Consider the following 72,089-nt stretch of genomic DNA (forward strand, 5'->3'; position numbering starts at 1 on the left):
CCACAAGTGTCGTTCTTTTGTTCAAACCCCAATTATGGTACAAAGCCCAATAATCCCATCTTTAATATTTAGCCCAACATCATGATTACTTCGGCTCAAATAAGCATAATAATAACTTAGTTACGAGACATTAATTTAAAAAGGAGAACATAACTTACATTGATTATTTATCGCGTAGTGTTACACGGACAGAGTTCCGGCTTTAAAACCCGTAAATAACCGTTACATTACCCAAACTAACTAATATAAAACTAAACTAATTTATATATATTTATATATATATATATATATATATATATATATATATATATATATATATATATATATATTATATATCAGAGAGAGATTGATTTTTGGTGCATCAAACTCGGCAGAAGCTCGTGCCTTTTATAGGCATTTCTGATTTTGGCTGCTCCGCTATCGCTTAGCAATTGTGCCTTCCAGCTCTGAGATCGCGAAGCGACGCACTCCAGCTCACCAACTTTTGGCCATTTGCTTATCGACGTTATTTAATATAATATATAATATATAAATAATTTATATAATTATTTAAATATTATATTATATTTTTGTGCATAGTAGACTTGTAATTTTTGGTCCGTTGCGTCGGGCGTTGATAGTTGGCTCAGGTCCCGGTTCCGGATTTTCGAACGCCTTTTCGTACAATTTAATATCTTGTACTTTGCGTTTCACAACTTATACTCTTGTCATTTTTAGATGTTTCTTATCAATAAATTGAACCATTTGAATTGTATCTTGTACATTTGAGCTTTTTGGACGTTTGCGTCTTCAAATCTTCGTTTTCGCCTTTTGTCTTCGCACTTATCTATTTAAACGAATATTACTTGAAAATAGAACAATTGCAACTGAAAACTTTACATATTGGAAGGATATTGCTACTAAATATATGTTCATTTGGAGCACTATCAAATATCCCCACACTTGAACGTTGCTTGTCCTCAAGCAATACAAAACTTGAAATTAAATCACACGAATCACTTCTTTATTCTTCACACTTTATACATCAGTGATTTTGATATGGCGGTATAAACAATGATAGTAACGATGTGGTTTACAGTCCCACATGACTATAAAAATTTAGATCCTTTAAGAAATTGGATCTTTATGAAAACATTTGATCTTTTGAAAATTCATTCTAGCTTTTACCCTAGATAAGTTTTCCGGAATAACCCTTCACCGGTGTTTGCAAAATGTTTTTGTGGGTTTGGTGGGTTTCAGATTTGAAAATTTTAGCTCAAAACTTATGGTTTTGTGTCACCCACTTGCTAACCTTGTATTAGGAAAGCAACACGTCCAGTATATTTGCTCCGTATATTACCTTTCGGTAAACTACCATCCAGTTGTAAAGGAAATCGTTGAACAAGCAACTGTTAAGGCGATGTCGAATGACATGCAGATGTTCATGGTCTAAAACATGTCGGATGCAGTTACTATCCTTTGTAGGAGCAATAGTAAAGATCACCCTATGATTTTTCGGTCTGGCGCAAGGTCCTGTCTTCGACCATGCTATGCAACCACTGCTCTTACGGTTGACACCCGATTTGGTTCAGGTGACCTAATGAATTCCAGGTGAATTCCTAGGATTTTACGTTCAATGGTAATGAACGCATTGAAAATGGATTTTCAGAAAACAAATCGGTTTTAATTTGATCAAAATATTTTCTCGTTCAAGCTCGAGTTTAGATATCATTGAATTCCATGAGTTTGTAATTCTTAATCTTTAAAGTCAATCTCAAGGATTGAGTAATATCAATCTTAAAAGCTGATTTTTAATCTTTAAGGAGATTATCCTTTCCGGGGATCTGATTCATTAGTCTTATCAAGCTAATTTGCACGGTGCCCTCCCCATTTTACGAGACAGATCCTCTCATGGTTAGGATAAGTCTGACCACTTGGCGACCCTGTTTGATGCTGAGATCCGTGAATTTCCTGCTGATTTTAGAGATGACTTTTCTAGATTATTCGTCAACCTACAGCTGGTCTGGACGACAACTTCTTGACCTAAATCAAGAAGCGTGTGTCTTTTTCGAAAGACTTTACTTCCTTTTAATGATGGAATTGATTCATCGTGTAGATCCATCTTTTCTTTTCTTTCATCGGGTAAAACAGTTAATTTAGTCCAAAACAAAAGCACCTGCAATAACTTTACAGAAACATGTGATAGATAGTTTTTAATTGAATAACTTGGTACATTCTCCCCACACTTGGCTTTTTTCATGTGTCTTTTTATATCTTAATAAATAAATTCAAGCGTTTTAGTTGTTTCTCAATTTATGTCCTTTTTTTGAGGTAACAATAATTTCGGTATTAACACCTAGTTTTATCGTTCATAAATATATATAAACATGATTTTGAATTCATTTAGTTGAAATTTTTTAAAATTTTCATAAAATTTAGAAAATAAACCAAGTATACACCCGAGAGAATTTATAACCCTTCCCCACACTTGAGATCATGCAATGCCCTCATTAGCATGAAATCAGACTCTAATTATAAATTCATGAGGGTGATTAGTGTAGAAAAGTAGTTAAAGATACCATAGAATTGCAGGATGATAGATGGTGCACCTCATCGTTCATTCCTTCTTGTATTATCACACATGTTTTTTTCTTCAAAAATGGTTGCTTTTCTGAACTGTTTGCTAATATTTGAAAATGCGTCTTTTATCCTTACTTATTATGCATGTTTATTAACGAGTTATGCACTAACTCGAACCCCGAATTTAACTTTAAGTGGGGTTAGACTTCCCCACACTTAGCTGACGACATGTGAAGTCGGTAGAATAAGTTCCACGAATTAAAATAGTGAGCCAGTTATTTCCATCTCAGGTGGTATAAAGTATATCAATGGGTTTAAAGTTTAGACCCACCCGATCGTCACTACTTAATTCTTTTTTAAGTGTAGCTTTTAGTAAATGGATATGTCTCTTTTCTGGTTCTTGGTCAAATGGATCGATATATACCGACATACATATTTCTATCGGGTGGACAATTCCTAACATTTCCTTCCGTTTATTCTCGGGATCAAAGTTTTCACCTCTATTACCCAATTGGGTGAAATCCGAGGTGTCAATATCTATTACAGTTCGTAGTTCATCTTCGGTAGATGACTCGTCTATTGAGAATATTGGGTTGGAAGGTTGTGGAATGGTGAATTTCGGGATCGAAGTAGATTCTTCTTCATTAACGGTACTTATCGGTTCCACCACTTTGGTCTCGGGGGTAAAATTTTCAACGTTATCATTTTCCCAAGAGTACAAATTTGTCACCCTTACCTCTTCTTCATTCATTGATTGATCGATGATTTCGTCGATAGAGGCTAATGTGTCGATATGTTGTGAAATTGGTAAAGCTGAATAAAAAGTATCATCGGGATAATTGGTGATTTCGGAGCTCTCGAATTCATCAAAATTCGATGATATGAGATTTTCTTGCACAATACTCCTCAGATCAGTAGGTGTATAATCTGATAGGGTTTCAGCTTGCCGATTTACAAACTCTCTCATTTGTTCATTTTGAGCATCGAGTTCTTCGAGTTTGATTTTCATATTGTCTAAAAGATTTTCAGACACATAATTTTCCTCGTCTTCTGGTAGTTGAGTTTGGAAATATTCTTGGGAATAATCCCAATTTGAATTGTATTCTTCATAATCATTCCATTCAGGTTCTGTGGGTGCGTAATTTTCCATAGGAACGTAATAATAACATTCTCATGTTGAGTGATAATCTCCACAGATTTCACAACCAGTTATTGTTTCGTCATTCGTGATCCAAGATTGACAGAACGAATTGTCATCAACACCTGTTTGAGAGTATTGATTTCGTATGTCATAAAGAGTTTCCAGAATATATTCGAGATTTTTCATAATGCGGTTATTACCAAATTTTAGCTACAATGTGGTGCATTTACTAATTATCCTATTAGTTATAAAATAAAAAATTATATAAGTTATCAAATTAATAGACTTTTCTGATTTTGCCCACGTTTCGAATAGCCAATAGATGCAACAGGTAGCCAGGACCCTTTAAATCGGAAGCCCACAACTCGCCACTAACAAATCCAACTATTACTACGAATCAGAAAATTTGGATGTCTATCAATTTAACCGCTTAAAATAATTTTTCGTTTGGAATTTTAGAGAAGAAATAGAAAATCTATGTCCTAAAAACTAGCGTGTCGAGAAATAAGAAAGAAAAAGATTACGCGTCGAAAAACATCGAAAAATAAAAATAAGAAAATAGCGCGTCGTTACTTAAAAGGTACTAAAATTTATAAACAGCGTCGCAAAATTTTAGAGCACCTAAATCTTAGTCTAAAGAAAAAGCACTTAAGAGATTTTACGGCAAAGCCTAAAAAAATCTAGAAATATAAAATAAGCTACGGCAAAATATTAGAACTTAAAACTAGATACGAACGATAAAAATACAAATATTACGATTACACGAAATAAAAGGATACAAAATATAAAAAGAAAACTTAAAGTTATAAAAATACAATTTTTTTAAAAATATTATTTTTATATTATTATTATTATAAAAATATTAATCTATATAATTAATAATAACTTAAAACTAAATATTACAAAAGTAAATTAAAATACAAACTAAATATTAATATTAATAAATACAAACCATAAATAATAATAATAATAATATATAAAATTATCCCTAAATTCGCATTAAATGCACTGGTTGACCTGTCAAGAAGAGCTACGCGATCGCGTAGAACTAAAGGGTAAATCTCCGAGATCGCGGAGGGATGCAGGTTCAGAATTTGCAGGTTTAATTTCGTTTTTTTATTTATTTTATATTGTTTTTCTAAATATATATATAAATATATTTACACAAATATATATTAAAAGTATAGCGTTTCGCCGAGTTCCCCGGCAGCGGCGCCAAAAACTTGATGTGTGCGAGGTGTACTAGGAAATAGTTATATTTTTTTATTACGAAATACGTTACAAATAACACAAGTTTTAATTATTTATTTACAAATGGGATATACCTAAACCTTGCTACAACACTATAGGCAGTGTACCTAATCGTAGGGTAGTATAGTTTTTAGTAAGTCCGGTTCGTTCCACAGGGAGACGACTTATTTTACACTATATTTTTAAACAATTATATTTGTACAAAATATATTAAATATAGTAATAATATATAAAAAGGGGTTTACCGTTTAATGACCGGTTTGTCGATTTTATATTTTAAGCGAAGCGTAAAGTAAATGACGATATTTAAACAACGATAAAATAAATAACAATAATTAAAATGACAAAATAAATAAAAGTACGAGGAAATATGAAATAAAATATATTATGCTTATTTAAACTTCCGTAACCATGATGTTTGACGTTTTGATTTTAATTTATTACCCTGGGTTAATTGTCCTTTGTCCTGGATTATTCGATAAGTCCATCTGGTTTTGTCCATAATAGTCCATCGATCATAATTATAAAGTGCGAGGGTCTTCGCCAAATTAACCTTATACCCGAAGTCAAATATTCCAACTAATTGGGGATTCGAACTGTAACAAGGTCTTAATACTTTGTTTAATGAATACACCGGGTTATCGACTGTGTGTAATCCAAGGTTTTAATACTTTGTTAACAATTACACCAATTACCCTTGAATATAATCCACCCCTGTTTTAATGAGTCCATTGACTATTAATCCATCCCCGTGTCCGGTCAAATGAACAATAATTCGTACTTATAAATATCCCGCCCATCGTGTCCGATTAAGCGTATGTGGTTATATATAGATACGTTAAATCATAACCTTTATATTAAATTAACGAGGTATCGTTAATTAAATATAAAGCCCATTAATAGCTCATAGTCTAATTTCCACAAGTGTCGTTCTTTTGTTCAAACCCCAATTATGGTACAAAGCCCAATAATCCCATCTTTAATATTTAGCCCAACATCATGATTACTTCGGCTCAAATAAGCATAATAATAACTTAGTTACGAGACATTAATTTAAAAAGGAGAACATAACTTACATTGATTATTTATCGCGTAGTGTTACACGGACAGAGTTCCGGCTTTAAAACCCGTAAATAACCGTTACATTACCCAAACTAACTAATATAAAACTAAACTAATTTATATATATATATATATATATATATATATATATATATATATATATATATATATATATATATATATATATATATATATATATATATATATATATATATATATATATATATATATATATATATATTATATCAGAGAGAGAGATTGATTTTTGGTGCATCAAACTCGGCAGAAGCTCGTGCCTTTTATAGGCATTTCTGATTTTGGCTGCTCCGCTATCGCTTAGCAATTGTGCCTTCCAGCTCCGAGATCGCAAAGCGACGCACTCCAGCTCACCAACTTTTGGCCATTTGCTTGTCGACGTTATTTAATATAATATATAATATATAAATAATTTATATAATTATTTAAATATTATATTATATTCTTGTGCATAGTAGACTTGTAATTTTTGGTCCGTTGCGTCGGGCGTTGATAGTTGGCTCAGGTCCTGGTTCCGGATTTTCGAACGCCTTTTCGTACAATTTAATATCTTGTACTTTGCGTTTCACAACTTGTACTCTTGTCATTTTTAGACGTTTCTTATCAATAAATTGAACCATTTGAATTGTATCTTGTACATTTGAGCTTTTTGGACGTTTGCGTCTTCAAATCTTCGTTTTCGCCTTTTGTCTTCGCACTTATTTATTTAAACGAATGTTACTTGAAAATAGAACAATTGCAACTGAAAACTTTACATATTAGAAGGATATTGCTACTAAATATATGTTCATTTGGAGCACTATCATTCATTAGTATAAGGTTTTTATATAAAAAAAATAAAAAAAAAAGCAAAAGTTACTGTACCCGAACCCCATGCGATCGCATGGGATTTGGCCTTCCAATCCATGCGATCGCATGAAGCTGGAAATCAGGCCAGAAACAAAAGGCAGTCGAGTTCTGCTTCTGTCTCACTTCTTCAACACATACACGAACATACACTCCAAAACCTCTCAAATTTCATCATTTTTCCACCAAAATTCACTAAATTTCTTGCTACAATCCGCTCTAAACATGAAATTGTTCAGAAGTTTATCAAGAAAGGTAACAATTACACTCCTAAACCTCTTTAAATTTGATTTTAAGTGTTCTTGAGCAATATTATACCTAATTTGATTTTGTTAATTTCTAGTGTAATTAGAGTTAAATTGTTAGTATATTATGCATGTATAACCTAGATTGATGCTATTTAACATGATTTGAAGCCAAAATCTTCAAAATTTTAGAAATCTAGGGTTTGTGTTCTTGAGCAATTTGAGGCTTTTTGATATAAACAGGTTATGGCCGATTTTTTCCATGAATTATTGCTAAATTAAGTAGTGTAACATGTTTAGGTAGCTAAATGATCTAAACTTTGATCCTAAACATGATTTTTGAAGATTAAAGTGGACTTTTTAGGTATAAAATTCATAAACTTGATTAATTTGATATAATCGCCATTCGAGACTTGTTTAATTGTTAGTAATGGATGTTTTAACATGTTATTTGAGTTGAATGCTTATGAACTTTGTATACATTTTCATATATGCTTATTTGAAAAAGTGTAGAATTGTAAAAATTGTGAAAATATGTATAAGTTTAATTTTGATTGAACATGTTAATTTAATTGTTTCAAGTTGTCATTTTGCTAACACTAATGCATATTTGGATGCACAAATTTTGTGTTTAATGTGTTTTGCAGAGATTTACAGATACTAATGGTGCAACCTCATCATCTAGACAACCACAACCAGAACCTGAGCCAGAAATGCAATATGAACCTGAACAAGAACCACAACAGGAACCACAACAACAACCTGATCAATACGTACCTTATTATGAATCGCTACAATTTGTTGATGCCTTTACAGTATTTCCGATGCATCCACCAGTAGAATACCCAACGATTCCTGAACACACGTTGCATCCTAATCTGAGATTTGATAGAAGCTGGAGGGATTACCCGACATATCAAAGTAACAAATTCAAACTGCTACCGAAGAATGTAGAAGTGTCAAGGGTAATTGATTGGGATCCTTTGGAAAGGGTCCAACTAGCTAACTCAGTTAGGGAGCATCTGATCCAAAGGTATGACAGTTCTTCTTTTACCGATTGGGACGTCTATTCACCATTCGTAGACCTGTATATAAGGAATGGTGTGTTGAGCTGATGAGTACTATAGCATTAAATGTAGATGTAGATAGATTAGATGATAGAAGTTTTCTTAGATTTATACTTGGCCTTAGAATGTACAGGATGTCCATGCTGGACATGGCCAGGGCTTTACAGATATATACTCCTGGTGAATTACTACTACCCGATTGTATGAATTTGATTTATCGTGGTGAAAGGGTAGATAGCAATTTTGACGCGAACGCCGTTTGGAGGCGTATGTCAAACTATAATGTTTTTACACTGGGAGGAAAACACTCCTGCTTACATATTAACAAAGCCGAGCTTCGTATAATTCATAGATTTTTGGCTAACTCGATTACACAGAGAGGTCACAACAAGGAGAAAATGACCTTACATGATTTATTTTACCTAAAGTGTATTCGAGACCCAAGAAGCTTTGTTAATATCCCTTACTGTGTTGGTTTTTATTTGTCAAAGATGGTGGAAGGAATACAGGAAGGGGGGATAATAGGAGGAGGTATTTTTGTTACTCTCATTGGAGAGTATTTAGGTGTAGATAGTGACCAAGGGGGTCCACTTATGGTATGTAGGGAACATGTTGAGCCTTTAGGATTAAAGGTCTATCAGGGTGCTAAGGTATTAAAGAGCAGACGCAACCAGCCAGTACCCTATGAAGGTAGTCATCCTCAGGTAGAGAGAGTTTCAGATGAGGAAAATGGAGGAAGCGGATGACATTAGGGATGTCATTAGGGAGGCTATGACTGACGTCTACCAGCGTGTAGATGAGGTAGATATGACAAACGCGGAGAGATTTCTTCAGATGGAGCAGTGGCAAGCCCGGAATGATTACGAGCATTCCAGGCAACGACAGCATGATAGATGGGACTATCATCAGCGTCAGATTATGAGCCGGCTGTCACCTCAGGATCACTACGTCCCAACTCGACCCGCTTACTATCTTCCACACCAGCCCGAGATGAGACCACCATATACTCTCTACGACCCTAACCAGTACTACCAGTACACCTATCACCAACCATGGAACCCGGACGGCGACATGAACTGGAACCCCTATCCAGATTGATATAGTTCCCGCTGGTGATTTCTATGATTTTTATCTTTTTATTATTTCTGTTTATTTATGTTTAAACACATTATATTTTGATACTTTTATGTATTGTTTAATATTTTAATTATTTTGTACTAATATTTCATATTTGATTTGAAAGTGGGATATTAAGTCCCATTTCAAATTACCATGCATGTTTATATTTGTATTGTATGTATTTTATTTCATGTACACAACAGGGTAAAACAACGCATTTTCAAAGACTGGCATTAAGTTCAGCAAAAGCTAGTACTTTTGACGACAAAATGAAAAACAAATGTGATGAAAAAACAAGACGGAATGAACAAATGATGTGCACCATTTATCATTCAACAAACAAACGCCAATATGTTTGGAAACTTTGGTAAAATTTAATCATTTTTCTACGCTAATCACCCTCAATAATTTAAATTGTTACTGATTTCTTGCAAATGAGGGCATTGCAAGATCTTAAGTGTGGGAAGGGGTTAAATTCTTTCGGATTTTTAAAATTTTTGACTTATACACTTGGTTACCATTAAAAATACTAGTAACGCAGTAGTTGTATTAGAATCTAGTGCTCTCTGATAATAAAGAACAGCCCTAGTCTTATATACTGACTACCCAATTCTAGTAAAATTTTTCAAAATTTTCAATTAAATGAATTCAAAATCATGTTTATACATATTTATGAACGATAAAACTAGGTGTTAACACCGAAATTATTGTTACCTCGGAAAGGACATAAATTGAGAAACAACCCAAAATGTTAGAATTCATTTAAAATGGAATAAATGACAATAAAAAGGCAAAGAAGGGAAAATAAAAGCCAAGTGTAGGAAAAATTTACCAAGTTATTTTGAACATATATCACATATTTTTGTACAAATAACTGAGGATACTTTTGTTTTGGACAAAATTAACCATTTTACCCAATTTCTTACAATATATTTGAAAGAAAGATGGATCTACACGATGAATCAATTCCATCATTAAAAGGAAGTAAAGTCTTCCGAAAAAGAAACGTGCTTCTTGATTTAGGTCAGGAAGTTGTCGTCCAGACCAGTTGTAGAGTCTACGAAAAACCTTGAAAAGTTTTCTCGAAAATCAGCTGGAAATCCACGGACCTCAGCATCAAATAGGGTCGCCAAGTGGTCAGACTTATCCTAAACATGAGAGGATCTGTCTCGTACAATGGGGAGGACGCCGAGCAAATTAGCTTGATAAGACTAATGAATCAGACCCCCAGAAAGGATAATCTCCTTAAAGATTAAAAATCAACCTTTAAGCCTGATATTACTCAATCCTTGAGATTGACCTTAAAGATTGAGAATTACAAACTCATGGAATTCGATGATATCTAAACTCGAGCTTGAACGAGAAAATATTTTGATAAAAATTACAAACCGATTTGTTTTCTGAAAACCCATTTTCAATGCGTTCATTACCATTGAACGTAAAATCCTGGGAATTCACCTGGATTTCATTAGGTCACCTGAACCAAATCGGGTGTCAACCGTAAGAACGGTGGTTGCATAGTATGGTCGAAGACAGGACCTTGTGCCAAACCGAAAAATTATAAGGGTGAGCTTTACTATTGCTCCTACCAAGGATAGTAATTGCATCCGACACGTTATAAACCATAATTAAAAGCATGTCAGGGGACATTGCCTTAACAGTTGCTTGTTCAATGCTTTCCTTTACAACCGGACGGTAGTTTACCGAAAGGTAATATACGGAGCAAGTATACTGGATGTGTTGCTTTCCCAATACAAGGTTAGCAAGTGGGTGACACAAAACCGCAAGTTTTGAGCTAAAATTTTCAAATCTGAAACCCACCAAACCCACAAAAACAATTTGCAAACACCGGTGAAGGGTTATTCCGGAAAACTTATCTAGGGTAAAAACTAGATTTAATTTTCAAAAGATCAAATTTTTCATAAAGATCCAATTTTCTTAAGGATCTAAATTTTTATAGTCATATGGGACTGTAAACCACATCGTTACTACCATTGTTCATACCGCCGTATAAAAATCACTGATGTACAAAGTGTGAAGGCTACGGACTTCACGATGAACTCCTCAAATCTCGATCTAGAGCTCTTTTTAAACACCAAAATCGACCACAACTTGTTCACTACTTGTTATAGACTCAAAACCCACAACAATTGGACCATAACAACACTTAAATCACTTGTTTTGACACAAATTCAAGCTTTTTACAAAACTCACACAAAACTATGAATTTAACAACGAATTGAACACAAAAACACATGTTACTTACCTTGATAGACTCAGTAAACGATAACAAACACAATTCTAACACCAATTTGAGCTCAAGATCAATGTTTAAGGATTAGGGTTTAATGTATGATGAAGGTTAGGTAAGGTTGGTGATTGATAATGCTAAAAACGAACGTATATTTTATAGCATTATCCCTCAAGAAAGACAAGCTTTTAGTTGCAATTGTTCTATTTACAAGTGATATTCGTTTAAATAATAAAAGGTGAAGACAAAAGACAGATTCGACAAATTGAAGACGCAAACGACCAAAAAGCTCAAAAGTACAAAATACAATCAAAGTGGTTCCAATTATTAATGAGAAACGTCTCAAAATTACAAGAGTACAAGACGCAAAACGCAAAGTACAAGATATTAAATTATACGCAAGGACGTTCGAAAATCCGGAACTGGGACCAAAGTCAACTCTCAACGCTCGACGCAACGCACTAAAAATTACAAGTCAACTATGCACATAAATATAATATAATATTTAAATAATTCTTAAAATTATTTATATATTATATATTATATTTAAAACCGCCGGCAAGATAGAAACAAGCTCATGTGAGCTGAAAAAAGTGGCCATGCGATCGCATGGCCTGAAAGCCTAAACTCCATGCGATCGCATGGTGAACAGTGACAGGTGACATCCTACAAATTTCGCAGTTTTGGTTGATCTTTTACACAATATCCTTTCCATCTATCTATCAACGTATATATATTTATATTTATATTATAATTTTAATTTTAATTTTAATTTTAAATTCTAATAATAAGGGTATGTTAGCGAATGTTGTAAGGGTGTAAGTCGAAATTCTGTCCGTGTAACGCTACGCTATTTTTAATTATTGTAAGTTATGTTCAACCTTTTTAAATTAATGTCTCGTAGCTAAGTTATTATTATGCTTATTTAATGCCGAAGTAATCGTGATGTTGGGCTAAATATTAAAATTGGGTAATTGGGCTTTGTACCATAATTGGGGTTTGGATAAAAGAACGACACTTGTAGAAATTAGACTATGGGCTATTAATGGATTTTATATTAACTAAATGATACCTCGTTGATTTAATATATAGACTTATAATTTGACGTATTTATATATAACCACATATGCTTGACTGGGTACGGTGGGCGGGATATCTATAAATACCAATAATTGTTCATTTTACCGGACAAGGAACTGGATTAATAGTTAATAGACTTGTTGAAACAGGGGTGGATTACATTCAAGGATAATTCGTGTAATTGTTAACAAAGTAGTAAACCTTGGTTTATATGCAGTCGATAACCTGGTGTATTAATTAAACAAAGTATTAAGACCTTGTTACAATTCGAATCCCCAGTTAGTTGGAATATTTGACTTCGGGAATAAGAATAATTTGACGAAGACTTTCGCACTTTATGATTATGACTGATGGACTATTATGGACAAATCCGTATGGACATATCGAATAATCTAGGACAAAGGACAATTAACCCATGGTAATAAAACTAAAATCAACACGTCGAACATCATGATTACGGAAGTTTAAATAAGCATAATTTATATATTTCATATTTAATTGCACTTTTAATTATCGCACTTTTATTTATTGTCATTTTATTTAATTGCATTTTTAATTATCATACTCTTTAATTATCGCAATTTTATTTTATCGCACTTTTATTTATCGCAATTTCATTATCGTTATTTACTTTACGCTTTAAATTAAGTCTTTTATATATTTAATATTTTACATTAGGTTTTAACTGCGACTTAAGTTTTAAAATCGACAAACCGGTCATTAAACGGTAAAAACCCCCTTTTATAATAATAATACTACTTATATATATTTTTGTATTTTTATAATTATAAGTTAAAAATATAGCGTTAAGCTTGGCTAAAAGATCCCTGTGGAACGAACCGGACTTACTAAAAACTACACTACTGTACGATTAGGTACACTGCCTATAAGTGTTGTAGCAAGGTTTAGGTATATCCACTCTATACATAAATAAATCACTTGTGTAAAATTGTATCGTATTTAATAGTATTTCCTTGTAAAAATTATAACTATTTTATACACCACCTCGCACACATCAGTGATATTTGGGAATAATTGAAAAATGAAAGTATTATCCTACACTTAATCACTTAAGGCTGCTATATTCCTCACCTCACAACACACGGATATTTATCAGTTATCTGATATCTTTCGTACATCATTTGGCAACCCAAACAAAATCCAATTTAAATAAACAAACCTGTTCTGTGACCCTTGTCACAAACTGGTCCTAACCACAACATTATTTAATAATAAATATTAAATAAAATAAAAGCATATAATAACGCAATACAAACTTAAGGGCAATCTAGTAATCTTACAGCTAGGCCCGATTGAGGATGTTACACATAGCTTATCGGTTTCCCCTATGTCTTTTGTCTTTTGAGTCATGGGATATGGAGAGGTCATGAGTTCGATCTTTAAGGATGACATGATTTTTGCACACCAATAATGATGGTATATATTGACGTTATATAGAGGTTTTACTGGATTCGTTCACGGACCTCTACCCAGGAACACTGCCCGAATGGATGTGTTCCCGGGTACCGTCGACTGGGTTCGGGTTTCCGCAAGAACGTGTGTGTTACGTGCAAATGATGAGGGTCGTTGAAATAAATGATCTACTGATGCCAAAAAAATCGCCGTTAAAAAAATTGAAAGCTTAGCAATGTTAGACTACATTTATGGACCCATTGGCCAAAAATTAACAATTAACATGTGTCTCCAATGGATCAGTGTACATACCTTTGCATATAATTAGCTTAGATGTAACATTATAATTTGAAGATTTAGAATCATTCATCTGAATATAAATTCCATTTTTGTTATTTTAGTCAAATTGGATAAACAACCTGACATTTGACCTGTTACCGACTAATTTATTCGGTTTTATGTTAAATTAGTCCATTTTTGTCCAGTTTGATCAACATATGGACATCCAGGTGATAATCGATTTTAACTTCATTTTTTCAATATTTTTTAAACTACTGTATAACGCACGGGCTGTTACACGAGCAACAGAGTGCTTAAATAGAGATACATATAGTTTTTTAAATTTATTGGTCTATTACAATAAATTTAATTGCAAAATTCCGTGAATTTGTGGTAAACTACATTGAAGAATTGAGAAACATCAAAAAGTTATATCATCGCCTGCAACTTTTTTGTCAGCCCTATTAATATTAATAGATACGAACCATTGATTACTACTACTTTGGAATTTATGTACCTTACTTTATTTTGAACAAAATTTTTTTATTTATATTTTTACACATTTGAACTTTTGAAATGTTATATTATTTGTTATCATGATTGAAGACTGTCTTAAAATATCATTATTCAATAAAACTCGCGAAATCGTGGGTCTTTATCTACTCCATAGCATATTAACTATTGGTGTAACAAATCAATGATTATATGTACATGTATATAATAGGAGGTAATGATAAATGATGTTTAAACTAAACTACATATTAACCTCAGCTTATGGATCAGCGATATCAAATGAGTTTTCATGAGGGGTTTGGTAATGGCTCAAAATAGAGGACATGGTTGACAAATTTTGAATTCTTTTTTTTTTTTTTTTTTTTTAAATGGGTCAACATCATCACCACCATGGCTAAAAGGTTTTCACCGCATTTTTAACTTTCAAATGTTTGACATTCTAATTCTAATTGTTTTTAATTTAAGATACCAGTGATGTACTTACCAAAATAGTAAATGAATTTAACGGTATATATTGTTGTTCATAATTAAAAATGCTGACTTTTTAAAACTAATACAGTATGAAATATGAATATACAAATTGTTTAAAACTAATATGTCGAACATTGCAGACATAGGTAACCCTAGCTAAACCAAATATGTGAGTTTGTTCTTTGCAATTTCTTAATGTCTTATACTTCTTGAAATAAAGTCTTATATGAATAAGAATAAGATGTTTGTTGTATATAATTAATTGTATGTTGAGTGTATATATAAAATGTATGTTTTATTAATATTATGTATGTTATTAGTAATTTGTAATGATAAAAAGAATGATGTGTGAGCGGAGGGGTACGAAATACTATTATTTTTACTACGAAATATGACGAAACATGATACAAGTTTTAATTAATTTATTTACAAATGGGATATACCTAAACTCTGCTACAACATTATAGGCAGTGTACCTAATCGTAGAGTAGTATAGTTTTTAGTAAGTCCGGTTCGTTCCACAGAGAGACGGCTTATTTTACACTATATTTTAAACAACTATATTTGTACAAAATATATATATATATATATATATATATATATATATATATATATATATATATATATATATATATATATATATATATATATATATATATATTACAATTATTATTATTATAAAAGGAGGTTTTACCGTTTAATGACCGGTTTGTCGATTTTATATTTTAAGTCACAATTAAAACCTAATGTAAAATATTAAAAATAAATATAACTTAATTTAAAGCGCAAAGTAAATGACGATAAATAAAATTGCGATAATTAAAAGTACGATAATTAAAAGTGCAATAAATAAAATGACAGTAAATAAAAGTGCGATGAGATATAAAATAAAGGAATTATGCTTATTTAAACTTCCGTAATCATGATGTTTGACGTGTTGATTTGAGTTTATTACCATGGGTTAATTGTCCTTTGTCCTGGATTATTCGATATGTCCATCTGGTTTTTGTCCATAACAGTCCATCAGTCATAAATATAAAGTGCGAGTGTCCTCGTCAAATTATTCTTATATCCGAAGTCAAGTATTTCAACTAATTGGGGACTTAAACTGTAACAAGGTTTTAATACATTGTTTAATAATTACACCAGGTTATCGACTATGTGCAATCCAAGGTTTTAATACTTTGTTAACAATTATGCCAAGTGTCCTTGTACATAATTCACCCCTATTTTAATGAGTCCATTAACTATTAATCCATCCCCGTGTCCGGTTAAATGAACGATTATTAGTACTTATAAATATCCAGCCCATCGTGTCCGATCGAGTGTATGTGGTTATTTATAGGTACGTCCAATTGTAAATCTTTATATTAAATTAACGAACTATCATTCAATTAAAAAAATATAAAGCCCATTAATAGCCCATAGTCTAATTTCCACAAGTGTCGGTCTTTTGTCCAAACCCCAATTATGGTCCAAAGCCCAATAACCCCGTCTTAATATTTAGCCCAACATCACGATTACGTCAATTTAAATTAGCATAATAATAACTTAGTTACAAGACATTAATTTAAAAAGGAAAACATAACTTACAATGATTATTTATCGCGTAGTGTTACACGGACAGAACTTCGACTTTAAAACCCGTAAAATAACCTTTTACATTACTCAAACTAATCTAATATAAAACTAAACTAATATATTATATATATATATATATATATATATATATATATATATATATATATATATATATATATATATATATATATATATATATATATATATATATATATATATATATATATATATATATATATCAGAGGGAGTATTATTATTATTGTGTAAAGAACTCGGCCAGAATTCGTTGCATTTATAGGACCTGACCTGGAATTTTCATCCATGCGATCGCATGGAATTTCTGCCTTCTGGCCATGCGATCGCATGGCCACCCTGGATCCAGCTGTTTTGCTTTGTTTCTAGCTTGTCGACATATTTTAATAAATATATATAATATATATATAATTTATATAATTATATATATATTATATTATATTCTTGTGCATAGTAGACTTGTAATTTTAGGTCCGTTGCGTCGCGCGTTGATAGTTGGCTCAGGTCCCGGTTCCGGATTTTCGAACGTCCTTTCGTATAATTTAATATCTTGTACTTTGCGTTTTGCAATTTGTAATTTGCACAAAAAATTATTTTCCTTAACTCCCAAAATCCGCGCAAGTCTTTAACTCACTTTTAGTGGCACTTTTGAGTGCACTATGGCTTTAGTGGCACTTTTCAGGCTTTAGTGGCACTTTTTCTTCAATTCTTTAATCTTCGTGCTTTGTCTTCACATTTATTTATTTAAACGATTACAACTTAAAAATAGAATAATTACAACTAAAAACTTTACATATTGGGATGATATTGCGACTAAATATATGTTCGTTTGGAGCATTATCAAATATCCCCACACTTGAGCATTGCTTATCCTCAAGCAATACATAACTTGAAATTAAATCACACGAATCACTTCTTTATTCTTCACACTTTATACATTAGTGATTTTGATACGGCGGTATAAATAATGATAGTAACGATGTGGTTTATAGTCCCACATGACTATAAAAATTTAGATCCTTAAGGAAATTGGATCTTTATGAAAATATTTGATCTTTTGAAAATTCATTCTAGCTTTTACCCTAGATAAGTTTTCCGGAATAACCCTTCACCGGTGTTTGCAAAATGTTTTTGTGGGTTTGGTGGGTTTCAGATTTGAAAATTTTAGCTCAAAACTTATGGTTTTGTGTCACCCACTTGCTAACCTTATATTAGGAAAGCAACACGTCCAGTATACTTGCTCCGTATATTACCTTTCGGTAAACATCCGTCCGGTTGTAAAGGAAAGCGTTGAACAAGCAACTGTTAAGGTGATGTCTAATGACATGCAGATGTTCATGGTCTACAACGTGTCGGATGCAATTAATATCCTTTGTAGGAGCAATAGTAAAGATCACCCTATAATTTTTTCATTCTGGCACAAGGTCCCGTCTTCGACCATGCTATGCAACCACCGTTCTTACGGTTGACACCCGATTTGGTTCAGGTGACCTAATGAATTCCAGGTGAATTCCTAGGATTTTACGTTCAATGGTAATGAACGCATTGAAAATGGGTTTACAGAAAACAAATCGGTTTTAATTTTGATCAAAATATTTTCTCGTTCAAGCTCGAGTTTAGATATCATTGAATTCCATGAGTTTGTAATTCTCAATCTTTAAAGTCAATCTCAAGGATTGAGTAATATCAGTCTTAAAAGCTGATTTTTAATTTTTAAGGAGATTATTCTTTCTGGGGGTCTGATTCATTAGTCTTATCAAGCTAATTTGCACAGCGCCCACCCCATTTTACGAGACAGATCCTCTCATAGTTAGGATAAGTCTGACCACTTGGCGACCCTGTTTGATACTGAGGTCCGTGGATTTCCTGCTGATTTTAGAGATGACTTTTCTAGATTTTTCGTCAACCTACAGCTGGTCTGGACGACAACTTCTTGACCTAAATCAAGAAGCGCGTGTCTTTTTCGGAAGACTTTACTTCCTTTTAATGATGGAATTGATTCATCGTGTAGATCCATCTTTTCTTTTATCTTTATTATAATATTGCTGGTAAAACAGTCAATTTAGTCCAAAACAAAAGCACCTGCAATAACTTTACAGAAACATGTGATAGATAGTTTTTTAATTAAATAACTTGGTACATTCTCCCCACACTTAGTTTCTTTCTTTGCCTTTTTATTCTCCTTTATTCTATTTTAAATGAATTCAAGTGTGTTAGGGTGTTTCTCAATTTATGTCTTTTCCAAGGTAACGATAATTTCGGTATTAACACCTAGTTTTAATCGTTCATAAATATGTATAAACATGATTTTGAATTCATTTATTTGAAAATTTTTAAAATTTTCACAAAATTTGGCAAATAAACTAAGTGCAAATCCGAGAAAATTTATAACCCTTCCCCGCACTTGAGATCATGCAATGCCCTCATTTGCATGAAATCAGACTATAATTATAAATTCACGAGGGTGATAAGTGTAGAAAAGTGATTAAAAATACCCAGTTTGTAATTACAAAGCTCGTCGAATGATAGATGGCGCGCCTCATCGTTCATTCCTTCTTGTTTTATCGCAAATATTTTTCTTCAACAACGGTTGCTTTTCTGAACTGTTTGCTAATCTTTGAAAATGCGTCTTTTACCTTAACTTATTATGCATGTTTATTAACGAGTTATGCACTAACCCGAACCCCGAATTTAACGTTAAGTGGGGTTAGACTCCCCCATACTTAGCTGACGACATGTGAAGTCGGTAGAATAAGTTCCACCAATTAAAATAGTGAGCCAGTTATTTACATCTCGGGTGGTATAAAATATATCAATGGGTTTAAAGTTTAGACCCACCCGATCGTCACTACTTAATTCTTTTTTAAGTGTAGCTTTTAGAAAATGGATATATCTCTTTTCTAGTTCTTAGTCTAATGGATCGATAAGCACCGACATACATATTTCTATAGGGTGGACAATTCCTAACATTTCCTTCCATTTATTCTCGGGATCAAAGTTTTCACCTCTATTACCCAATTGGGTGAAATTCAAGGTGTCAATATCTATTACATCTTGTAGTTCATCTTTGGTAGATGACTCGTCTATTGAGAATATTGGGTTGGAAGGTTATGGAATGGTGAATTTCGGGATCGAAGCAAATTCTTCTTCATTAATGGTACTTATCGGTCCCACCATTTTGGTCTCGGGGGTAAAATTTTCAACGTTATCGTTTTCCCAAGAGTACCAATTTGTCACCCTTACTTCTTCTTCTTCATCCATTGATGGATCGTTGATTTCGTCGGTAGAGGCTAATGTGTCGATATGTTGTGAAATTGGTAAAGCTGAATAAAAAGTATCATCGGGATAATTGGTGATTTCGGAGCTCTCGAATTCATCAAAATTCGATGATATGAGATTTTCTTGCACAATACTCCTCAGATCAACAGGTGTGTAATCTGATAGAGTTTCAGCTTGCCGATTTACAAACTCTCTCATTTGTTCATTTTGAGTATCGAGTTCTTCGAGTTTGATTTTCATATTGTCTAAAAAATTTTCAGACACATAATGTTCCTCGTCTTCTGTTTTTTGAGTTTGGATATATTCTTGGAAATAATCCCAATTTGAATTGTATTCTTCATAATCATTCCATTCAGGTTCTATGGGTGCATAATTTTCCATAGGAACGTAATAATAACATTCCCATGTTGAGTGATAATCTCCACAGATTTCACAACCAGTTATTGTTTCGTCATTCGTGATCCAAGTTTGACCAAACGAATTTTCATCAACACTCGTTTGAGAGTATTGATTTAATTGATTTTGCATGTCAGAAAGAGTTTCCAACATATTCTCAAAATTTTCCATAATACACTTTTTACCAAATTTTAGCTACAATGTGGTGCATTTACTAATTATCCTATTAGTTATAAAACTAAAAATTATATAAGTTATCAAATTAATAGACTTTTCTGCTTTTGCCCACGTTTCGAATAGCCAATAGATGCAGCAGGTAGCCAGGACCCTTTAAATCGGAAGCCCACAACTCGCCACTAACAAATCCAACTATTACTACGAACCAGAAAATTTGGATGTCTATCAATTTAACTGCTTAAAATAATTTTTCGTTTTGAAATTTTAGAGAAGAAATAGAAAAAATTCTAAGTCCTAAAAACTAGAGCGTCGAGAAATAAGAAAGAAAAAGAGCGCGTCGAAAAATAAAAGGTCGAAAAATAAATGTCGAAAAACAAACAGTCAAAAAATAAAAATAAGAAAATAAAGCGTCGAAACTTAGTATTCTAAAAACTAAATATTAAAAGTTATGTCTAAAGGTATTAAAGCTTAAAAGGAATTCTATAACCAAAACGGCAATAACTTAAAAAGTACTGAAATTTTAAAATGGCGTCGCAAAATTCTAAAGCACCTAAATCTTAGTCTAAAGAAAAGGCACTTAAGGGATTTTACGGCAATGTCTTAAAAGCTAAAAATAAAGTAACTACGGCAAAATACAAGTCTTAAAACTAATTACGAACGATAAATATAAAAATTACGAATTAAGCGATATAAATAAGCAATTTATAAAAAGAAACTAAAAATGATAAAATTACAAAAAATATTATTTTTATATTATTATTATATAAAAATATTAATCTATATATTTAATAATAATAAATAAACTTAAAATTACAAATTATAAATTAAAACTAAAATTATAAACTAATTAAAACCCTAATTAATAATAATTATAAATTAAAAACCCTAACTGCATTTATGGCGTACCAGGTCAGATGTGTCAGACCACCCCATGCGATCGCATGGGGTTTAGGCTGATGGGGCATGCGACCGCATGGCCTGTCAGTCCAGGTTTTTTTTTTAGATTTTATATTATTTTTCTAAAAATTATAAATAAATATATTTATACAAATATATATTAAAAATATAGCGTTTTTCCGCTTCCCCGGCAGCGGTGCCAAAAACTTGATGTGTGAGCGGAGGGGTACGAAATACTATTATTTTTACTACGAAATATGATACAAGTTTTAATTAATTTATTTACAAATGGGATATACCTAAACTCTGCTACAACACTATAGGCAGTGTACCGAATCGTAGAGTAGTATAGTTTTTAGTAAGTCCGGTTCGTTTCACAGAGAGATGGCTTATTTTACACTATATTTTAAACAACTATATTTGTACAAAATATATATATATATATATATATATATATATATATATATATATATATATATATATATATATATATATATATATATATATATATATATATATATATATATATTACAATTATTATTATTATAAAAGGAGGTTTTACCGTTTAATGACCGGTTTGTCGATTTTATATTTTAAGTCACAATTAAAACCTAATGTAAAATATTAAAAATAAATATAACTTAATTTAAAGCGCAAAGTAAATGACGATAAATAAAATTGTAATAATTAAAAGTACGATAATTAAAAGTGCAAAAAAATAAAATGACAGTAAATAAAAGTGCGATGAGATATAAAATAAAGGAATTATGCTTATTTAAAATTCCGTAATCATGATGTTTGACGTGTTGATTTTAGTTTATTATCATGGGTTAATTGTCCTTTGTCCTGGATTATTCGATATGTCCATCTGGTTTTTGTCCATAACAGTCCATCAGTCATAAATATAAAGTGCGAGTGTCCTCGTCAAATTATTTTTATATCCGAAGTCAAATATTCCAACTAATTGGGGACTTAAACTGTAACAAGGTTTTAATACATTGTTTAATAATTACACCAGGTTATCGACTGTGTGCAATCCAAGATTTTAATACTTTGTTAACAATTAGGCCAAGTGTCCTTGTACATAATTCACCCCTGTTTTAATGAGTCCATTAACTATTAATCCATCCCCGTGTCCGGTTAAATGAACGATTATTAGTACTTATAAATATCCTGCCCATCGTGTCCGATCGAGTGTATTTGGTTATTTATAGGTACGTCCAATTGTAAATCTTTATATTAAATTAACGAACTATCATTCAATTAAACAAATATAAAGCCCATTAATAGCCCATAGTCTAATTTCCACAAGTGTCGGTCTTTTGTCCAAACCCCAATTATGGTCCAAAGCCCAATAACCCCGTCTTAATATTTAGCCCAACATCACGATTACTTCAATTTAAATAAGCATAATAATAACTTATTTACAAGACATTAATTTAAAAAGGAGAACATAACTTACATTGATTATTTACAGCGTAGTGTTACACGGACAGAACTTCGACTTTAAAACCCGTAAAATAACCTTTTACATTACTCAAACTAATCTAATATAAAACTAAACTAATATATTTTATATATATATATATATATATATATATATATATATATATATATATATATATACTACAGAGGGAGTATTATTATTATTGTGTAAAGAACTCGGTCAGAATTCGTTGCATTTATAGGACCTGGCCTGGAATTTTCATCCATGCGATCGCATGGAATTTCTGCCTTCTGGCCATGCGATCGCATGGCCACCCTGGATCCAGCTGTTTTGCTTTGTTTCTAGCTTGTCGACATAATTTAATAAATATATAATATATATATATATATATATATATATATATATATATATATATATATATATATAATTATATATATATTATATTATATTCTTGTGCATAGTAGACTTGTAATTTTAGGTCCGTTGCGTCGCGCGTTGATAGTTGGCTCAGGTCCCGGTTCCGGATTTTCGAACGTCCTTTCGTATAATTTAATATCTTGTACTTTGCGTTTTGCAATTTGTAATTTGCACAAAAAATTATTTTCCTTAACTCCCAAAATCCGCGCAAGTCTTTAACTCACTTTTAGTGGCACTTTTGAGTGCACTATGGCTTTAGTGGCACTTTTCAGGCTTTAGTGGCACTTTTTCTTCAATTCTTTAATCTTCGTGCTTTGTCTTCACATTTATTTATTTAAACGATTACAACTTAAAAATAGAATAATTACAACTAAAAACTTTACATATTGGGATGATATTGCGACTAAATATATGTTCGTTTGGAGCACTATCAATGAATCTTAGAATATTATTTGACACAAAGATACATGAAACACTTAATGTATGTCATGTGCGATTACGTTATAACTTTGTTAGCAGAGTATTGACTTTATTATTTGTTAATTTCCAATGGCAGAAATGGGCGTTGAATAGCTGTTCAAAAAAAAAAAGGTCGTCGAATTCAAGGTTTTGAACAAGATTTTTTATCTATACTTCTACACATTTTTTATTTTTCATTGTTATATGTTTATTTGTGTTATCATTTTTGAAGATTGTCTTAAAATATCATAATTCAGTGAAACCTTATACAAAAGTTATCATTACAACTCAAAAGTTACACATTACATTTTTTTTATATACTTATATACTTATAGTACAAACTAAATTCATTTTGACAACTAATATAAGCTTAATGGATAAAAAGGATTAACATTGAGAGTTGATGGTTTAAGTTTTAGGAATTGCTATTTAGGGTTTACGGTTTATAGTTTACAGTTTAAGATTTAGGGTTTGGGGTTAAGATTTTAGAATTTATGCTTTAGGGTTTAGGGTTCAGTGTATAGGGTTTACGGTTTAGTGTTTAGGGTTTAGGGTTTAGGGTTTAGGATTTAGAGTTTAGGCTTTAGAGTTTAGGGTTTAGTTTTAAGGATTTATGGTATAGAGTTTAGAGTTTAGGGTTTTATGGTTTAGGATTTAGTATTTACGGTTTAGATATAGGGTTTTGGTTTTAGAGTTTAGAGTTTAGAGTTTAGGGTTTAGATTTTAGAATTTATGGTTTATGGGATAGGGTTTATGGTTTAAGGTTTAGGGTTTAGTGTGTAGGGTTAATGGTTGGTGGTTTAGAGTGTAGGGTTGATTTAGAGTTTAGGCTTTAGGGTTTAGATATAGAGTTTAGGGTTTAGGGTTTATGGTTTAGAGTTTAGTGTATTTGGGTTTAGGATTTAGTGTTTAGGATTTATGGTTTAGACTTTAAGGTTTAAGGTTTAGATTTTAGAATTTATGGTTTATGGTTTAGGGTTTAGTTTTTTACAATTTATGGTTTAGAGTATAGATATAAGGTTTATGGTTTAGTGTATAAGATTTAGAGTTTAGTGTATAGGGTATATGGTTAAGGGTTTAGGGTTTAGAGTTTAGAGTTTAGATTTTAGAATTTAAGGTTTAGGGTTTAGAGTATAGGCTTTGGGGTTTGGAGTTTAGAGTTTAGGGTTTAGGTTTTGTAGGGTAAAGGGTTGGTAGTTTAGGGTTTAGGGTTTAGATATAGGGTTTAGAGTTTAGTGTATAAGGTTTAAGGTTTAGTGTTTAGGGTTTATGGTTTACAGGTTAGGGTTTAGGGTTTAGATTTTAGAATTTATGGTTTCGGGTTTAGGGTATAAGGTTTAGGTTTTAGAATTAAGTTTGGTAGGAGGAGTATTAGTACATAATACGTAAGAGGCCACATATATATGCACAAAATTTACTCTGGTAGAAGTTCTGAAGGGACAAAAGCATTAATAATATGTTATATTAACTTATAAAGTATGAGATTACAAAAATTGAAATAATTTATTCTAACTAGTGTGTGTGTGTGTGTATATATATATATATATATATATATATATATATATATATATATATATATATATATATATATATATATATATATATATATTACATATGGAAAGAGAGATTGATCAAGGTGTAATGGATTCGGCAGAAGTTTGGGCTTTTATAGGCGATTTCAGATATCGTGTGCTCCGCGATCGCGTGATTATACCACACATATTTCCGCGATCGCGGAGATATGCTTTCCAGCTCATGCCCATTTGTTTTCTTCTTTGTCGACATAGATAAATATATATATATATATATATATATATATATATATATATATATATATATATATATATATATATATATATATATATATATATATATTATATTCTTGTGCATAGTTGACTTGTAAATTTAGCTCCGTTGTCATGTACATTTACGCCCGGTTTATGTCTCGGTTCCGGTTTTTCGAACGTCTTTTCGTATGCTTTGAAATCTTGTACTTTACGTTTCGCAACTTGCACTCTTGTCAATCTTTAGACGTAATTTATCAATAAATTATACCTTTTGGAGTATAACTTGTACTTTTGAGCATTTTGGCCGTTTTCGTCTTCAAATCTTCGTTTTCGTCTTCCGTCTTCGTACTTATTTATTTAAACGATTACAACTTAAAATAAGGAAATTACAATTAAAAACTTTACATATTGGAATGATATTGCTACTAAATATATGTTCGTTTTGAGCAATATCATTATAGCAAATATTAAGGATAATATGCTCTAAATTCAAAATTAACAAATGAAATCAATTAAAAATAACCTACAACCTAAACAAATTAAAGTACTTACGATTTGGATTTTTCTTACCCATGATGATTATCAGCCACCATCGATAATGATGACGGGAATCTGAGTCGTAATCATAACGAATCTCAGGCGGCGCTGCTGTCGGTGATATCCACCACGGGAGATCAGGTGAGTTGGGATTGATTAAATAAAGTGAAGATTTTTGAGGCGAGTTTTTGATTAGAAACAAAGATGAGAAGATGAGTGAAGAGTAGGTGAATAAATTTTTTGGAGGGATTCTCTGGAAGTTGGAAGATGATTAATTCGGCCGGGTATTTTGTATTTGGATAGGGTGAAACAGTAAAATAGTAGAAGTGAATGTTTTTAGCCAATAGAATAGCAGGAAATTTACGTGAATTAGTATATTATATAATAAATATAATAAAATAATAATAATAATAATAATAATAATAATAATAATAATAATAATGTATAATGTATAACTAGTCCGGGTTAGGCCCGCGCGCTGCTGCGGGTGTTTTCTCCCTACGTGTTCATATTTAACGTAGCTTTATGTATTTACAAAAGAGAAAACGGGCCATGTGTTAAGCGCCGTTGTAAGTATCGTCGTCTACAGTGTTTTTTAAAATCTGTCCGGTTCGAACGTAGTTAGTTTCGTTTTGTTTCTTTAGGATATTTCGAGTCTAACGGTGATGTCGATAAAATTTAACTCGCGGCGAGGAGGGAGATACCGGCGGTCGTTGTGTTTAGCGTTTTTTAAAAAGTGTCCGTTTTGGACTGAATTTTTTTTGTTTTGTTCATAAAATTATTTCGAGTATGAAAATGTTGTCGGAAAAATTTAACTCGCGGCGAGCAGGAAGATACGGGGTGTCGTTGTGTTTAGCGTTTTTTAAAAAGTGTCCGTTTCGAACGTAGTTAGTCTTATTTTGTTCATAAAAATATTTCGAGTTTAACGATGTGGTCGGTGGCATTTAACTCGGAGCGAGGAGGAAGATACGGGCTGTTGAAGTGTTTGAATGGAGTTTTTATTTTAGTTGGAAGAATATACGCTTTAACCCCTGAAGTTTGGTGCATTTTTTGTAAGTTGGTTTTAATTGAGGGGGATAAAATGAAAAGTGCAAGTGTGAAATGGGATGCGTTTTGGTGGTGATGATACGAGCAAACATGCCACACTCTTTAGGAGTGGTGGTGATGATACAACACTCTTTAGGATATATAATAAAATAAAATTAAATAATAAAATAAAATTAAGCAGTGTCGTAGGAAGATTTGTGATGGCCATTACACTGCTGCAGCTCGTGTTCTTTCTTCATCAGGCGTTGCTCCTTATAATGACGCCACACTGGCGGACTTGCTGTCTAAGCACCCTTCTTCTATAACTCCATCCTTGCCTGATATGACGGTTGATCACCTTCACCTCGTTACGACTTCTGCTGTTATTTTGGGCCAGATTAAAAGTTTTCCTCGGGGCACTTCATGTGGTAGGGATGGTTTACGTGCACAACACCTTATGGATTGCTTGAGTGGTGCTGCTGTGGCAGTCTCGGATGAGTTGGTTGGCTCTATTACCGGGGTCGTTAATCTCTTTCTAGCTGGAAGGTGCCCTATGGAATTAGGAGAGTATATAGCTAGTGCTCCCCTCACACCGCTTGTCAAGTCCGGCGGTGGTCTTCGTCCTATAGCTGTGGGTACTGTTTGGCGACGTCTTGTTTCGAAGGTGGGCGCTGCTATGGTTGGCCAGTCTTTGGGAAGTTACTTCGATGGTCTTCAATTTGGTGTTGGTGTTTCTTCAGGTGGTGAGGCAATTCTTCATGCTGTGAATCGGTTGATTGAGGATCGTGGCTCTGATGTTGGCCTCTCTATGTTATTAGTTGATTTTCAAAATGCCTTCAATCTAGTTGATCGTACGGTCATGTTATGTGAAGTTCGCCGCCTTTGTCCGAGCATTTCTCGGTGGGTTGAATTTTGCTACTCTAATCCAGCCAGATTGTATTATGGGAACCACACCTTATGGTCTTCTCAGGGGGTGCAACAGGGTGATCCCCTTGGTCCGCTGCTTTTTGCTTTGGTCTTACAACCCTTGGTTTCTAAAATCAGAGATAATTTTGAGGTTTGTCTTCAGGCGTGGTATTTGGATGATGGCACTATTATTGGGGACACTTTGGTGGTGGGGAAGGTTTTGCATTTGATTATGGAGGATGGGCCTCGTTTTGGGCTACATCTCAACGTTGAAAAAACAGAAATTTTCTGACCTACGGAGGACCCTCGCAGCAGGCAAGTAGGTGTCTTTCCTCCTAATATTGCTCGGCCTTTAAATGGTGTTAAGTTGCTAGGGGCCCCCGCAACTTCCGATCTTGGTTTTAGTAGTGAACTGGTGATGCAAAGGGTGACCAAGTCCATTGCGCTTATGGATAAGGTTGCTAAGCTTGATGATCCTCAGTGTGAGTTGTTGTTGCTTAGGGCATGTACGGGAGTTTCTAAACTCTACTTTACCTTGCGTACTTGTCCTCCTAGTATATTTAAGGCGGCTCAACGCGCTTTCGATGAAGCCCTTCGATCTTCTTTGGAGCGTATTGTTACTGCTTCAGGGCCTGGGTTTGGTGATTGGCAGTGGCGGCTTGCCACCTTGCCATTTGCATTTGGAGGGCTTGGTGTTTATTCTGCGGGAGATGTTCGTCATTATGCTTTTCTGGCTTCTCGATTACAGTCTGCTGGGTTGCAGACCAAGCTCTTACGTCATACGGGTATTGTTGGTCTTGGTCGTGATTTTGAAGATGCATTGGGTCTGTTTAATAATACGGTTGGGTTTGATATTTTAGGTAATCCGAGTGAGGTCGCTGCCCCAATACTCATGAAGAAATTGGCAGATGTTTATTTCACAAAGGTTACCGCTTCTGCAGAATCCACTTTTTCGTTATCTCCCCGACAATCGGCCTTATGGGAATCACAGCAGGGTGATCACACATCTGCTTGGCTAAGGGCAGTCCCTATTTTGGGGTTGGGTCAGACGATGAACGCAAAGACTTACCGATGTGTGTTGTGCTACCGGTTAGGTGTTCCTTTGTTCTCTATCTCGACGGCATGCTCTGCCTGTTCAAGGGTTTTTACTGGGGATATTTTCGGGGATCACGTCGTGTCTTGTGCTGGTATGGTGGGTATTAAGCATCGACATAATATTGTTCGGGATTCCCTTGTTGATGTTTGTTATCGATCTGGGATTTCAGCGAGAAAGGAGGTTGACATTGGGTTGTCTGGAGGGAACGACAGGGCCCTCAGACCTGCTGATGTGTTACTTTATTCCTGGGATTGTGGTCGCGATGTTTGTGTTGACTTGACAGGGTCTTCTCCTTTGACGCAGTCTGGGCTTTCTGACTTTGTCCCTGGACGTGCTGTGGTTGATGCGGCTCGACGGAAGCGGGTCAAGTACGAATCTAGCTGTCAGGCGATTGGTTATGGGTTCATTCCTTTCTCATTTTCTTCCCTGGGGGAATTAGAGAAGGAGGCTGTTTCTTTGCTAAAGCGGGTTCAGAAGAGTTCGATGGCGCAAGATATTAGTGCCGGTGCTGCTGCTCATATTTTTACTAGGATAGGTTTTGCTATTACTAGAGGTGTGGGGGTCCAGATTGTCTCTAGGCTTCCCACTAATTTTTTGTAAGTTTTAAAACTTTTAAGTTTTTTTTTTATTATAATAATAATAATAATAATAATAATAATAATAATAATAATAATATAATTATAATTTCCTGTATAATATATTCAATAGAAAGTGTGTTTTTACTAATCAGAACATTAAAAATTTTTAAAGGGTATATTTGTTTTTTTACACCTACAGATATTTATTGAATTCAATGTTTATCTTGACTCTAGTAAAAGTTCATTGTATTAGGACTTCGTTGCTTAAATAAAAAATTGTAGCGAATAGACAGACGAACTATTAAAACAATAATGAAACATAACTTTCGTTTTCTTTAATTGTGATTTGTTTTAATCTTTGTTAACGTCAACATCTAGTTATAATAGGATTAATAAAATATAATTATATATGAAGAAAATTTTAATTTTAAAAATTGTTGAAAATTCAAAGGTAACAAAATCTAATCTAATAGCTAGCCGCCCGATGAACAAGTCCGATTCATACCCAACAACCTCTTAATATAGTTGAACCAACTTGGACATATATTCATTCACCAACAAGATCTACAAATTAGTTCCCATCAACAAACAAGATATACATACATACATAAATAAATAAGCACATACACACATATATAATAAATAGATCTATGGCTAGCGGTGGTGGATATAATGATCCCAGTCAGAAAATAGATTATGTTTTCAAAGTAGTGTTAAACGGTGATTCAGCAGTTGGTAAATCACAAATACTTGCTGGATTTTCAAGAAATGAGTTCAGTTTAGATTCAAAAGCAACTATTGGTGTTGAGTTTCAGACACGAACACTTGTTATTGAGCACAAATTTGTTAAAGCTCAGATCTGGGATACTGCTCGTGAAGGAAGGTACTTTTTTTTCTTTATTATTATCTCTAAGTTTGTATAACGACTCTCATTTTTCCATTCTATATTTTTCCAATATTAAAAGACCAAACAATATAATTAAAACTTAATAATTAAACTTTAATCAACAATTGTTAAGTGTTAAGAGTTAGAAAACATATTAATTAACTTTGTACAAAAATTGACAAGTTAATAAAAGATGAAAATAATAAACTGTTAGTCGACACTCACTGCTAATTAAAATTTATGCATTTATGTAATATTATAACTAATAACCTATAAGTAATAAATAAAAAGTGACATTTATATAAATAATAAAACAATTGGGAACTAAATATATACAAGTCATGAATTAGTAAAAAGAAAATAATACTTATCATGTAGTAAATGTAAAAATAATAATAATAATAATAGTAATAATAATGAGACTAAAAAAATATTACATCCTTATGTTGACTAAAAATAAAGTATAAACTAGTACATCCTTATGTTGACTAATTATAAACTAGTACCGACTATTGTTGACTAAAAATTATAAAACAAAATAAAATCATTAATTAGAACATCCTTATGTTGACTAACACTCTAATACTTGCACTATATAAACACTCCTAGACTCCTAGTTTCTCATTCACAAATCACACCAAAATCCTCTCTCAAAAACAATCTCTCCCTTTCCCTCTCTTGTGGTATTCGAATCTTCAAGTTTTTTCTTCGTGTTCTTCAAGAATCTTCAAGGAGTTCTTTAAGATTTTCAAGGCTTTGATCTTCCATCTTCATCGTGTTCATCTTTTCTTTGTTAATTATCTTGAATCTTCAAAGGTATAACATAAACCCTAAACTATTTACATAAACTTTGATCTTTGTTAATTCATATTCATATTATAAACTTGTTATTCATAAGTATATACATAAACACACCTAGATTTATATATACATATATACATGTAAAAAAATATATTTTATATATATACATATATATACGAATTATATATACATATACATATTAAAACCTTAAACCCTAATTACACCTAAACTATAATTCTTAAACCCTAATTAATTAAACTCTAAACATTTATGAAACCCTAGGACATTAATTACTAAAGCCTAGTTATTAATTACTACTTTAATTAACTAACCCTAATTAATGAAACCCTAATACTACTTATACTAGTACTTAACATGTATACACTATTACTATTACTAGCACCTATAACCTACTACTTATATTGTAGCACAAAAACATTTTGGGATATGTATTAGAGATGTATAGATCTTCGAACTTTCTTGACGAATGGTTTCTATGAGATTCTAGGCAGAGAGTTTGGATTTCCGATTTAAAGGGTCCTATGACTCAAGCCCCTAGATCTAAATTAGCCATTCGAAGGGAAAGGGGTGATTGGAAGCTTATCTAATACGGCAAGTATCCTAAAATGGAAAACACTGATAAAAGTAGAAACTCTCTAGTCATAGAAACTTAGTAAAATAAGAAACTTTCTAAAAATAGAAACTTTATAAAAATAGTAACTTACTAGGAATAGAAACTTAGTAAAACAAACTATACTTAAATACATACTTAAACTTAAACATGGGCAAAACACTTAACTACTCTTAAATGTCAATATGTTGACTTTCCTGCTCACTCGTTCAACTCTTTATTTCGAGAAATAACACTCTCTCTACTTACTAAGGTGAATTTATAGCCCCACTCTTTATTGCTAGCAAACTTATTTAATTTATTTGGGGTGAGACACATGCTGCTTTTACTATTTACAATTTAGAGTTTTAGACACAAGTACCAACTGCTAAAACTATGCTATACCCGGCTATGTCCGACTAAGTCCCTACAGTGATATTTTTAAGTGCTGCGGCATGCTTATTTATTGGGGGTAGGCCTATCGGGAGTAACGTCCCCGATACATTTGACTAAGTCTTTGTATTACTTGATAATGAAATTAAACCGACAAGGACAGACACAACTTCTCATGGGGCAAACTTGAACGTTTAGTCTAAATATCACGCACTGGCATAACTTTTTGATCCTGCGGGAGATCAACGTTACAAACTAAATCTTGTGGTCTAAAACAATGATAACTACTTTTGTTAAACCTATGAATTTCACTCAACCTTTTTGGTTGACACTTTAGCATGTTTTGTCTCAGGTACTGTTTGATTCAAGCTTTCTTATCTACTACTTATGTGATGCTACTTGGACTTAGGATCAAGAGATATCGCATTTATTACCTCTGCATATGAACAATTACTTTATCGTTATTTCCATTATTGTAACGACATTTCATTTTCCGCTGCGTACTCAATAAAGTTAAATTTTCTCATTTAGTATTGTTCTCGTATTATAATATGTTGGTTTATTTGATATTAGTAACGTTTCTTCCAGACCCTATTGGGAGGACGTTACAGATTGGTATCAGAGCATAACCAGGCTGTTATAGAGAACCAGAATTGCATTTTTATGTGTGCCTTACTTGCTAGCTAGGGTGCCTTAGCAATCTAGGAAACTATAACCTTTCCTGCCTTACACTTAAAGCACTTAGGATTGCCTTATAATCTTAACAATCATGCTTTACCAAACTTGACTTAAAGATTCTAATCAAAGTCTCTTTCCTAATGTAGGACTACAACTTTTCTTGACCATAGTGCCTTTAATTGTTGCCTTTAACTGTTAAATGCTACACTATACTTTAGAAACTTTACTTATCTTAGAATGTCGAGCTAATCTAAGAACTCTGCTCACTTTCCTGAGTACTATCCAATTACACCACCGCATCTAAATGCGACACAATGATTTCAGAAATTCTTGACATTCGTAAGTCATCTATCATGGTTATGTGTATTACATATGTATTACATGAAATATTATCCATGATTTTGAAACTCTTATAATTGTCACTACTCACACACAAACGTATATAACTCCCTGTTATATCACGTACCTATATGCCTTATGCCTTTATGCATCGGTTTGTGAATCGAAAAATGTCATTGGGTTATCACAGTATACGAATTGAAAGTCTTTAATCAAAAGATTATTAGATTACATACTTATCACTTTATGATCTCGACACGTCATACTGCCATTATTAAAGTATAGACACATCATATCTTATTATATCTTATCGTATCTATCCCAATAGATTTTGTCTAACACTTTTCCTAAATTCCCTCCGTAAATTACGGAAATCTTTTTGCTATATACACGTATTCGAGGAGACGAATATATCATCCAGTATTCAACACTAATCTCATATCAAAAACCCTAATTCCAAACACATAATATGGATTCCTCGAACTCTTCGAACTCCAATGGCAGCGTAACCGGAATGAACCAACCAATCTGCCATCATCTATTTTGGATGAATTGGGGATGAGTTCGTAGTAAATTTAATCAATGGAGACAAGAAGAAGGTGATCCCTTCCACCAACCGAATTCACCTCTTGGTGAAGAACCTGAAGCACTTACTGGCGAACCCGTTCGGAACACTATTTTCACCCTCATTTCCAGGATACCCAGTCACGAATATATAATATCTAAAATTTTAGATCTTATTTATCCACTTGTCCGAACCGCCAATCATCCCGGAATAATAGAAGAAGTCAACGAGCTTCGCGCTCGAGTAGTGGCTCTGGAGAATATGGTGCGAAACCTACGAACACCAGCAGCAGCACCAGCAGCATAACCAGTACCACCAGTACCATCGGCATCACCACCAACATCACCACCAACATCACCAGCTTCACCAACGACAACATCCGCATTCCACGCCTCAACATCACACTCAGTACCTCAAACATCAACATCATACGCCCCATAGATACCAAGGAATATTAGTAATAATGAGTTAAGATGTATTGACTCATTCTTCCTGAAGAATTACATATGTATACTTTATATATATGGATTGGAACAATAATAAATCTTTTCGTACTAAGCTATTACGTGTGAATCTTAACTAGTATGTACTACATGGTTAATTCATATCACAATATGCTATGATGTACATCTTTTGTTAATAACTTAACAATCGTTAATCATTGCTTCAATACAATAAACTCCATTTCGTAATAAACCAAGTGTATTACTCAAATACATGATTGATTGTATAATTTAATTTTCGATGTACTCGAAACTTTCTAGAAAATATCATTAGTGCCTTATGAATTTCACAAGAATTCCAAGAGCACCAACATCATATACCGAAGTATATCAATAACAATGAACGATGAAGTATTAATTCATAACTTCATTAGCGAAATATTTCACGACAATTATGAAATCTCTAAGGTTTTGGAGATTATTTATTCTCGTTTCAACAGCAAATCAAATGAGTTTAATATTATATTAGCTCATTAAAATCATGATTACATCTGAAGAATACATATATGAACGTATATCTTCTCTTTTGTACAAACTGTTAATTGTAAAAAATATTTTAACGGGTAGGTAAAACCCGAGAGATATTCATATCTCATATAAATATGTTACATTGTACATTCTTCCATTCTGATTCAGCAGTTGTTAACTATACTACTTACATTCACATGATATATGTATATGTTCACCAAAGAAAAACCATTTTCATACAAATTCAGTTACATACTCTGATTTTGACATATCGGAACTTAAGTAAAGCTTTAGCAAGTGTTATCTTCCTAAAGATCACTACATTCATGAATTATATTCATTCGTATTCTATGATGAATTATCAAATCAAACCACCGAACTTACCATTCCTTACTTTTGAAAATCACAACATTTCTTCGTCAACCGTTAGATCCATTGATGGATGCATCTTACGCTTAAACACTTCAAATTCAAAATTCTTGAAAACATCCTTTGAATCTTGACGATCGCAATCAGCGTTTAATCAGCTAAAAATGAAATTTCTTGAAACCATTTCGGATTGATAACCGATGATTCAAATATGGCTGCATTAAATGTAGAGGAAACAGAAAAATTGTAGATGGTCTTAAGGGCCAACAGTTTGATAATAAAGAATGGTACGTTGGAAAAGCTCAAAAGAAAATTTGGAACTGAAAAATGGATTGAGCTAACCATGGAGGAGACCAAAGACAAACACAAGGGCCAAACCCTATATTCATAGAATTCAGGTAATTTTGGATCCGGTGAAATCTTTAGAGAATATCTTGCTCCGAAGTCATGTTAAAAGCTTGCGGAAAATTTTTCTTCATCAACTTTCGAACTTAGAAATTCCAAAATATCATCATAAATATCCTCTATATTTCGGAAGATATCTTCATAACGATTCATGTCCGCAATTAAGTATCTCTTTGCGATATCTTTATAAAGGAAACTGTTTTAGTTTCTATATTCTGTAAAATTCGAGTTTAAATTATAAATGCTTTGAAGAAGTGTTGGGAATTGAAGCATGAGTTATTATAATATAATGACGTCAGGCCAACGTGATTATATTACAGTAAGTCATGCTAAGTTTTTAATGGAAGATGATGATTCATAGATTTTATAATCATCATTTTCCATGTTACACGACTCTTACATTCTATTTAACCTCTAAACATATCAAGAAAATATTTTTCTTGATGATTCGGTCTTTTCCGGATATTCTGGTAATATGACAAATCAAATCGTGCTATTACCTTTCCTTTCTACTTTATATATTATGATCATTCGAAACTTCATACCTATGAATTCTGGACCATTACTCGCTTGACTTGAAGTCGGGAAGAAGAAACAAAAGCATAAAGCTCCGACATATAAGGAAAAATATAAAGCCCGATAACGACTCCGAAATTACAAACCGTGTATATCAATGCGTATAGCAATATAAAGACACGGGATAATTAAAAACACTATAATCCAAGAGCATAGTAGAAGTAAACAGATTCCTCTGGCGGTAAAAGAAAAAGAAGAATGACTGCATAGATGGTCAATATAATAACCAGGATCAGAACTGGATTAAGCATTTTCTTAATCTTTTGGAAGTTTGAATTGAGAAAGAAAGTATAGAAGTGGTGAAGATAATGAAACGAAAGAAGCTAATTTATAGCAAAATTCCAAACACATCAATCGAGGCAAATCACCGCATTTAATCAAACAAATGTCAAAATTTCGTAAATACCGGAGAATCAAATCTTATAGATTACGAAGATTTCCTTTAATTCCTTGAATTCCGGAAATCAATCGTGACTACGTCAAAAGTTAAGGCGAACATTTAATTTTCTCATTTCACTCTTTTATGATAGCTTCATTTATACTCTTCCTATAAACGAATCGTTTTATCCATATTATTCAATAGTGATAAAACTTTATTTTTCAACTTATATTCATCATTAAAATATTCTTGTTGTAAAAAATGAAGATCTCTATCAAATTTCATGACTGTGATTTTCACGAACTCCTCTTTGTTTGTCTGCCCTAATATTGTGGCATAAAATGCTCAAGGTTTTAAATGAGCTCAATACTATTCATAACACATTTCATGTATCTAATTTACTGAAATGACTTGTATAACATCATCATTTTGAATGATCTTCGCATTAATGATAAAATGCACTTCGTTGAATAACCTATAGAAATCATGGAAGGAGAGGTCAAACAAACGCGTAAAAGCAATATACCTATCGTTAAAGTCCGTTGGAATTCGCATAGGGGCCCCGAATATACCTGGGAACGCAAAGACCATATGAAACGGAAATATCCCCATCTCTTCTCAACTGCTGATGCAAACGAGGAAACTACCTAAAAACTTCGGGACGAAGTTTTCAATAACGGGGAGGTACTATAACGACCCTCATTTTTCCATTCTATATTTTTCCAATATTAAAAGCCCAAACAATATAATTAAAACTTAATGATTAAACTTTAATCAACAATTGTTAAGTGTTAAGAGTTAGAAAACATATTAATTAACTTTGTATAAAAATTGACAAGTTAATAAAAGATGAAAATAATAAACTGTTAGTCGACACTCACTGCTAATTAAAATTTATGCATTTATGTAATATTATAACTAATAATCTATAAGTAATAAATAAAAAGTGACATTTATATAAATAATAAAACAATTGGGAACTAAATATATACAAGTCATGAATTAGTAAAAAGAAAATAATACTTATCATGTAGTAAATGTAAAAATAATAATAATAATAATAGTAATAATAATGAGACTAAAAAAATATTACATCCTTATGTTGACTAAAAATAAAGTATAAACTAGTACATTCTTATGTTGACTAATTATAAACTAGTACCACCTATTGTTGACTAAAAATTATAAAACAAAATAAAATCATTAATTAGAACATCCTTATGTTGACTAACACTCTAATACTTGCACTATATAAACACTCCTAGACTCCTAGTTTCTCATTCACAAATCACACCAAAATCCTCTCTCAAAAACAATCTCTCCCTTTCCCTCTCTTGTGGTATTCGAATCTTCAAGCTTGTTCTTCGTGTTCTTCAAGAATCTTCAAGGAGTTCTTTAAGATTTTTAAGGCTTTGATCTTCCATCTTCATCGTGTGCATCTTTTCTTTGTTAATTATCTTGAATCTTCAAAGGTATAACATAAACCCTAAACTATTTACATAAACTTTGATCTTTGTTAATTCATATTCATATTATAAACTTGTTATTCATAAGTATATACATAAACACACCTAGATTTATATATACATATATACATGTAAAAAAATATATTTTATATATATATATACACATATATATACGAATTATATATACATATACATATTAAAACCTTAAACCCTAATTACACCTAAACTATAATTCTTAAACCCTAATTAATTAAACTCTAAACATTTATGAAACCCTAGGACATTAATTACTAAACCCTAGTTATTAATTACTACTTTAATTAACTAACCCTAATTAATGAAACCCTAATACTACTTATACTAGTACTTAACATGTATACACTATTACTATTACTAGCACCTATAACCTACTACTTATATTGTAGCACAAAAACATTTTGGGATATGTATTAGAGATGTATAGATCTTCGAACTTTCTTGACGAATGGTTTCTATGAGATTCTAGGCAGAGCGTTTGGATTTCCGATTTAAAGGGTCCTATGGCTCAAGCCCCTAGATCTAAATTAGCCATTCGAAGGGAAAGGGGTGATTGGAAGCTTATCTAATACGGCAAGTATCCTAAAATGGAAAACACTGATAAAAGTAGAAACTCTCTAGTCATAGAAACTTAGTAAAATAAGAAACTTTCTAAAAATAGAAACTTTATAAAAATAGTAACTTACTAGGAATAGAAACTTAGTAAAACAAACTATACTTAAATACATACTTAAACTTAAACATGGGCAAAACACTTAACTACTCTTAAATGTCAATAGGTTGACTTTCCTGCTCACTCGTTCAACTCTTTATTCCGAGGAATAACACTCTCTCTACTTACTAAGGTGAATTCATAGCCCCACTCTTTATTGCTAGCAAACTTATTTAATATATTTGGGGTGAGACACATGCTGCTTTTACTATTTACAATTTAGACACAAGTACCAACTGCTAAAACTATGCTATACCCGGCTATGTCCGACTAAGTCCCTACAGTGATATTTTTAAGTGCTGCGGCATGCTTATTTATTGGGGGTAGGCCTATCGGGAGTAACGTCCCCGATACATTTGACTAAGTCTTTGTATTACTTGATAATGAAATTAAACCGACAAGGACAGACACAACTTCTCATGGGGCAAACTTGAACGTTTAGTCTAAATATCACGCACTGCCATAACTTTTTGATCCTGCGGGAGATCAACGTTACAAACTAAATCTTGTGGTCTAAAACAATGATAACTACTTTTGTTAAACCTATGAATTTCACTCAACCTTTTTGGTTGACACTTTAGCATGTTTTGTCTCAGGTACCGTTTGATTCAAGCTTTCTTATCTACTACTTATGTGATGCTACTTGGACTTAGGATCAAGAGATATCGCATTTATTACCTCTGCATATGAACAATTACTTTATCGTTATTTCCATTATTGTAACGACATTTCATTTTCCGCTGCGTACTCAATAAAGTTAAATTTTCTCATTTAGTATTGTTCTCGTATTATAATATGTTGGTTTATTTGATATTAGTAACGTTTCTTCCAGACCCTATTGGGAGGACGTTACAGTTTGCATCTTTATTACTATTTTTTAAATTGATGTAATGAGTTTTGATTATTGTGTTTTAATGGGTTGTTTATTACTACTATTTTCCACCTTTTTTGTTCTTTCATAGTTTTCCTCTTTTTGGTAGGGAACCGAACTTTTCTCTTTTTCATAGCCCCACTTATTGTGTTCATCCACTATTTATTCTTCTCCCTCTTTTTAGCCCTCTTTTTTATTACGATGCCATTATTAATGAGTGTGGATAATTTATAAGCTTAGAGTAACACTAGGTGTATTGCTCGTGCGTTGCACGAATATGGTAAGCGTTGTTGCATCGCACTTGTAATGTTGGTACGTGAAGCGATTTATGTCGACGGTTAACAATACGAATCTGGAATATTTGAATATAAAAATACGTAAATCAATTTGTGTCTTCTATTGTGAATATATATATATATATATATATATATATATATATATATATATATATATATATATATATATATATATATATATATATATATATATATATATATATATATATATATATATATATAGGGGCAGGATCAATGGGGAAGTAACCAAGCGGGGGGAAGCAAAATTTTTATTTTTTTTGTTTTTTTTGAATTTTTTTTTCCGGCATCAAGATCACACGAAAATATGAACATTTAAAAGAGACACTTCGTGATGAATGTTATTATTTAGGCGGTAAAACGATCGACAAAAATAACATTCAAGATAATATTGTTCGTGAAGAATATGAACTTTTTTTTTTTATGTTTTGTGAAGTAAAATTTAGCCCGATTTAGGGTTTAGGGTTTAGAGTTTGGTGTTTTGGGTTTATTCCATAAACCCAAAACACCAAACCCTAAACCCTAAACTCTAAACCGTTCGTGTTAAAAACTCAATCTAAATCCTAAATCTAAACCATAAATCTAAACCCTAAACCCTAAATTTCTAAACCCTAATATCTAAACCCTATAAACCCTAATATCTAAACCCTAATATCTAAACCCCAATAGCTAAAACATCAAAATACGCTCGAAAAACACGATAATTGTTATATATTACTTCTTCGAGCGTTTTCCCACCAAAATAAAAATATTTATCACAAAGTGTCTCTACTAAATGTTCATATTTTCATCTCATCTATAATGTTCGTGAACAAAGTTTTTTCAAAAAACGAAAAAAAAAAAGTTTTTGCTTCCCCCCGAATGGTTACTTCCCTCTTGATCCTACCACTATATATATATATATATATATATATATATATATATATATATATATATATATATATATATATATATATATATATATATATATAACAACCAAAGACTATATAGAAGATCAAACATCTTAAAAATAATGATAAAAACGTGTATTTATATAACTCTATCAATTGTTTCATTTGAAAAGTGTCATTATTTCATTTGAAAAGTGTAGTGAGGTGAAAAATGAAAAATAGTATTTAAAGACAACAATGACTATCAATTTAATTAGGTACTATATACAAGGTAAGTGAAAAGGTTAAAACTATTGTTATTATTTATGACATAACATAAATTTATTATGAATGTTTAGGAAAAATGAAAAGTTTAAAACTATTGTTATTATGCATAACATGCATCAATTTTAGTTATGATTAAAAATATTTAGGATCAAATGTATGATAATAACTTAATATCAATAATCAAACTGAAAGACTTTATACGCAACATTTTTTATTATTAATTTTTTAGTTCTAAATTGTCTTATCCTGATTAATTAATCAACTATTTTTACCATCTTTATATTTTTATTTTCTTAAACACATCTATTATGAGTAATAATTAAGTAATTATAGTTACATGAAAACTCAAATATTTGATACGTAGTAAGTATTCATTTAATATTTAATAATAAGCTGGTTAATATTAAACTTGATGTAGTAAAAGTAACAATTATATGCTAATTAAACTACTCCGTAATAGCTACTCGATCAAACATAACATATAATATGGTTGACTTATTCAATACATGTTAAATTATCTTTGTTATTCAAGAATCAGTTTTTTTTTACCATCGTTAATTACATTAATAATCATTTTACTATAATTTATCATAATAATAATAATGTTATATTGTTATTCATCATCATATGAAGTAAGTGTTATCCATGTATAGAAGGCATATTTTTTTTTATATCATATTATCTATCAAAGAACTCTATGATGTAAATGATTGCTAAAAGATTAAGTTTAATAATAAAACATAAAAAATATTAAGAATCAAGATAAAAGTCAAATTAAACAAAACGTACATACAATTTAATAGAATAGTAAAAAAAATTTGCATTCTTTAATATTTGTAACCCACATCCATAACAAATATGATACAAAAAGAAGGCATAATTTCTTTATCCATTATCAAAGAACTATGTGATGCAAATAATTGCTAAAGAAAATATTTAATAATACAACGTTAAAAGGAAATATTGAACATCCAGAGAAAAGCTAAATTAAATAATCATACTTACAATGCAATACAAAAATGAAACAATTTGTGTTCTCTAATATATGTACATATTCGCAATAGGAAATACTCCGCAATGCTTTGTCCCTTAATGTTGTAATATCTGAAACTTGTCCGAGTAAGATGTTGACATCACTACATATTAACAATAAAAGAAACCTAAATAATAATAATAATAATAATAATAATAATAATAATAATAATAATAATAATAATAATAATAATAATAATAATAATAAAAATAATAAAAATAATAATAATAATAATAATAATAATAATAATAATAATAATAATAATAAACACAACAGATACATTATTGACGAAGATCTATAATCGACGTAAAAGTAACACCAAAGATAGTATACAACAATAATATAAATCACATACAAATCTAATATATATATATATATATATATATATATATATATATATATATATATATATATATATATATATATATATATATATATATATATATAAAGAAACCTAAACAATAATAATAATAATAATAAATAATTAAAAACACAACAAATACATTATTGACGAAGATCTATAATCGACGTAAAAGTAACACCAAAGATAGTATACAACAATAATATAAATCACATACAAATCTAATATATACATATATATACATATATATATACATATATATATATATATATATATATATATATATATATATATATATATATATATATATATATATATATATATATATATGTATGAACTCTAAACAACTATTAAAACGGATAAATTTCACATGATAATAGAAAAATACTCATGTACACCAATAACTTGTTAATAAAGTCATACCGTAGCATAAGTCTAACGTTCGTGTGATAGATGAATATACAACATTACATGAGGAAATAATCTTACTAAATTGATGATGATGATGATTAAGAACTAACATATATAAAACTCTATCAATTATTAATTAGTATTTGCAATGTATGTGGTGAAATGAAAAATGTGTATTGTGAAAATGAATAATGAGTATTTATAGGCAATATTATAATAACTTATTTAATATAAGGAAAATGAAAAGGTTAAAATTATTTATTTATTATAAGAATAATGAAATGATTGGAATTAATCAATTTAATACATGGAAAATGAAAGGATTAAAACTTAGATATTATTATTAATGAATTTTCTAATTCTTTTATTTTTTTTAATTATTACCTTATTATAAAATTAAGTAGGAAATAAGGAAAAATGTTTTTTTTTTCTTAGTTGTAAATGATTAAATTAAGAGGTTTTAGTCTCCTCATTTATGACTCAAGGAGTCACTTTTATATTATATATAGATTTTCATATCACTTATTAAAATTATGGAAATGTTTATGAAAGAATAAATAATTCTATAAGCATGCTATAAGACAAATCGATTATATATCACATTGACAATTATTTTCAAAATGATTGTAACCTAATATAGAACTTACCAATGCATGTCCTAATCTATCAGTTTGTATTTCATGTAACTTGGTTTATTTGTTATGAAAATATATTTTGCCTTTAAAATACTCCGTAGTAAACTTAGAAGCCACGTGAAACTCACTTAATATTTAGCAGTCAGTCAATTTTCATAGCATGAACCATGAACCACCATGAAAAACAATCCAATTAGACCTTGATCAGATTCTTCTACTCGTTATATGTAATCATCTAATCAAACCTAACCAGTTACCACCCCCATACTTTGTATCTTCATAGCCCTTTGATATCCCAAACAAATAACCTGCGAGCATATTCTTGATACGAAAACATACATATAAAAATAGTGAATGATTTGACTGAGAATAACATCATATTTATGAAGTCAAAAACTCACATCCAAACATTATCTACTATGACCCTTTGACTTTCATTACAACAACAACAACAATACCCAATCCCACACGTGTAGAGTATGGGGGAAGTGGGACGTAGACAATCCTTCCTCTACCATTGAACAAAGAGAAGTCATTTCTCCACCCCGAGTGAAACACTCACAAGAGTAGAGAAAATCTTCCCTCTCTATGTTCGACGGATAAAGAGATTGCTTCCAACGGACCTCCGGCCAAAAGGATTGAAAAAAAATTAAAAAAATAAAAATAAATAATAAAAATAATAATAGTAGATAAATGAATAAATAAATCGTAAAAAGTAAAAAGACGACCCCATGAAAATGGTGGGAACAAATTTCCATGGGTTTTAAATGTTGTCTGGAATTCAATTTAGGCTCTAAGCAACAGTCAAGAGATTTCATTACAAGTACCTATTTAATGTATGAGGTTTTCCCTGTTTGGGTTACCCTGGAGGACAAGTATTTTTATGTGATATACGCCGCATAATCCGATTCTCCTGTGATCATTTGTCCATTTCCAAACTCTTCTCTAGCCACCCCAAAATTTGAACCAGAGGGCCCCAACCACTGGGCTATCTTGTGGTGGTTATTACAGCTACTTATTCAGTATCTCATAAATCACTTTAATGAAGTACATCAATAAAACTTGAATGAAACCCTTGAAGGTTTTCCTTCTTAGCTGATTTTTGTGACCCGTTAGAGATAAGTAATTCTCAACTTAAATAACTCATTCATGTATAAGTGGGTTGAAATTGCCACCTCATTATTAATAAGTCAAAATTTGTTGATGAGCAGGTACAGAGCCGTGCCAAGTTTATACTACAGGGGTGCAGTAGGTGCAATGTTGGTTTACGACATAACCAAACGCCAAACATTTGACCACATACCACAATGGCTAGAAGAGCTACGTAACCATGCAGATAAAAACATTGTCATCATTCTTATTGGAAACAAAAGTGATCTTGAAGACCAACGTGTGGTCCCCACAGAAGACGCTAAGGAGTTTGCTCAGAACGAAGGAATGTTCTTTCTAGAAACATCAGCACTCGAGTCAACTAACGTAGAGGACGCGTTCTTGACGGTTTTGACTGAGATCTTCAGAATAGTCAACAAGAAAACTCTTGCTGCAGGTGAGGAACAAAATGATGACACGCTTGGCCGAGGAGAGCGTACCGGGTGATGGATCCGCCAATGTGTTATATTAGAAGATAGAGAATCGGTCCGGGAAGAACGTTTTGAAAGAGACAGTTAATGATGGTAAGTTGAAGGTCGGGACCAAGAGGTTGATAGGTTGCGTTTGTCTTGTGATTATTCGTTTATCTTTTTTCCGTTTGTTGATTTCACTTGGTTTGTTTGGTCTAGTTCATGTTATTATTGTGTTGTATTCGGTTTAGTATTGGTTAGTTTGTTATCGGGTTATTATGGGAGACTCGTTATACATAGTTTTTGTTTAGATGGTTGTTTTATAGGTGCGAGTAATATTTGAAACTTACTTTTGTTACTTTTGTATACGTGTTATAGATATTTATTTTATTAACTTTTTGATAAATGATGATATATGATATGATATGATATGAAAGTAAATACATATATTTTTTTTTTGGCGAAAAAACGAATACTCATATAGAAACGAAGTCGTTTTCAAAAGAAAAACGCACTCAACAAGAAATACAAAAAAGACGGGGGAAACGAGGAAGCTCGAACCTAAAAAGCAACTATCCAAACGAAATTATCTATAAACGAGCTTCCCCAACAACCCGTAAAACCATAAAGACAAACTAAGCAAACCAAACCGGTTACAACACGAAAAGAGGAATCACACCAAAATAACTATCAAAACGAACCCGACTACTCAACGATATGAAAGTATATGAAGGTAATGTGTGGTGTGTAATAAACCATCCTTGAACCTCACCTCTATACAAATGAAGTCTATCTAAAAATGACATATTATCATTATTTTACTATTACTATTACTATTTCTAATTCTAATTCTATCTATTCTAATTCTAATTCTAATTCTATTCTAATTCTAAATATATTCAATTGAGCAAAAGTTATCTACAGTAGCAACACCTAACCCCGAAACTTATTTACCCCTTATATACTTCACACTGTTTTCCTATATTAAAAGCACCACCGGCTCAGTGGTTTGCAACGTCCATATTCCATAGGTGATCAAGGGGTCATGAGTTCGACCCCCATAACACATTCTTTTCCCTATTTTTTCCCTACCTCTCTATTCATTATATGACATTTCTGTCTTTTTACACCCTTGCTATACAACTATCTGGATTCTGGAACACTCTGAAACTTTTACAGTCCATGAGATTATTAAATTGTGAAAGGGTATTTTTGTAAATTCCATTCTCCACTAGAACCTTCACGATGGTTGCTTTTCATTCAATAATACTCCGTATTAACTATAAACATGAATATTTACAACACATAAAACTTAAAAATCCCAAATATCTAACTAAACAATTTAACCCCTTCTTTTCCCTATTTTCCCCCTACCTCTCTATTCATTATATGACATTTCTGTCTTTTTACACCCTTGCTATACAACTATCTGGATTCTGGAACACTCCGAAACTTTTACTGTCCATGAGATTATTAAATTGTGAAAGGGTATTTTTGTAAATTCCATTCTCCACTAGAACCTTCACGATGGTTGCTTTTCATTCAATAATACTCCGTATTAACTATAAACATGAATATTTACAACACATAAAACTTAAAAATCTCAAATATCTAACTAAACAATTTAACCCACCATCGAGACCGCCTACAGCCACCATGGCCAACCTCAACCGATGTCTACATCCGGCAACAACTAACCGCCATCAACTATCACCGTCGCCCAAATCTGAAAATGTATAGATCCGGCAACAGCTAACCGCCATCAACTATCACTGTGGCCCAAATCTGAAAAAAAAAAATTAAAAAAGTAACATAAACTCAGTTCTACTAAAACAAAAATAGATCTGAAGATAGCAAACTGTATAAACAAAAAAAAAGTTGGAACTTTGATAGTTAAGGGGTTAATAAAACATACATACCTTAAAAGTTGAGGGGATGTGGATAGTGTTTTCCATGATTGTAGCTTTAGTTGGTATAAACATAAATATTTACAACACATAAAACTTAAAAATCCCAAATATCTAACTAAACAATTTAACCCGCCATCGAGACCGCCTAAGCCACCATGGCCAACCTCAACAGATGTCTACATCCGACAACAACAAACCGCCATCAACTATCACCGTCACCCAAATCTGAAAATGTTTAGATCCGGCAACAGCTAACCGCCATCAACTATCACCGTGGCCCAAATCTGAAGAAAAAAAACTTAAAAAAGTAACATAAACTCAGTTCTACTAAAACAAAAATAGATCTAAAGATAGCAAACTGTATAAACAAAAAAAAAGTTGGAACTTTGATAGTTAAGGGGTTAATAAAACATACATACCTTAAAAGTTGATGGGATATGAATAGTGTTTTCCATGGTTGTAACTTTAGATGGTATAAACATGAATATTTACAACACATAAAACTTAAAAATCCCAAATATCTAACTAAACAATTTAACCCACCATCGAGACCGCCTACAGCCACCATGGCCAACCTCAACTGATGTCTACTTCCGACAACAACTAACCGCCATCAACTATCACCGTCGCCCAAATATGAAAATGTATAGATCCGGCAACAGCTAACCGCCATCAACTATCACCGTGGCTCAAATCTGAAAAAAAAAACTTAAAAAGTAACATAAACTCAGTTTTACTATAACAAAAATAGATCTAAAGATAACAAACTGTATAAACAAAAAAAAAGTTGGAACTTTGATGGTTAAGGGGTTAATAAAACATACATACCTTAAAAGTTGAGGGGATATGAATAGTGTTTTCCATGAGTGTAGCTTTAGATGGTAACAAAACTCGCCGGAATGAGACCGAGAAAGCTCGAAATACGCCGGAAACAAACCGCACAAATATTTACCAGAAATTGTTAGACGACTTAATGGTTGATTTCAGGTCATCGGAAAATTTTCGGAGCGTCGACCATTGATTTCCGGTAAAAGTTGGTGTATCAGATTTGTACGAACAATTTGCTAATTATGGTCATGGTGGTGACTCTTAATTTGCAGCTTTTAGATGGAAAATTTAAGGTTTAAGTTTTTTTTTTTTTTTGGTAGTTCTTTGACTCTAACATAGAGAGATGGAGAAAAATAGGAAAAATGAGGCGATTGAGATTTTGAGAATATAACTTTCTCCAATTTGTAATACTTCATAATACCTAGCGTCACTTAATTGGGCTTGAGTTTCCAATAATAACTAGTTGCAACGCCCATACCTTGCACGAATATGTTTATGGTTTGTGTATGTCACTTGAAAGTGAGATATGTTGCTGCAGGTTTTCTAACAGGCGTGATAGGGAAGGCTTTGGCTGAAGTCAGCAAATTTCTTGTATGCAATTGGAATAAAAACTGTGTATTATACGTATAAAATATAAAATAAGGAATATATGAAACAAACAGTTCTTTACATTAGGTGGATATATTAATACTTGTTACACATGATTGCTGATGCAGGTTCATAGATCCATACAAACATAAGAGATGAGCAACAACTTTCAGATACGCAAAAAGAACTCCAACTTCAACAAAAGGAGTCTTCTTTTTCTCGTCACGACTCTCACAAAAGTGAAGAAACATCGACTCCTCCTTCTGAAACTAAACACAATGAGAATACAAATGATAGACATAATAAACAGTTAGCTCTTGCAATTTCTCATCAAGTGGTCCCTGGAGGTTTTCTAACATGCGTGATGGGAAGTCATATAAATATAATAATAATTAATCATAATTATATTAAGAACTCAAAATTGTTGTAATTTAATAATTTATATCTACTTATAATGACATATATCCTACTAATATGAAAGAAGATAGGAGTGTAGATTCTTATTAAAGAATGGTATACATACTAATTACAATCGATATCATATTTATAGTACAATAATTCACTATGCAGTTAGGTGGAACAGTAATATCCGTGATCCACTAAATTTGTTGATTCACGAAATTTTACTTTATCAAAAGTAAAATTGTCGGCCACCACACTATGATTTATAACACTCCCCCTTGGACGACAATTTTGTTTCATGAAAAATCAACTACATGTTACTGCCTCGTTAAAAACCTTGCTAAAGAAAAACCCAGTGGGATAAAAACTTTAGCCAAGGGAAAAAGAGTGCAGCATAGAGTTGACTCCCCCTCAAGTAGACATCACTGAGTCGTCACATCTTTTGAACATGCCTCATGCAAATATTGTGAACGTGTGTTCTGAAAATAGCAGTTGGAAGTGCTTTGGTGAAAAGATCAGCAGAGTTTTGCTGGATTGAACATATCTCATTTCAATCTGGTTGTTCTTAATGAGATCTTGAGTGTATGAGAAGAATCTAGGAGGTATGTGATATGTTTGGTCACTTTTAATATACCCTTCTTTCATCTGTGCTATGCAAGCTGCATTATCTTAATAGATAGTTGTTGGGCTTTTATCGCGTTCTAGTTCACAAGAATCAGTAATGAGTTGTGTCATTGATTTCAACCAAAAATATTTTCTAGTGACTTCATGTAATGCAATCACTTCGGCATGATTTGGTGATGTTGCAACAAGTGTTTGTTTTTGAGAACGTCATGATATTGTTGTACCTCCTTTTAGGAATATATATATATCCAGTTTAAGATTTTTGTGTGGATCAAATAAATAACCTGCATCTATATAACCAAACAAATCTTGTTTTGAATTGTTAGAATAAAATAATTTTAAATTAGCAGTTCTCAAGGGTATCGAAATATGCGTTTGATCCCATTCCTGTGTCTTTTTGTAGGAGCTGAGCTGAACCTTGCCAGCAAAGTAACTGCGAAAGAAATGTAAGGTCTTGTACAATTTGTAAGATACATAAGAGCCCCAATTTCACTAATATATGGAATTTCTAATCCAAGAAGATCTTCATGATCTTCACGGGGACGAAATGTATCAGTGTCAATATTGTGTGATCTAACAACCATAGGAGTATTTAATGGTTTTTTGTCTTGTTTATATTAAAATGTTTAAAAAAAAAATTCGGTATAAGTTGTTTGATGTATAAGTAAGTCATTAGTCATATGCTCAATATGTAAATCAACGTAATACTTGATTTTTTTTCATTTCAAAATCTTTCTTTAGAAGTTGAATGGTTTCATAGATTTCTTTATTTAAAATAATTGACATAAACAACTACGATCACATATCCAAACATTGTTTTTATAAAACACACGTGCAAATAAGTTTATATGTATACCCTTTTCATATCAAGTAGTCATTTAATCGGTTATATCACATACGTCCCGATTGTATAAACCCATTTTTTAACACCGCACATTTTTTTTTGATACACAGCGGAAGTAAGAATACGTATATTAGATAATGTAAATCTCTGGTGTTAAGTATTTACAGACCATATTACAAAACAATTTATAAAAGAACATCAGAGTTATCAAGCGTGTCAAACATCACTTCAATCCCTGCCACACCCATCCCAAAACATGATGTACGTCACCTGCAGGGAAAGAACACTGTGGGAGTGTTAGCGCACCGCTAAGTGAATGGAATCTATCTGACAGACTAAGCATAAGTACCATCATGCATAACTTATGATAATCTGCTAACGTCCAACTAGCATAAAATAGCCACAACATCAACAACGACAATATAAGGATCGGTGGCTTGTACGAGCACACGACTCTTAGCTGATCGGACTAGAGTCTACCGATAATCCTTCCTATCGGGTCAACTGTATAACCATCCAGACGCAACACATGCGTCCTTGCACGTTATACCGAACAAACCATAGGACTTGGATCCAACCTGACCTAGCCTCGGTTGACCTCATACGAACCCTTACCTGACCTAGCCTCGGCGGGTTCCCAACATGACCTAGCCTCGGTTGGTGTCAAACACAGTGTGTACATAAAATCACATAACATCATGCATACAACAAACTAGTATGGCAATTCTAATAATAATAGCATGGTAATCATTACACTACAAGATAACAGAGTAAACACAAGTCGCATAGCCTGCTACTTAAACTCTATCCGTAGATAGAACCACTCACCGATTACCAGCACAAGTACTCAGTGGTCTTATTTTAGTGAGTCTTCACCTTTCTGTTTGTCACCTGAGAATCATCACAAATATCCCAAGTTAGTATTATATCCAAGTATTAATACGAAACTTCACATTTTAATAGAAAACATTTAATTTACATAACATACAAGGTTTTCGAGCACTACAGATTTCTCGAGCAGCACCAGGTTTTCGAGCACCAAAGGTTTTCGAGCATCATGTTCTCGGGCACTATAACTTTTCGAGCACTAGGGTTTTCGAGCACTTAACATATTTTTAGGCACTAAAGGTTTTCGGGCACTTATAGTTTTCAGGCACTGTTTTCGAGCGGTACTGTATCACCATCAGCTTCACTGATGAAGGTGATTTCATGTCCAAAACTCCATTTTCACATGTTTTGGTCCAATTCGAGTACAAGGAAAAATACATAATATATATACTTATTCCTTACCCAAATTCACTAAGATCTAACACTTGTGTACAAGATTTAAGATCAAAGTACCAAAATCTCCAATTGTTACAAATATGAACCCTAAAATTTAAATCACCATCTTCACTAGTTCTTAATCTAATTCTTAGCACAATTAGATCATAAAACATACATCATATATAATCATAATCAAGCTATAACAACAACTAACTTTAGCATATAGCAAGATTTACTCATTACTCTTAATAATTATCATAATTTATGAAAACTAATAAACTAATTTATAACTCATGAAATATAAATTAATCACAATAGTACCTGCTAGTAATTTGCAAGACTAGATGAACACCATAATCTTAATTAAGATCCATAATTAATTAAAGAATGAGGGTGTGTTTGTTCATGCATATGTATATGCATGTGTGTGATTTTAATTGTCAAATTTAGAAATGGAACAAGTGAGAAACATGTTAGTTGGTCCCTTAATTCATTTGCAAGGAAATAAAACAAGAAGTAAACACGTGTAAACACGTGTACTTCCACACAAAAGCCACCATCTCACTTTTATTTATAATTAATAAAGGTAATATATCCGTGATCTAAAACACAACGTACCTCATTAGGCCATCCTATCAAAGTCCAAATCACAAAAACAAATATTTTCTGTGACCATCGTCACGAGCACATTCACAAGTTCACATAATAAATTATCAACTCATAATTTATTATTTCACTCCTTATAATTAATTCCTACAAATTACTTATAATTTAAATATCATATTTAAATTATAATAAAATAACACAATATACTTATTTCATCTAGGCCACGAACCAGGGTGTTACAAATCCACCCCCCTTAAGAAGATTCCGTTCTCGGAATCTGGTTATACTTGAACAAAGAAGTTTATTTGGTTCTCATAACCACCCATGGTTTCTAAGTCAAGTACAACTTACCATCAAGTTATTTATTCACTGACATCACAATTATCAATTTCATTATGTAAACTAACTTCTTTATTTAACAATTCAATAGATTACCGTTAAGACCATAAACATAGAGACAGACAGTCGTATACAATTCCACTCGGGCCTCTAAGTTATATCATAACTTCTTAAATGATTTAACAAAACATAAACCTTTCTTACACACAATGGATAAAGGTCTCACTCACACATCTCCATATCAATTCACTCACCCAAGTCTCAAGTTCTCGTCATAAGCATTGTTTTCTAGTTCAAGTTCGTATTTAAACAGCAATATTTATTTACTCTAACTTACTTAATTAGTTGAACCACGGTAAACGAGCTTCAAATTAACAGTCAAACCCAAACCTTTGTCCAAAACCAAACATTGTTTCAGACAAAATACAAAGGATAGTTAATTTTCACTATAATACACCATCTAGTACAATGACATTTATCACAAAAGTCCTTCAACCAACCACTAATATCCACAATTCTAGAGTCAATTCATTAGTCAAGGCCCAAAATCATGTCATTATGTCACTCAGTACTATCAAATTCACTTCCAAACCGTCCGATTAAAACTTACTTATCTAAAGTCAAACTCAACTTAAGCTAAGTGACTTAATATACGGATCATTAATCACGCATTAATCATAAAATCTCGTTCTCACCACTCACAAGAGTAATCTATAACCGAAAATCTGTCACTATCTAAAATTTGAACAAGTCCAATCCCGTCTAAATCCCAACCGAAAAGGTTAACAAGTCATCGGTCATTGTTAATTACCAACCAATTGTCCGAGATCATCAAAATAAATCACGTCAATCACCTTATTCTATGATCAATCTTAGGGATTTCTATGAAAATGTTTTTATATCAAGTCAAGGTTCACTCACTGAGGTCACGAATTATCGTCAACAATTTATCACTTCATTACTCAATACTGTCTAGATAACCGGTCAAACACTTTCACTTACCTCCAAATACACAAAATTAGCTAATTTTACCCGTACAGTATCGCTAAGTTGACCCAGCTTACACTAAAATTATTCAGATTCTCTCAGACGTATCAATTCTCACCCAATAATTCTTTAACTAAATCGTGTTTCTGGTCAACTTAATTATAGAATATACAATTACTAACCCAAATTTCAAGTCAATTTAATCATTACATCATAAATCTTGTTAAAGAATAACCGTTATCATTTGGTCATAATAGTCAACGTTCCAAAAAGCACAAATAAAGTGTCAATCAAGTCTAATTCATCTACATCTCCTCCGACCCTCGGAACTTTTGTATGGTTTACCACAATGTATTTTCATTGGCCAGACGTAATACATTATCCCAAATCATACTTCATTCCGAACATTTTGAAGCAAGATCCTAGTTGAGTCCGTCAACCCATCACACTCTTATTTCTCTGGTCATTGATAGTTATAATCTAATAATAAGAAATACTTCCAAACACAAAGTTTCTAAATTAGTCATCTGATTACAACTATCACGATATACAAATGCATGTGTCACACTCACACAGTCCAAATTTACCCAACTAATCCAATTTGGCAAATACACTAGTAATTCTGACATTAGTATTATCCAGATCTTCTATAGTCGCACTATCAACTGACGATGTCCCACCACATGAGTAAAAGACAGTCATATTCAAACAAAACCTTTCTATCCTAAGGAGATACTAGTCACAATATCCTCAAACATGGTCTAACACTTGCCCAGATCATAAGGTCAACGCACACCCGACACTCAGTTCTTGGTCAGGTCAAAAGTTCTACGTAGCATACCCTATAGGTAACTAAGGAAAGTAGACCACACCTACTATCTAAGAATCACACAAAAGGTCACGTTAGGCCGCAGAAGAAAGATAGTTCCTTAGGACAACTCTACGGGTCCTACACAACATGTCCAGTCTACAGATCTTACTAAGGCTCAACATAATCCAAATTGACCCAAATCCTTAACCAAGTCAAGTTTCTTCTAACTTACAAGGAAACCAAATAAGGAGCGTCTCCCACACTTATATTTGGGGGTCACATTGGTCCACAAAAGTCAACAGTTTCTAAGGACAACACTACAGAGTTTTACTATCTTTTAGTTAAGACAACACGGAAGTCTCCGATCAACTCACTTCCTAAAGGTCGCCACCAATTCATATGAGCCTATGGAAGGAAAAATAATTCCTAAGGTCTTACTACGATCTCATTCATCAAGACCAGTCACGTTTAATCGTAACATAAGGTCAACCCCATACATGACAAGCAAACCACACATAGGGCATCAACATATAAGGTTCAAATCCTTTAATAGAAGGCAAGGAAATACTACTTAATTCCAATCTTGTCGGGCCACTAAGTGTGTCCCGTGGATCCATGGAAGGAACTGTAATTCACATAAGTCCAATACCTTCTTATCAGACTGTACATATCACTTATATTTATTCGAGCATAACAGACATGCCGTGTCATATGTAGTACACAACCAATAAATCTCACTAATATGGCAAACATATCTAACACATCACATCTGACCAATCATGGCAATCACAGAAAACATGGCAATCTAACTAACAGGAATAAATTCCCAATAAGGTCAATAGTAGCTTCTGACACAACTGTGACTGAAGCCGTCAAACCACTAGCTACTTCTACCTTATTAGGAAGAAGCAATCCCATTACAACTAGTCTTAGTCAAGCATACAATATATAACAAACCTAGATAGGCATTTATTCACAATTAAATGGTACACTAGTAATTACGGCAATGTAACAGGGGCGTACCTTTTTATATGAGAAGACATCTTCTTATCTATCAACACATCGATCTCACCTGCACCCCTGACTCCGCCTCAACACTAGTACTTTATCACTGAGGCGACCGTAATCGAAATTTGATCTGGTTGTCGCCATTCCATCTCATATGTATTTTTATTTATTTATTTTATTTTTCTATTCTCGTAAGTCCTTCCCTTGGTGGATATTACATCGGACTTTATCCATCTTAGCTCTTTGATGTGATGTTCTTGACTGGTCACACTCGATCCTGAAATCATCGAACAGAACTCTTGACAATGCTGAGGGTCAACAAAGCATCCGCAGGGTTTGATCGATTGCCATACCTGTCTTATCACAACACTCACACAAAGCTTAGTAGATAATTCGTTAGTACTTACAACTAACCACAATTATCTAATTACATAGCACCTACATTCACTTATCTCTTTCCCCCACTTGTGTGTTTGACACAACTCAGGGTTTGGGAACATGACACTCTCGTGTACATGCTGCCAAACATATGCTCTGATACCAAGTTTTAACACCACACATTTTTTATTTTTTTTGATACACAGCGAAAGTAAGAATACGTATATTAGATAATGTAAATCTCTGGTGTTAAGTATTTACAGACCATATTACAAAACAATTTATAAAAGAACATCAGAGTTATCAAGCGTGTCAAACATCACTTCAATCCCTGCCACACCCATCCCAAAACATGATGTACGTCACCTGCAGGGAAAGAACACTGTGGGGGTGTTAGCGTACTGCTAAGTGAATGGAATCTATCTGACAGACTAAGCATAAGTACCATCATGCATAACTTATGATAATCTACTAACGTCCAACTAGCATAAAATAGCCACAACATCAACCACGACAATATGAGGATTGGCGGCTTGTACGAGCACACGACTCCTAGCTGATCGGACTAGAGTCTACCGATAATCCTTCCTATCGGGTCAACTGTATAACCATCCAGACGCAACACATGCATCCTTGCACGTTATACCGAACAAACCATAGGACTTGGATCCAACCTAACCTAGCCTCGGTTGACCTCATACGAACCCTTACCTGACCTAGCGTCGGCGGGTTCCCAACCTGACCTAGCCTCGGTTGGTGTCAAACACATTGTGTACATAAAATCACATAACATCATGCATACAACAAACTAGCATGGCAATTCTAATAATAATAGCATGATAATCATTACACTACAAGATAACAGAGTAAACACAAGTAGCATAGCCTGCTACTTAAACTCTATCCGTAGATAGAACCACTCACCGATTACCAGCACAAGTACTCAGTTATCATAACCCGTCCTTAACCATAAGAACGAGTTAGATAACGTATGATTTCATTGCGAGGTATTGACCTCTATATGCGACATTTTTAAATGAACAACTGCATTTATTTTACATTACAAACCATAACTCTTATGTTAATACAAGCTTTAGACAATATAAAGATGATTATCGTTTAGCGATAATCTTAGACTTACAAACTTTACATGTGATGATAACAATACGATTTCTAGCATATTTTACATTACAATTTCTCGGATATGCAGTTTTATTTGTGACACAAATATGCATACTCAAGATCTTGCTTAAATTCAACATGTTGCAGCAGAAGCTTTTAGTTATCACCTGAGAATAGACATGTTTAAAACGTCAACATAAAGTTGGTGAGATATAGGTTTAATGCCGGCAGCGATATAAATATAGACCACAAGATTTCATATGTAAACATTTTAATAAAAATATTCTAAGTGGTTGAGCACTTGGTAACCATACTTAACATTTAATCACGTCGCATATTCCCTTTATTATGAAATCTTACTACACCGTACCAAGTGTAGTCACGAAACGAAGTACTGTGCAACCGTTGAATACTGGTCGTCCAGTCCGGTTGGGGTTGTCAGGCCCGATAGATCTATCAACAGGATTCGCGTTTACAATACCGCTGTAAATAGTAGTTACCAAGCTACAGGGAAGTATGCCAGTGGTACAACTCAACGTAGAATATATTTTTCAGTTACTTGTGTCCATAACGTAAAACATAAAATACATGTATTCTCATCCCGAAATACTTAGAGTTTAAAAGTGGGACTATATACTCACTTTTGCCTTGAAGATATATATATTTTGACTTGGTCTCCGGTTGATATCACGAACCTATCCATATATAGTTTATCAATATATTTCCATTTTAAACAATCGTCACATATATATACTTATTATACTTTTAATAGTTTTAATAATTTCTTAGTCCGTAGTTAGCAGTCCGATGTTAGTAATTCAATTTTAATGGTTCATATTTAGGTGTTTAATAAATAAAACCCCCATCGAAATAAATAAAACCCCATCGTATTTGTATTGGTCGGGATTAATCTTGACCCACGGTACCGGTGTTGTCAAATGACGTGTTGCGTACATAAAGTACCGGTGTTGTCAAATGACGTGTTGCGTACAATCATGGGATCTTATGATTAATCTTCTCGTATTGTTTACGGGTGGTCCTGAAATATATAAAATTAAATTATGAGTACATATATATAAAATATCATGTTATTTTAGAAAGATGTGATTCATTTAATTTTTCTCCAATTATTTTCGTGGCTAAACTAGTTTTGGATATCCGATCTTGTTTTGGTCATAGTTTCTTCGTTACAACTCCGTTTTCGTTGGTTCAACTTGCCACTTCCTTGGATCGAGTTCTTCTTTAAGACTATGAACTATAAATACCTTAGTTTGTATTCGAAATCACAGGTCATAGGTCAAACTTTGGTGAAACTTATGAAGTTAATCATTTTCCCTTATGTAAACAACATTAAATGATTATTTTTCTAAAAATACTTATACTTTGAGTTAAATCATGAAATTTTTATGTGTTATCATATTCATAGTAAATATCATTTTTCCAGAAAATAAACCTCCAATTCAAGGTTCAAAATAGTTTTTAATTATCCAACCCAAAACCGCCCCCGGTTGCACTCCGACGTCGTAAAAACAGTTTTTAAGGTGTTCTTTGAAAAACCAAGTTATACCTTGTTAAATTAGCATATATTTATGATATATTACATGTCTTGAAGTATTTTAAAAGTTAAGTTAGAAGGATCTATTTAGTTTGCAAACAAGTTTGAAAACATTCAAACTATGTTCTTGTTGTTAAAATTTTATACCATAAAATAAGATAGCTATATATATATGAATTGAATAAGGTTATGAACAATGTTACTACCTCAAGTTACTTGGACAATATTGCTGTAAAAGAGGAGTAAAAACCTAGAACCAAAAGAGTGATGGAATTGGATGAAAGATTGGAAGTAAACTTGTGTTCTTGGAAGGATTCCTGAAGTGTTTTTGTAAGGGTTTTCTTATGATGATTAAGTGATGTTTTTGGAACTAGATCTTCATGGTTGTGAGCTGAGATGGTTAAGGGGTTTAAGGCTCATAAGTGTGTGTGTTTTTAGCTAGAGAATTGAAGTAAAAATGAATCAAAATGATGATCCCCCATGGCTCTTAAAAAATGTGAATGGGGGGGGGGGACCAAGACAAGATTTTAGTTTGTAATTTTATGTATTTAGTCAAGCAATCATACAAAAGTAATTACCTTATACATAAGGCATGAACAAGGGCTGGTTGGTGGTGATTTGATGTGCATTTACCAATAGTAAATACGTATAGAAGCTAGGTATGATACGAGTACATATACTCTAGATATACGTATAGAAATCTTGTGAAAACGGAATGAGAATTCAAATATAGCTATCTTTTGTGAATATACTTATATGGTTTTATGTATTTAAGTCCTTAAAAAGTGATTAAATACATTATATATACGATATATGTATAAACATTATAGGTCATAAGTATTTATGTCAAATAACGTTACGTATGGTTATCGTTTTGAAAACTTAAGTTAGTAGTTTCAAAATATACTTATAACTTATTGTTATTAATACAAAATGAGATATTAAAACATCCATAAATCATGTTAAATATGTATATATACATATATATACACAAACGTATAATTATCATATATTATATAGTTCGTGATATCATCGGTCAAACTAGACGGTCAAACGTTGTGTAAAACTCTTTTCGAAAACATAAGTTTCAATAATTTGGATTGCTTATCATGTTGGTAAGGTTTAATTTATGTAAATATTAATCTTATAAGTATAGATTGATCGAAAAAGTCCGGGTCATTACAGTACCTACCCGTTAAATAAATTTCGTCCCGAAATTTTAAAATTGTACCTATTTTGCGTCATCGAGAAACAAGTGTTTATACTTTTGTTTCATCTGATCCTCTCATTCCTAAGTAAACTCAGGACCTCTTCGAGCATTCCAACAAACCTTAACGATCGGTATGTTGCTCTGCTTGAGCCGTTTAACTTCACGATCCATGGTTTCGATTGGTTCTTCGATGAATTGTAGTTTCTCGTCGACATGGATTTCTTCAAGAGGAATGGTGAGATCTTCCTTTGCAAGACACTTCTTAAGGTTTGAGACGTGAAATGTATTATGTACTCCAGCGAGTTGTTGTGGTAACTCGAGTCGATAAGCTACCGGTCCAATGCGTTCGATAATCTTGAACGGGCCTACGTACCTTGGGTTCAGTTTACCCCTTTTTCTGAAACGTATTACACCTTTCCATGGTGACACCTTTAACATAACCATGTCACCGATCTGAAACTCTAATGGTTTCCTTCGAACATCGGCGTAGCTCTTTTGGCGACTACGGGCTGTTTTCAATCTTTCCTTAATTTGTACTATCTTTTCTGTAGTTTCATGTATGATCTCGGGACCAGTTAATTGTCGATCTCCTACTTCATTCCAACAGATAGGAGATCTACACTTCCTTCCATACAGTGCTTCGAATGGCGCAACTTTAATGCTCGCATGATAACTATTATTATACGAGAATTCTGCTAATGGTAGATATTTATCCCATCCGTTTCCAAAATCGATCACACATGCCCTGAGCATGTCTTCAAGAGTTTGAATCGTTCTTTCACTCTGCCCGTCGGTTTGCGGATGATATGCGGTGCTCATATCCAAACGAGTTCCTAGGGCCTCTTGTAGCGATTGCCAGAACTTTGATGTAAATCTACTATCACGATCGGATATAATGGAAATAGGTATTCCATGCCTTGAAACAATTTCCTTTATACACAATCGTAATAGTTTCTCCATTCTATCCGTTTCCTTTATAGGCAAGAAATGTGCAGATTTGGTGAGACGATCAACAATCACCCAAATGGTGTCGTATCCCCAGACAGTCTTTGGTAACTTCGTGATGAAATCCATGGTAATACCATCCCATTTCCATTCTGGGATTTCTGGTTGTTGAAGTAACCCTGACGGCTTCTGGTGTTCTGCTTTGACTTTGGAACAAGTTAAACACTCCCCAACATATGTTGCAACGTCTGTCTTTAAATTAGGCCACCAATAATGTGTCTTAAGATCTTGGTACATCTTTCCAACTCCAGGATGTATCGAGTATCTTGTCTTATGTGCCTCATTCAATATCAACTTCCTTAATCCACCCAACTTCGGTACCCAAATACGGTTTGCAAAATATCGAATTCCGTCTTCCCGTATAACGAGTTGCTTCTCATACTTCTTCATTATTTCATTTCTTATGTTTTCTTTAGTAAGTGCTTCTCGTTGAACTTCTTTGATTTGTGAGTTGAGATTCATGCGAATTTTTATGTTCATTGCTCGTACTCGAATTGGTTCTCATTCCTTTCTGCTTAGAGCATCGGCCACCACGTTCGCCTTCCCGGGATGATAACGAATTTCACAATCATAGTCGTTTATCAGCTCGACCCACCTACGTTGCCTCATGTTCAGCTGTTTCTGATCAAAAATATGTTGAAGACTTTTATGATCAGTGAACACAGTGCATTTAACCCCATACAAGTAGTGTCTCCATATCTTCAATGCAAACACGACTGCTCCCAGTTCTAAATCATGCGTTGTATAATTCCGCTCGTGAATCTTCAATTGTTGGGATGCGTATGCAATAACTTTCTTCCGTTGCATAAGAACGCAACCAAAACCTTGTCGCGAAGCGTCACAATATATTTCAAAATCATCGTTCCCTTCTGGTAACGATAAAATAGGCGCCGTAGTTAACTTCTTCTTTAGTAATTGAAATGCACTCTCCTGCTCAGATGTCCATTCATATTTCTTCCCTTTTTGCGTTAACACTGTCAACGGCTTAGCTATTCGGGAAAAATCTTGAATAAACCTTCTATAATAACCGGCTAAACCCAAAAATTGGCGTATCTGCGTTGGTGTCTTAGGAGTCTCCCATTTTTCAATGACTTCAATTTTTGCTGGATCAACCTGAATTCCTTTGCTACTAACAACGTGGCCAAGAAATTGCACTTCTTTCAACCAGAAAGCATATTTAGAAAATTTAGCATATAGCTGTTCTTTTCTCAACAACTCTAATATCAACCTTAAATGCTGCTCATGCTCTTGCTCACTCTTGGAATAGATAAGAATATCATCAATGAAAACGATAACAAACTTATCTAAATATGGACTACAAACTCGATTCATGAGGTCCATGAATACAGCTGGCGCATTTGTCAACCCAAACGGCATGACCAAAAATTCGTAATGACCATAACGTGTCCGAAAAGCAGTTTTCGGTATATCTTCTTCTTTGACGCGTAATTGATGATAGCCCGATCTTAGGTCAATTTTCGAGTACACACATGATCCTTGGAGTTGATCAAATAAGTCGTCAATTCTCGGTAGTGGATACCGATTCTTGATAGTTAACTTATTTAATTCACGATAATCTATACACATCCTAAAAGATCCATCTTTCTTTTTAACAAATAGAATTGGAGCTCCCCACGGTGAAGTACTTGGTCGTATGAATCCACGATCCAGTAATTCTTTTAACTGACTCTGAAGTTCTTTTAACTCGGACGGTGCAAGTCTATATGGAGCATGGGCAACTGTGCAGCTCCTGGTACTAAATCTATTTGAAATTCTACAGATCTAAATGGAGGTAATCCCGGCAACTCTTTCGGAAAAACTTCAGGAAAATCTCTTGCCACAGGCACGTCGTTGATGCACTTCTCTTTTTCTTTCTTTTCGACTTTATTAACATGTGCTAGAATAGCATAACATCCCTTTTCTAAACACTTCTTGGCTTTCAAACAGCTAATGAGTTTTAGCTTTGAGTTACCCTTCTCTCCATAAATCATCACCGGCATTTTATCCTTACAAGGAATGCGAATTGCCTTCTTGGCACACACAACTTCAGCTCCCACTTTGGACATCCAGTCCATGCCGACTATTACATCAAAACTTCCTAATTCTACGGGTATTAAGTCAATTTTAAATGTTTCTCCGGCTAAATTTATTTTACAATCACGGCAAATTTTATCAGCTTTAATTAGTTTACCATTAGCTAACTCAATCATGTACTTAGCATCTAGAGGTAATGATGAACAATTCAATTTAGCGTAAAAGCCTCTACTCACGTAACTTCTATCGGCACCAGTATCAAATATAATAGATGCGGATAAGTTATTAATGGTAAACGTACCCGTAACAAGCTCCGGGTCTTCACACGCCTCTCTAGCATTAATAACAAATGCTCTTCCACGTGCAGATCCATTATTCTTCTCTGGATTCGGACACTGGCTCTTATAGTGACCTTGTTTTCCACACCCATAACAAGTAATGGTAGCTAAAGTAGTTCTATTTGCATTGGTGGTAGGAGTCTTGGTACCATTTGTATTTGTAACGAGAGCCCTACAATCTTCAGCAAGATGACCCTTTCGATTACATTTGTTGCATACCACATTACAGTAGCCAGAGTGATGTTTGTGGCATCGGTTACATAAAGGATTTTGTCCTTTGTAACCAAAGCTTAAACCACTACCCGCACCTTGCGTGATTTCTTGTTTCTTAAAAGATTGTTGTTGGTTACCTCGATCATAATTTCCATTCCACTTTCTTTTGTTACCTGATACCTTCACATCAGTATTGGATACTTTCTTATCCATGATGACCTGATCCATTAGCTCGTTTGCCATGGTTATAGCTTCATGAATTGTCTTAGGTTTCGATGCTGTAACATTTGCCTTGACCTTTTTGGGCAAACCATCTTTGTACATTTCAATCTTCCGTTCTTCGGTTGGAACCAATTCAGGACATAGCAAAACTAATTCCATGAATCGCTGATTGTAGTTGGTGATTTCAGTACCAACAACCTTCAGGCTTCGTAATTCATCTTCCAACTTCCTAACCTCGTTCCTTGGATAATACTCGTTGATTAACATTATTTTGAATTCTTCCCATGGGGTATCATAAGCTACATCTCCTCCTACAGCCTTCACATAATTTTTCTACCACGTGAGTGCACTATCTTGTAAAGTGCACGATGCATACTTGGTCATGTCCTTTTCAACACAACCACTGATTTTAAACACAGTCTCCATCTTTTCTATCCACCGGGTTAAACCGATCGGTCCTTCCGTTCCACTGAATGATGAGGGCTTGCAAGCTTGAAAATTCTTGTAGGTACATCCTACACGAGGATTTGTGTTAACTGCAGCAGCTCTTGCAGCTTCGACCCATAACATTCTGTCGTTCACTCGCTGGTTGATGAATTCCTCGACTTCTTGTTCCGTCATTCGATTCAATCGCGCCATTTCCTAATAAAAGAAAATAATTATTCACATGGAATATTATAGATGTAGTGTGTATTTATAGTACATTATAGCTTGTTAACAATATGAACCAGGTATTATTATAAAAGCCTTTTCTTCTTATTAGCATTTTATAATTATATCTAGGGTAGTACCTACCCGTTAATGTTCATACTTAATAGCTTAGTACAGAACCAATTACTACAATCTAAATAATACTTAACCATGGAAAATTATTGCATTTCATACTTCACTATTTTACATATGCTTATCTTACATCGAACATTAAGCAAACCACACTAATAATATTATACAAAACATTATATGATCCCATGGTTTAATACGGCAGCGCATCGTTTGGTCTATTTTCTAGGACGTTTAGGTTCAAGGAATGGCCTAAAGCTTATCCTAGCTGTCTGCCTATATTTTGGCTGTGGGGCTGAAGAACTAGATGCCGGGATAGAACGAATAGGAATAGCGGGAATAGGGGTGGTAGTGTCTAGTGGAGTTGGTGCCACATCATCCTTACTAAACTCAGGATTTGAATTTTTTAATTCATTAGCCTTTCATTTCTTTCCTAGTTCGAACTTGTCTTTCGTAATTTCTTGTATTTCTTCCTCGGGTTCACTTTCCTCCTCGGGTTCACTTTCCTCCTCGGGTTCACTTTCCGGGTTCTTTATTGTTGGTTCATCCGGAATTTGTGAGTCTTCCCCAAAGATATTATTTTCGTCATCGGATAGGTTAATGACTGAAACACCATCTGAAGATTCTGATTCGGAGTCGCTGAATGTGATAATAAGTTTTGAGCCCGACATCTATCACACAACAACTAACCCATTAGTACTACATAATATTTACATATAAATTTTAACCAACAATGATAAGCAATGGTTGTTAAATCAGATCCGGTCAAAGTCCAGACTTACTAATGTATCCTAACGACTTATCAGTTAGACACACTAATGCAAACCTGGTTCGCTAAGACCACCGCTCTGATACCACATGTCATAACCCGTCCTTAACCATAAGAACGAGTTAGATAACGTATGATTTCATTGCGAGGTATTGACCTCTATATGCGACATTTTTAAAAGAACAACTGCATTTATTTTACATTACAAACCATAACTCTTATGTTAATACAAGCTTTAGACAATATAAAGATGATTATCGTTTAGCGATAATCTTAGACTTACAAACTTTACATGTGATGATAACAATACGATTTCTAGCATATTTTACATTACAATTTCTCGGATATGCAGTTTTATTTTTGACACAAATATGCATACTCAAGATCTTGCTTAAATTCAACATGTTGCAGCGGAAGCTTTTAGTTATCACCTGAGAATAGACATGTTTAAAACGTCAACATAAAGTTGGTGAGATATAGGTTTAATGCCGGCAGCGATATAAATATAGACCACAAGATTTCATATGTAAACATTTTAATAAAAATATTCTAAGTGGTTGAGCACTTGGTAACCATACTTAACATTTAATCACGTCGCATATTCCCTTTATTATGAAATCTTACTACACCGTACCAAGTGTAGTCACGAAACGAAGTACTGTGCAACCGTTGAATACTGGTCGTCCAGTCCGGTTGGGGTTGTCAGGCCCGATAGATCTATCAACAGGATTCGCGTTTACAATACCGCTGTAAATAGTAGTTACCAAGCTACATGGAAGTATGCCAGTGGTACAACTCAACGTAGAATATATTTTTCAGTTACTTGTGTCCATAACGTAAAACATAAAATACATGTATTCTCATCCCGAAATACTTAGAGTTTAAAAGTGGGACTATATACTCACTTTTGCCTTGAAGATATATATATTTTGACTTGGTCTCCGGTTGATATCACGAACCTATCCATATATAGTTTATCAATATATTTCCATTTTAAACAATCGTCACATATATATACTTATTATACTTTTAATAGTTTTAATAATTTCTTAGTCCGTAGTTAGCAGTCCGATGTTAGTAATTCAATTTTAATGGTTCATATTTAGGTGTTTAATAAATAAAACCCCCATCGAAATAAATAAAACCCCATCGTATTTGTATTGGTCGGGATTAATCTTGACCCACGGTACCGGTGTTGTCAAATGACGTGTTGCGTACATAAAGTACCGGTGTTGTCAAATGACGTGTTGCGTACAATCATGGGATCTTATGATTAATCTTCTCGTATTGTTTACGGGTGGTCCTGAAATATATAAAATTAAATTATGAGTACATATATATAAAATATCATGTTATTTTAGAAGATGTGATTCATTTAATTTTTCTCCAATTATTTTCGTGGCTAAACTAGTTTTGGATATCCGATCTTGTTTTGGTCATAATTTCTTCGTTACAACTCCGTTTTCGTTGGTTCAACTTGCCACTTCTTTGGATCGAGTTCTTCTTTAAGACTATGAACTGTAAATACCTTAGTTTATATTCGAAATCACAGGTCATAGGTCAAACTTTGGTGAAACTTATGAAGTTAATCATTTTCCCTTATGTAAACAACATTAAATGATTATTTTTCTAAAAATACTTATACTTTGAGTTAAATCATGAAATTTTTATGTGTTATCATATTCATAGTAAATATCATTTTTCCAGAAAATAAACCTCCAATTCAATGTTCAAAATAGTTTTTAATTATCCAACCCAAAACCGCCCCCGGTTGCACTCCGACGTCGTAAAAACAGTTTTTAAGGTGTTCTTTGAAAAACCAAGTTATACCTTGTTAAATTAGCATATATTTATGATATATTATATGTATTGAAGTATTTTAAAAGTTAAGTTAGAAGGATCTATTTAGTTTGCAAACAAGTTTGAAAACATTCAAACTATGTTCTTGTTGTTAAAATTTTATACCATAAAATAAGATAGCTATATATATATGAATCGAATAAGGTTATGAACAATGTTACTACCTCAAGTTACTTGGACAAGATTGCTGTAAAAGAGGAGTAAAAACCTAGAACCAAAAGAGTGATGGAATTGGATGAAAGATTGGAAGTAAACTTGTGTTCTTGGAAGGATTCTTGAAGTGTTTTTGTAAGGGTTTTCTTATGATGATTAAGTGATGTTTTTGGAACTAGATCTTCATGGTTGTGAGCTGAGATGGTTAAGGGGTTTAAGGCTCATAAGTGTGTGTGTTTTTAGCTAGAGAATTGAAGTAAAAATGAATCAAAATGATGATCCCCCATGGCTCTTAAAAAACGTGAATGGGGGGGGGGACCAAGACAAGATTTTAGTTTGTAATTTTATGTATTTAGTCAAGCAATCATACAAAAGTAATTACCTTATACATAAGGAATGAACAAGGGCTGGTTGGTGGTGATTTGATGTGTATTTACCAATAGTAAATACGTATAGAAGCTAGGTATGATACGAGTACATATACTCTAGATATACGTATAGAAATCTTGTGAAAATGGAATGAGAATTCAAATATAGCTATCTTTTGTGAATATACTTATATGGTTTTATGTATTTAAGTCCTTAAAAAGTGATTAAATACATTATATATACGATATATGTATAAACATTATAGGTCATAAGTATTTATGTCAAATAACGTTACGTATGGTTATCGTTTTGAAAACTTAAGTTAGTAGTTTCAAAATATACTTATAACTTATTGTTATTAATACAAAATGAGATATTAAAACATCCATAAATCATGTTAAATATGTATATATACATATATATACACAAACGTATAATTATCATATATTATATAGTTCGTGATATCATCGGTCAAACTAGACGGTCAAACGTTGTGTAAAACTCTTTTCGAAAACATAAGTTTCAATAATTTGGATTGCTTATCATGTTGGTAAGGTTTAATTTATGTAAATATTAATCTTATAAGTATAGATTGATCGAAAAAGTCCGGGTCATTACATCAGTGGTCTTATTTTACTGAGTCTTCACCTTTCTGTTTGTCACCTGAGAATCATCACAAATATCCCAAGTTAGTATTATATCCAAGTATTAATACGAAACTTCACATTTTAATAGAAAACATTTAATTTACATAACAGACAAGGTTTTCGAGCACTACAGATTTCTCGAGCAGCACTAGGTTTTCGAGCACAATAAGGTTCTCGAGCACCAAAGGTTTTCGAGTATCATGTTCTCAGGCACTATAACTTTTCGAGCACTAGGGTTTTCGAGCACTTAACATATTTTTAGGCACTAGAGGTTTTCGGGCACTTATAGTTTTCAAGCACTGTTTTCGAGCGGTACTGTATCACCATCAGCTTCGCTGATGAAGGTGATTTCATGTCCAAAACTCCATTTTCACATGTTTTGGTCCAATTCGAGTACAAGGAAAAATACATAATATATATATATACTTATTCCTTACCCAAATTCACTAAGATCTAACACTTGTGTACAAGATTTAAGATCAAAGTACCAAAATCCCTAATTGTTACAAATATGAACCCTAAAATTTAAATCACCATCTTCACTAGTTCTTAATCTAATTCTTAGCACAATTAGATCAAAAAACATACATCATATATAATCATAATCAAGCTATAACAACAACTAACTTTAGCATATAGCAAGATTTACTCATTACTCTTAATAATTATCATAATTTATGAAAACTAATAAACTAATTCATAACTCATGAAATATAAATTAATCACAATAGTACCTGCTAGTAATTTGCAAGACTAGATGAACACCATAACCTTAATTAAGATCCATAATTAATTAAAGAATGAGGGTGTGTTTGTTCATGCGTATGTATATGCATGTGTGTGATTTTAATTGTCAAATTTAAAAATGGAACAAGTGAGAAACATATTAGTTGGTCCCTTAATTCATTTGCAAGGAAATAAAACAAGAAGTAAACACGTGTAAACACGTGTACTTCCAGACAAAAGCCACCATCTCACTTTTATTTATAATTAATACAGGTAATATATCTGTGATCTAAAACACAACGTACCTCATTAGGCCGTCCTAACAAAGTCCAAATCACAAAAACAAATATTTTCTGTGACCATCGTCACGAGCACATTCACAAGTTCACATAATAAATTATCAACTCATAATTTATTATTTCACTCCTTATAATTAATTCCTACAAATTACCTATAATTTAAATATCATATTTAAATTATAATAAAATAACACAATATACTTATTTCATCTAGGCCACGAACCAGGGTGTTACACATTTAGAAATCTTTGTGATTTAATGGAATATATTCTCTTGGGTTTTGCATTAGATGCTTATGATACCTTAACCCTTCAGGTATATTCATATATATTACTATCAAGTGATCCATACAGATAAGTAGTAACAACATCCATTAGATGCATTTAAATAACTACCAGGTTGATTAAGTATCTAAAAGTAATTGCATCTATAACAGGGGAATAAGTTTCATCATAATCAATTCCCGGTCTTTGAGAAAAACCTTGAGCTACAAGTCTAGCTTTATACCTTGTAACTTCATTTTTCTCATTTATTTTTCGCAAAAAATCTATTTATACCCCACAGGTTTCACATCTTTAGGTATGAGAACGATAGATCCGAAAACTTTTCTTTTATTGAGCGATTCTAATTCAGCTCGTATTGCTCCTTTCCATTAAGCTCAATCATGTCCATTTTGATATTCAATGACAGATTTTGGTTCCAGATCATCATCTTTATTCATGATGTCATTGTAACATTATATGAAAATATCTCATCAAGATTTTTCATTTCATTTCGGTTCCATAATATTGCATAATTTATCGCAATTTATGTATTTACATTTATCAATATCCTCTGTAGAAGGAATATTGATTTGTGGTTCTTCTTGAACACTTTCTTTTACCTCATTATCAGCTAATTTTCCTTTTCGAAGATTTTTATCTTTGGAACCAATTGATCTTTCACGTTTCAGACGTGGCAAAGACTCATGAGTGACATTATTTCCAGCTTTTGGAATTTCAATTCGAGCTGGAGCATTTCCTGCTATTATATATGATTTAGTCACTCTTTTTGTATCTTTAAATGCATAAAGTAATTAATTTGCAAGTTCTTGCATATGCATTAGTTTTTAACTTTCGTTTCGCATTCTTTTGTGCGAGTTCTATATACCTTAATTGATGTTCATATCATGAAGCATCTTTTTCTTTATTTTTCATTTCTCTCCCTAATCTAGGGACCAATTTTTCATTAAAAAGACAATCAGCAAAACATGCTGTAAAAACATCACCCGTCATGGGTTCAATATATCTTATAATTGAAGATGTTTCATATCCAATATATATCCCCATCCTCCTTTGAGGGCTCATTTAGTGCGTTGTGGTGGTGCAACTAGAGCATGCACTGCATAATCAAATGTTCTAATTGTGGGAAAAATTTGGCTTTCTGCCAAAATCAAGTTGTCGGGGAGAATATGTATGATTTTCACTTCGTCAAACATGAAGTAATGTCGCAGCATGTAAATTTGCATGTCCCCATATAAATATTGAGAGTTCGGTATTCATTTTCAATGGTCTAGTTATTAGCTGCAAGCATTTAATTATTGATTCAGCTAAACCAATTTTGTATGTTTATGAGTAATAGGATGTTCAACAACAATCCCTATAGAAATATAATAAGCATTAAATGCTTGAGATGTTAACTCATCAGCATTATCAATTTGAACCCTTTTAATGGTGTAATCAGAAAAACGTGCTCTTAATTTAATAATTTGTGCAAGAAACTATGCAAATGCCATTTTATGACTTGATAATAGACAAACATGAGACCATCTACTAAATGTATGTATCAGAACATGAAATGTCTAAATGGTCTACATGGTGGATGAATTTATTCGCATATCTCACCTTGAATTCTTTCAAGAAACATTTGTGATTCCTTTTCACAATATACTTTTCATTAATCACCATATGTGCTTTTCATTAATCACCATATGTGCTTTTTCATTAATCACCATATGTGCTTTTTCATTAATCGCCATATAAGCTTTTCATTAATCACCATATGTGCTTTTCATTAATTACCATATGAGCTTTTCATTAATCACCATATGTGCTTTTCATTAATCACCATATGCGCTTTTCATCATATATCCTTTTCACCATATGCGCTTTTAATCATATGCGCTGCGTTTTTCATCATATGCGCTTTTTATCATGTGCGCTTTTCATCATATGAACTGCACTTTTCATCATATGCGCTTTTAATCATATGCCCTGCGTTTTTCATCATATGCGCTTTTTATCATATGCGTTTTTCATCATATGCGCTGCGCTTTTCATCATATGCGCTTTTTAATCATATGCGCTTTTTAATCATATGCGCTGCGCTTTTCATCATATGCGCTGCGCTTTTCATCATATGCGCTTTTAATCATATGCCCTGCGTTTTTCATCATATGCGCTTTTTATCATATGCGCTTTTCATCATATACAATGCGCTTTTCATCATATGCGCTGCGCTTTTCATCATATGCGCTTTTTAATCATATGCGCTGCACTTTTCATCATATGCGCTTTTCGATGCTACATATATATTTCTCATTTTTCTGTTATCATTGACTGATAATCATATCCATTATGATATATATCAGAGAAACTTAACGAAATTCTCTTTCATTATTTGGAGAAAACAAGACATTATTTATCAGAAAGTTCGTACCATTTGGTAACATTAATTTTGCC

At 32.8% G+C, this 72,089-nt stretch overlaps 2 protein-coding genes across 2 annotated transcripts; both read left to right on the forward strand.

The window, feature by feature from the left end:
* The first annotated feature begins 25,633 nt into the window (after positions 1–25,633).
* Positions 25,634–30,202, forward strand: LOC139841956 (uncharacterized). The gene is made up of 5 exons (XM_071832142.1): positions 25,634–25,706; positions 26,393–26,484; positions 28,577–29,060; positions 29,136–29,200; positions 30,149–30,202. Exons 1-5 carry the CDS (start codon positions 25,634–25,636, stop codon positions 30,200–30,202), a joined length of 768 nt encoding a protein of 255 aa, XP_071688243.1.
* Positions 30,203–30,512: 310 nt separating this feature from the next.
* Positions 30,513–45,877, forward strand: LOC139844101 (ras-related protein RABA4a-like). Its single transcript, XM_071834313.1, has 2 exons — positions 30,513–30,832; positions 45,129–45,877. Exons 1-2 carry the CDS (start codon positions 30,600–30,602, stop codon positions 45,511–45,513), a joined length of 618 nt encoding a protein of 205 aa, XP_071690414.1. The 5' UTR covers positions 30,513–30,599; the 3' UTR covers positions 45,514–45,877.
* The last annotated feature ends 26,212 nt before the right edge of the window (positions 45,878–72,089 follow it).

The sequence above is a fragment of the Rutidosis leptorrhynchoides genome, chromosome 4 (assembly GCF_046630445.1).
Source record: "Rutidosis leptorrhynchoides isolate AG116_Rl617_1_P2 chromosome 4, CSIRO_AGI_Rlap_v1, whole genome shotgun sequence".
Taxonomy (NCBI): Eukaryota; Viridiplantae; Streptophyta; class Magnoliopsida; order Asterales; family Asteraceae; genus Rutidosis; species Rutidosis leptorrhynchoides.

What these genes read in the sequence shown, in the direction of transcription:
- LOC139841956 (XM_071832142.1), top strand. Translation starts at nt 25,634, where the DNA reads ATGGAAAGAGAGATTGATCAAGGTGTAATGGATTCGGCAGAAGTTTGG. An exon ending in TATCCACCACGGGAGATCAG is followed by an intron (nt 26,485 to 28,576) that starts GTGAGTTGGGAT and finishes TGACCTACGGAG; the next exon opens with GACCCTCGCAGCAGGCAAGT. An exon ending in CAAGCTCTTACGTCATACGG is followed by an intron (nt 29,061 to 29,135) that starts GTATTGTTGGTC and finishes TTGATATTTTAG; the next exon opens with GTAATCCGAGTGAGGTCGCT.
- LOC139844101 (XM_071834313.1), top strand. Translation starts at nt 30,600, where the DNA reads ATGGCTAGCGGTGGTGGATATAATGATCCCAGTCAGAAAATAGATTAT. An exon ending in GATACTGCTCGTGAAGGAAG is followed by an intron (nt 30,833 to 45,128) that starts GTACTTTTTTTT and finishes GTTGATGAGCAG; the next exon opens with GTACAGAGCCGTGCCAAGTT.